This window comes from Myodes glareolus, chromosome 7, assembly GCF_982192425.1.
Source record: "Myodes glareolus chromosome 7, mMyoGla1.1, whole genome shotgun sequence".
NCBI classification, from domain to species: Eukaryota; Metazoa; Chordata; class Mammalia; order Rodentia; family Cricetidae; genus Myodes; species Myodes glareolus.
Genome location: NC_142032.1, coordinates 94,683,930 through 94,754,000, shown reverse-complemented (window position 1 = coordinate 94,754,000; position 70,071 = coordinate 94,683,930). Strand labels below are relative to the sequence as shown.

Sequence of the window (70,071 nt, the reverse complement as noted above, 5' to 3'; positions counted from 1 at the left end):
CAACAACAAAGAAGCCTCCAAAACCAGGCAGCCTCAACCCATATCTGATGCTGCAAATGAGGAAGGATGAAGTTGAGGAACAGAAGTAAATATTGATAATATCCCCTTCCCTAAAGTAGTGTGTGAACATGTGAATGTGTTATGTAAGTGTACATCTGAGTTTTTTCTTCTGTACGAGTAAATATTCAGGTGCAGGACTGATCTTGTATGTAGATGCATACATAGATGTGTTTGCGTGTGTGTGTGTGTGTGTGTGTGTGTGTGTAGGCTAATGTAAGGCTGGGTAATCAGACCCAAAAAGCAGAGTATCTTTGGCTCTGCAAGCCCAGGAGACATTGAATGGTTGCTTCTCTCAGCCCCTCACCCTCCTCCATGTCCCATTGGACTAGAAAGCTTTGCAGAATCAGACCAGATGGCCTCTTGTGTGCTGCACTCAGTCTTTCTCCTTAGACTGTGAACACAGTGCACTGTTATTCTCATCAGCCTGGGACCAAGAGCTTCCTGGGAAAGGCCGAATGGTCTAGTGAGGGAGAAATGCAAGGCCCTTGGACTGGATCCCAAATGGGAGATATATTTAGCTGTAGCTGAGCTCCGAAAAATTTTGTCTTGTTTTGAGACAGGGTCTCACTATCTTTGGTTGGCCTTGCCTCAAACTCTCTATATAACCCAGGCTGGTTTCAAACTCATAGCTATCTACCTGTCTCTGTCTCCAGAGTGCTGGGATTTAAAGACACGGCACCACATCTCACTTCTGAAAGATTTTGAGACAGGGTGCTAGAATTGCCATCTTGATTATAGAGGTGGTTACATTATGGTTCATGGTAGACAAAATTGAGAACTACCCACTAAAATAGTTAATTTCACTAATATGGAAGTACACACTGTTTGGGTTAAGGCTTCACCCCAGCCCCTGGCATCCATATATCCAAAGAGTCTGGAATGTTTGGAAGTTCCATCCCAAGCCCCCTCCCCTGGGAGTTGCCTCAGTCCAGACTCCACCTTTGAGAAAGCACACCAAACGATGATCCCTCCCCAGAGATGCTCAAGACCACTCCTCCGGGGTATTTAAACTGCCCCCCAGAGAACAAACACGTGGTTTTTCCAATCTTCCTTCCTTCCTGTCTCCTCTCTGGGGCGTGCAATGTCATCTGGGAGTGCTGGTATCCATTAAACCTGAGCTTCATCTAATTCAGTTTGATATGGTCTGATTTGGATTATTTGTCGGCAGAGAGATTTATCAGGGCACAAAAACTTTTCTTCTTTTTTTTTCCTTTCCTTTTTTTTTTTGGTTTTTTTGGGACAGGGTTTCTCTGTAGCTTTGGGGCCTATCCTGGAACTAGCTCTTGTAGACCAGGCTGGCCTCAAACTCACAGAGATCCTCCTGTCTTTGTTTCCCAGAGTGCTGGGATTAAAGGCATGTGTTACAACTGCCCAGCTTGGTCTTTTGAGACAGGGTTTTGTGTTGCTCAGGCTGACTTCAAACTCAATTCATGTAAATTATTTGTGACTCTGGCTCCTAACATGCTGAAGGTAAGAGGCTGCCTACTAACTTTTGTACAGACTGTTCCATCAGATCTCACTGTGGGCACCATTAATTTGCATAGTTATTGACAGTCTTCCAATAGGTGGCAATAAAGTATCTGAAGAGGCATCCTTTCCACATACACAATCTGCGCGACTAGCAGGGCTGCTGGATATTTGCTAGCACTTGACTGGTAACAGCAGAATACAGGCTTGCGGAGCTAAAGTCAACATCAGTTGTGCTCTTCCACCATGGCTTTCTTTGTGTTTCTGCTCCCTTCTCCTCTCACCTTTGACCTTCATCATCTGGTTGTAGGCACAGTGCTGTATATGGTCAGTGGAAAGGCAATGTCTATCTCTTTCTTCTATGCCCAAGACCACCTGCAACACCACTCATCACTGCCCTCAGAAGGGGCCACATGTAGTGGACTTATTTTTTTACACTGTAAAAATGGGTCTTTGTTAAGGCACCTTCTGATGGGTTTAATAAAGAGGTGAAAGGTCAACAGCTAGGCAGAGAGAGATTAAGTGGGACTTCTGGGGACAGAGAGGAATCTGGAAAGAAGAAAGGGGGAGTTGCCTGCCAGGCTCAGAGAAAGCAGAATGGGCAGTACAGAGTAAAGGTAACCGAGCCTCAAAAAAGAACGTAGATAAAAGATATGGGTTAATTTCGGTTCTAAAAATTAGTTAGGAACAAGACTAAGCTAAGACCAAGCTATTACAATTAATAAGTTTCCGTATCATTATTTGTGGCTAAAAGAAAAATTCATCTATGCATGGTATCCAATGTGGAGACTCGAATATTCAAACATCAGACCTGAGAAAGCTAAGAAAAATTTTGGACAAGTTGAATGACTTCCTAGTCCTGGAGACTCAGGTGGGCTGGTGCTCACAGGGTCACAGCTACCAACTGCTGCCTGTGGGCTTGAGTCAACTGACAGAGCCATGGGCTAAACTTGAGCCACACAGTGGCTACTATGGCAGTTTAATATTTGTCTTGCCGGGCCCAGCACTCAAGAGGCAAAGGCAGGCCATCTCTGAGTTTGAGGCCAGCCTGGTCTACAGAGTGAGTTCCTGAACAGGCTCCAACGCTACACAGAGAAACTCTGTCTCAAAAAACACCCCTCCCCCAAGAAAAAGAACAAGAAAGACTACAGGGCAGGTGATACATATACACACACATGCACATATATGTGTGTATGTATGTGTGTGTGTATATATATATATATATATATGTATATATGATTCCTCTACTATGGCAACAGATTTGAGACTGATAAATCTTGTTGATTACGAGTCCTCATGACTTATTATTACATGCTTTCCTTTCATCTAGCATGGACAGGTTTGGTTTTACAGTTCAAACAATCTTATTAAGTTAGTAGATGCCTTTTACCTGCTCAAACATAAAACAAAAAATTTTTTAACTTGTGCATACAGCACATTCCATACTTGTGTTAATGCAAATAAACATGTTACCTTTAAAGTTTGTTTTCAGAACAAAAGAATCAAACACCAATGAAGACAAGTAGCCCAGGTGATCCTTTTAAAATGCCTCTGTTGGAGTTTTCTCAAAATTCTGCATCCAGAACTTCAAAGCTGCTAGTTGAGAAGGTCAGGTCTCACAGACTACTCCAGCCAGGATTTTAGATAAGCCCTATATCTCTCCCATCACACAGAGACTAAATAAAAAATAATTCAGCTATCTCTCTCTGGATTGACCATTATCTCAATTTTTTCAGGGTCCTGCAAAGATTCTGTCACCCCCAGACAACAAGAAACAGTCTAAAGAACACAATGTTCACATTCCCAAAAGGTGGGGTGGGTGATTTTTGATCGTTTGATGGACTATGGATGTTTATCCTTGTTTAAAAGGGTTGGTTGCAAGTTGTTATTGGTCAAATTCAGGGAGAAAACTAAGCAAAAGAGATTAGATAGATCCAAGGATCTTGTTCTAAAAAGAAAAGGGGGGGTAGAGAAATGATAGGACAAAAGGGTAAAGTATTAGATCTACTTTCAAGCTAAAAAGCAACTATTAATCTAAAATATTTAACATTGGTATGGATTTTTGTATACTGACACAAATTTAATGTTATTTTTGTTATACTGTATATATATTTTTACTCTTGTTTAAGGTATTGTACCTATACAGAACATTTAAAAGTATAATGTACAGTTCTAGTCCTTAAAGGCTATTATTACAAACTGTGTAGAATAATTTAAAAATGTAGGTTAGTCATCTGTAACAATAAAACTTGTAGTCATGTAGGTATACCTTTAAGGTTAAATATATGTTTTATATAGATGTTCTTCAAACACTTCAGAGACCTACAGAATCTGACATTTAAAATGTTTCAATAACATAAGGCTTTCCATGACAGTGAGACATGTCTTGTCCTGGCAGCACCAATTTCCCTTAAAAAATATGATGGGCATTGAAGAATCTCCACATGGAATTGGCTTTCATTATTAGAAAGTTAGCCACTAGGCAAGAGATTTCCTTGCCTCGACTGCTGACAGTATGTTGCCCAAATTAGACAAACAGTGCACAAAAAAAGGGTGACTGCTAAACTTAGCCAAGACAAGGTAGGACAGTCCTTCAAAAAATTTGCATCACAGAAAAATTTGTCATATATTCTAAGCACATAGGCCAAAAATAGATGCCCCAACATGACAGAGGAACCTTGGGTTCAGGCAATTAGATGTCCATTATTTCTAGAGTTTTTGAAGTTGTTTGTTCTGTATGTCCTGTTTACTCAGATATTATACTCTTCTCAGGTCTTTGATGGGATTGAAGACTAGATAGTTTTGTTACCAATTTCAGAAAAAAAAAACTCACAAAAGAGGTACACAGTGCATAAGACTGAGAGACATAAAAGTTTAAATCGTTTATCTAAGCAAATGTTTTGAGGTCTAAAAAGATAGTTTTGAGTTGATAAGTTAGGATAGAAAGTAAATTAGCTACGAAATTTTTGGCTCACCAATGTAGTATAGATAATGAAGTATTTTTTTCTGAATTTGGCAAATGCAACTAATCATTGTATGTGTAATTTTTACCTGATAGTTGTTCTTATAGTTTTACTGTGTCAGAGTTAAAAAACCTTTCATTTTTATTTAGACAAAAAGGGGAAATGCTGCAGTGTATTTGTTTCCACTGTGAAGATAATAAAGAGCTGAATGGCCAACAGCTAGACAGAGAGAAGTGGAACTTCTGGGGACATAAGAGGACTCTAGAAAAAAGAAAGGAAGAGTCAACAGCCAGATGCAGAGGAAGCAGGATGGGCAGTACAGAGTAAAAGTAACCAAGCCACATAATGGAACACAAATTAAAAGGTATTGAAAGAACTAGTTAGGAAAAAGCATAAACTAAGGCCAAGTTTTCATAAATCAGTCTGTGTCATTGTGAGCTGGTGGCCAAAAGAAAAATCCATCTACAGCCACACATCTGGTGTTTTACTGCTATCTTAAAATGCCAATCTTTCAAAAAACATTGTGATATGAGAAATACTTGTACATAGAAACTGAAACTTTGTGAGTCCCAAGTGTCTAATCTTTCTACTTTCATTCCTTTACAACATTCTTAAAACTATCTGAGAGAATTCCAGCACCAGTATGATATGTGGGAGTTCAGAGGGCACAAGGTCAGTACATGATGAGCATCTACATCATCAACTGCCCACCCCCCACGCAGGAGTATTGAACATCTGACAAGAAATGTCTGCCAGTCTGTTAAAGGCTGGGTCATAGCTCATTGGCACAATATAGTTTGAGCTCAAATTTACAATGTAACTGAGAATGACCTTCAACTTCTGAATTCTCCTACCTGAACCTCCTAAATGCTAGGATAACAGGCAGGTACCATCAGGATGGATTTTCACATCTTAACCCATAGTTCTGTGTATGCCTGTAAGCAAGTAAGCAAGCACTCTAACAACTGAGCCACAATCCAACACTTCAGTTACTGTGTGACTCTTTAGTTCTTATTTCCTATAATACTTTCTTATTTAGCATTACTTAAAAGAGATTGTTGGTATATTAGGAGGTATAGATAAGATCACAAGTTCAAAGGTTATTCTCAGCGAAAGTTCAATGCTAGTCTGGGTTATAGAAGACTGTGTGTTTTAGGAAAAGGTCTTACTTTGTAGGCATGGGTGCTATGAACTTGGTATGTAGACAAGGTTAGCCTTAGTTCACATGCCTCTGGCCCTTAGAGATGGAATTAAAGGTGTAGGATACCACCCTCTACCCCAACTCACCCAGTTTTCTTGCACCACCCAGGGATCCACTCACTATACTTTCTCCACAGCCCCTATTTATTCTCCAGACAGGATGTTATTTTGTAGTCCAGTTGGTCTGAAACTTACAAACCTGCTGCCTCAGTTTTCAGGATTGCATTTATGTATGATCCTTTTAAAGACTTACTTTCTTGTTTTTTTTGTGTGTGTGTGTGTGTGTGTGTGAGTCTACGTAGATGTCCCTGGGAGGTGCAACTACAGGTGTTTGCAGGACATAGCTGCTGGAATCCAAAATCTAGTACTCATGATTGAACATCTGCTGAGTTTTCTCTCTAACTCACAATGATTTAAGACTTATTTTATGTGCATATTTTTCCTTTGTGTGTATGTGTATGCAACATGCATGTTTGGTGCCCACTGAGGTCAAAAGAAGGCATTGGGTCCTCTGGAACTGAAGTTACAGATAGTTGTGGGCCACCATGTGAGTGCTGGGAATCAAACCTTAGTCCTCTGCAAGAGAAACAAGTGCTCTTAACCTATGAGTCATTTCCCCAACCCTGATACACTTTTAAAAACCACCAGAGGGGGCTGGAGAGATGGCTCAGTGGTTAAGAGTATTGCCTGCTCTTCCAAAGGTCCTGAGTTCAATTCCCGGCAACCACATGGTGGCTCACAACCATCTGTAATGAGGTGCCTTCTTCTGGCCTGCAGAATATTGTATACATAATAAATAAATAAATATTTTTTTTTTAAAAAAAGATTTACTTTAAAAAAAAAAACCACCAGAAATTGCCACCTTAAGTTTTTTTTTTGTTTTGTTTTGCTTAATAGATCTGGAATACAGTTGTTCAAAATCTTCAAAATATCACACCACAGACTCTCCCACTATAATACTGCCAGTAATTATGGACTAAAATTTACCTGCGGTCAATTTAAAAGTCATAACATAACCAGGCGGTGGTGGCATATACCTTTAGTCCCAGCAGTCAGGAGGCAGAGGCAGGTAGATTTCTGAGCTCAAGGCCAGCATGCAATACAGATTAAGTGCTAGGATGTTATATGGAGATATCTTGTCTCTGAAAATCCAAATTAAGTGAAAAGGTAGATAAAAAACCACAATACAAACCTTGTAGGCATTCACCAAATCTTTATTTGCAATACACAAACCTGGAATTATGAAGACATGAACTCCCCACCACTGTTCCAACTCTGATCTCTGGGCTTCATATTCAGAATGTCCTTAACAGTACTTCTGTCAAGCATAGAACACTGAGAACTTGGAGCTCAGTAATGCTACTAGGCTTCAGATGGAGAAATAGGGGAGTTCCAGGCCCAGCTTCTCTCTGAATCCACTAGGTACATAATCTGACAGCTACTATCTAGCAAACATCTCTACTTGATTCCTTTACTCTTTGTTGAACCTAGGATGACACCATGCATGCTGGGTTATATAGTCCCAGCTACTCTTCCTTTTCTTCGATCATCAGTTTGTGGAGACTAGATCAACCTTATTTCTCATGGGTTCAGTTTCCATCCTCAGAGACCAAGGTTATATGGGACAGAAATACCATCTTCGCAGCCCATCTGTTTTCCAGATAGGTTCTTGCTACTAGCTTAGGTTGGCCTTGAACTCAATGTGTCTCTCCAGTCACAGCTGGCATTATAGGTGACTAAAATACCCGATCTCTTTCGTTTCTATTCTTTGTGTGTTTTCTAGAAGTTAAGTGGTCTGACATACCAGGCAAGCACTTTACTACTTGATACTATATATCAAGGCAAGAGATGAAGAGATGCTAGGAAAAAAAATGAATTTTTGTTTGCTTTGTGTTTTGGAGAAATAGGGTTTCATTATGTAGCTTAGACTGGCCTTGAATTTCTATTTCTTTTGCCTCTAGAGGGCTAGGATTCCATGCATGATGCCACACCCAGCTCCTCTTTAATGTTTTAATTTTGCTTTCTTTTTAAAAAATCATTTACTGAAGGACATCTGGATTACTTCCATTTTTGCTCTATTATGAATAATTGCTAAAATGAGAAACAATCATTCATTCAAACATCACTGGTGGGGAAGTAATCTCCAATCTTTTAAATATATAATTTATACTTTTTTTTTTTATTTTTCAAATCAGGGTTTCTCTGTGTAACAATCCTAGCTGTCCTGGAACTCACTCTGTAGACCAGGCTGGCCTCAAACTCATGGAGATCTGCCTGCCTCTGCCTCCCAAGTGCTGGAATTAAAGATGTGCGCCACTGTTGCCTGGCCAATCTATTTTTATCTTATGGTCATTGGTGTTTGGCCTGCATGTGTATCTGTGTGAGGGTGTCAAAAGCCCTTTAACTGGAGTTACAGACAGATATGAGCTGCCATATGTGGGTGCTGGGAACTGAACCTGGGTTCTCTGGAAGAGCAGTCAGTGTTCTTAACCATTGATCCATTCCCTTCAACCCCAAATTTTGTTTTTAATTAGCTTAGAACTCAAAGAGATCTACTTGCCTCTTGGGTGATGGGATTAATGTGTATGCAACCACACCCTAATCTTAATCTTTTTATTTTGAGACAATTCTAATATTTATATAGTTTTAAGAAATAGAGAAATCCTGGGGGGAGGAACTTGAACTTCCCACAGGACAGGAAACCCTGACTGCTCTAGGGGATGGAGAGGGAGGAGGAGAGGGAGTGGGGGGAGTGGGAGGGTGTTGGGAGGAGGGGCTGAAATGGAAACTTTTATAATTTAATAATAATAAAAAAAATAAAATAAAGAAAAAGGGAAGAGTGGAAGGGATGGAAGGAGCCCTCGGATATTTAAAAAAATAGATTCAACCTCAGAATTATATTATGCATTAGTAGGAAATGAAATTATGTGCTAGGAGCTGGGATTTGGCTCAGTGGTAAAGCACTGAGGGTGTACTGAGCAAACTAGAATGCATTGAGGCCCAAGGTTCAATTTTCAATACCATAATAAAATAACTCACTCCAAATGTAAAAAAAAAAAAAAAAGAAGAAATAGAGAAATCCTATGTACCCAATTTTACTCAAAGGCAACATCTTGTAAAGATATAGTACATCACCACCAAGATACTGACATTGATACCAAGAGCCAGAGCAGTCTAGTCTCCTGGTCCTTATTCTCAAGGCTTCATGAAGAGTTATATTAAAATTTTTATATTTTGATTTATGTTAAGATTAATATATTTTGTTGTTTTTTGAGACAAAGGCTAATTCATTAACCTAGAACTTGATGTGAAGCCAAAAAACTTCTGATCCTTTTGCTGAACTTATAGTGCCTAGGTTACAGGTTTGCACCACTGTGCCAGATTTATGAGGTGCTAGCTAGGGAGAGGGTGGAGATGTTGAACCTAGAGCTTCAAATATACGAGGTAAGCACCAACTAAGCTACATCCCAGCCCTTAAGTTCTTTGTTCCGAATGGTAAAATGTATGTTAGAATCTTTGAGGGAACCACAAATATAGCTCAGTGGTAGAATGCTTGCCTGCCATGCACAAAGACCTAGGCTCAAGTCCTAAGTTTAAAAAAAAAAAGTCAGGCAGTAGTCCTGCATGTTTTTGATACCAGCACTTGGAAGGTAGAGGCAGGAGGATCTGGCTGGAGGCCAGCCTGGTCTACAAGGTGAGTTCCAGGACAGCTAAGGTTGTTACACGGAGAAACCTGTTTTGAAAAACAAAAATCAAAAAATGTTATTTGTTAAAAAATACACACACACACACACACACACACACACACACACACACACATTACTCTGATGAAATGAATCCAATGCACGACAATGAAGCTTCTCCAGTATAATCTACACTTTAGTTTACATTTATTAAGCATAGATATGTAATACCCAAAGTAACAAAGTTCTAATAAAGAGCCAGAAACTAAGAAGGAAACAGTTTTAAGTATGTGGACTGCCTAGTTAGCCTACTTGTCTCTCTGTTCCAATACTATGCTCTTTTATGGTTATTACTAGGAAATCTCTTAAAGATGTAGCTATGGTCATACCTCAGACATAGGGGGCATACTTAAGCATGGGCAAGGCCCTGACTTCAGTCTCTGACCCAAAGAGAATGGAAACAGTGCTTTGGTTGCTAGGAATTGAACTCAGGACCTTTGAAAAAGCAGCCAGCGATCTAATCTGCTGAGCCATCTTTCTAGCCCCTTTTTTCTTCCTTCCTTTCTTTCTTAGATTTATTATCTATATAGTGTTCTATCTGAAAGTCAGAAGAGGGCACCAAATCTCATAGATGGTTGTGAGCCACTATGTGGTTGTTGGGAATTGAACTCAGACCTCTGGAAGAGCAACCAGTTTTCTTAATCTCTGAGCCATCTCTCCACTCCCAAGAATTTTTCTTTAACTTTTTTACTTAGCTATATATTTTTATGTGAGTGCTCTGTCTGCATGTACATTTGCTTCCCTGAAGGGGGCAAGAGATCCCATTATAGATGGTTTGAGCCACCACGTGGTTGCTAGGAATTGAACTCAAAACCTTTGGAAGAGCAGTCAGTGCTCTTAACTGCTGAGCTACCTCACCAGCCTTCCAAATTCTTGACAGTCAAGGGTGAAATATTAAAACAATGGTTACTCTCTCTAAGGAGAAGAAAGTATATCCAACTAAAGTGGCAGTTCCTGTTGTATATAGGGAAAAATACAGCAAAGGGAAAGAATTTATATGCTAGAGGATGGAGAGAATATTCTCAGCCTAGACTATGCACCATATACAAACCAAAATAAGCAGCAGGGTCTTCCCCTTAAAGATCTGATAAAAACACACAGACACATATATGTGTCTGTTTGTTTATATATATGATGTATAAACCAGGTTGGCCTCAAACTAGGCAGTCAAGGTTAACTCTGAACTTCTACTTCTCAAGTCTTGGGACTGCAAGCATGTTACCATGTCCAGCTTCAATGATATTTATACAATAATATTAGTAAACTTTGCCCTAAACATCTATGTGTTTAATTCATTTGTAAAAATAAAAGCTTTATCACTCAGCAAGACTGTTGCTAGACATAACAATTTCACACAAAAGGACACAAGACTATACTATCAATCAATATTATTTTCCTTATATTTGTAATATATCCACATGTTAATACTGTGACAGAAAAAGATTATGCAGGAGAAACGGACTTCGAAGATCAGACTATGAATAAAAACACAAGGGTTTGCACACTGCTAAAGTGAATGTTCAACACACCAACTTGATCTTAGAGTGCTTTAGATCATTCTGTCCTGGCAAGGAATGAAGTCAAAAGGAGTCTCTCCCAAGAAATGGTAGAGACAATAATCACCATGTAGAAATTGTTTCACTTTGTGAGGTGAGAAAATAAAAGCTCTATAGCTGGGAAACTGTACTAATCAAGTGTTGTCCCAAAAGGAAGTCATCAGAGAAAAGGCAACAAGCAATCACACAGATGTATCGTGCATGAAAGGTAATTACACAATACACTCTTTAATGAGCAAATATATTAATGTGGCAAAATTTACAGCTATTGGAACAAATAAACTAAGTTTAAACACTAGAGCTTCTACCAGATGTTTCATTATAAGATAATTAATGTCTAAAAACTCTATGTTTCAAGTACTTACTTTCAGAACCCTTTTGAGATAATAAAGACGCTGTAACAAAATATCATCTGAATATACAATATCGACACCAATATGATACAGGCATAGAAGTCTCATTCTATATATATAGGGTGGAAATACTGTAAAAAGGATGAAAACAGACTGGCAAGAATTTAAATTATCAAACTAATTTATGATAAACCTCTATAAACTTAAATACTTATCCTTGCTACATTCTCTGGCCTATGGAAAGTGCTGTCTGTAAAGAGAAAGAAAATAAAACCTCCCGTTTGCATTAAGTATTCGGTTTTTGCTCTAAGCTTTTTTTATTTCACTGTTCCTTATTTTTCATTAATATAGGATCTTATGGCATTGCTCAAGCTGGTCTCAAACAAGCAATCCTCTGGCCTTAGTCTCCTGAGCAGGTGGGATTACATGTATGTGCCACTGCACCCAAGTGCACTACGTTAGTTATTAGTCAGATAGAAAGGAAAAACAAAACAAAACAAAACAAAACCACAAAACCACTCAATTCAATGAATCATTTCGAGTAAGAATCCCAAATCAAGGCACACGCATGTTATCTCAGAGCTACTCTTGGAACAGTGATGTTTACGTTACATCTCACAGATCGGATGACAGCACTTCTCATAGTCTGACAATCTTCTGACAGTTTACTTTACAAATCCTTCTTTCAGTTACTGAAGAGCTGATTTCAAAACATAAAATGGATACACCTGCTATTCCTGAGATGATGGTGGTGGTGGTGGTAGTGACGTTGGTGGTGGTAGTGGTTAACAAAAACCCACAATTTTTACTCAAATTTCTGTTTTAGTTTTTTTTGGAAGATGGCTGGCAAAATAGAAAGAAGAGCCAAAATCATTAGAATAAATACTGAGTTCCAGGAAACAGCTTCCCCTGCTGTCGTAAGCTGATATAGAGTTGTTCCTGCCTTAATTGCTACAAAAGAGGGAGGTGCAACACCTAAAATAAAAAACAAAAAAAACAGTGAGTGAGTGGCAATGGCAATCTGTCACATAAAGTAAAAACCACCATTTTCATATTTTTCATATGTATGCATGTTTTGTTCACATGTATGTAGTAAGTGTACTATGTGCAGGCATGCCCATGGTGGCCAGAAGGTAGCATCAGATCTCTAGAACAAGAATAACACAAGACAGGTATAAGCCTCCATACAGGTACTGGAAACTGAACCTAGGTACTCTATAAGCACAAGCACTCTTAACCACTGAGCCATCACTCCAGAACCCCCAAATCATATTTTAAAAGTAAAATTCTATGTGCATATAGTCTTTTAGGAACACAGCCATTTGCATTGTGAACAAAGGATTAAGAAGTTAATGCAGGTATTTAGCATACAGGAGGCCCTGGATCAATCCCAGCACACATCAGCGGATTATCGGATTCATTGGCTTACATTTTGAAATGATAAAATTATCTGACACAGACTCAAGTATAACATGGAAATAAAATTAATTTCAGGTGTTCCTTTTTTTCATGTGCTTAGATTGCTCACCCAGTCCTAACAGCCCTGTGCTAGTCCAATAAAACCTTTTGTTATATGCACCAAGATCAAATCTCTCCCAATTGTTCACTCAATTTTACAAGTACATCTTTTCATAGAGAGTTTAATATTCCAAAGTATAAGAAGAGCTAGCGAGATGGCTCAGTGGGTAGAAAACTTCAAGCTCCATAAGTGTAGACCCCTCAAAGTAATTCAGTTTTTCAGTCACCTCCAAAGGATTATGAAAAATATTTTTTTAAAGATTTACTTATTTATTATGCATACAGTGTTCTGCCTTCATGTATGCCTGCAGGACAGAAGAGGGCATCGGATCTCATTACAGATGGTTGTGAGCCACCATGTAGATGTTGGGAATTGACCTTTGGGATCAGAACCTTTGGAAGAGCAGCCAGTGCTCTTAACTCCTGAGTTATTTCTCCAGAAGCAGGACAATGAAAATTTTAAAAGCCAGAAAACTTGAGAAGGCAAATGAAAACAAAACAAAAAAGGTCACCTAGAGAATAACTTCACAACTTTAGTATGTTTGAAAGTCAGTCAGTCCCGTAATTCCAACTACTACTAGGGCGGTGAGGCAGGAAAGACCAAGCTTTTTAGAGTCCAAGCTTTGTCTAAGCAATGTCTCAAAGTAAAAAGTGAAAAGGGGGAGGGGGGCTGGGAAGCTAACTCAATGACAGTGTTTGCCTAGCATGCATGAAGTCCTAGGTTCAAGCCCACGTACTGCCAGTACAACCCAAAACCCACAAAAACTAGGTTGAATATAGTGTGTAGAACAGACTTTAAAATTAAAATGGTAAGGGTTAGAAATGTAACTCGGTGGTAGAATGCCATCCAAGTATTCAAAAGGTCCTGGGTTCAAGCTCTACCTCCAAATCAGACACAAAATAGCAGTAGAAGATGGGAAGATCCTCAAAGTCTAAGTAGACACAGCAGCCCAGCAGTTTATGATATGAAGTAAATGCAGGGGGCTCAAAAGATTGCTTAGTGGTTAAGAATGCTTGCTGCTCTTACAGAAGGTCACAGGTCAATTCCCAACACCTATGTTGGTGGTTCACAAATGCCTAGAACTCCAGCTCCAATGAAATCTGATGCCTCTGATCTCCACAGGCACCTATACTCACACGCATATTTTCTCACTCAGACACATAATTTTTTTCAAAAAAAAAATCAGAACTTGTAAGTCAACTTTGGCAAATATTCAATACATGAAATCCCCACATGTTGAATCCAAGCAATTTAAACCGCAAAGAAAAGCAATAGTCTTTCTAAATAAAGGCAGAATTCTCAAAATTAAGGTTTTGTGGGGTTTTTTTTGGGGGGAGGGGTGGGTTAGTTTTTTTCAGTTCTGGGATCAAACCCATGTCCTTGTGTACGGTAGTTAGGCAAGCACTCAACTCCCCTAATAAACTGTTCTGTCCACTTATTAACTTCAAAATTTGGTATCAATTCTTGATGTCTATTGATCTCGCTTTTCCTAGACTTCTAGTGATATCCGCAATAAATTGGATTTCAATATTTGATTAAAATGCAAAGAAAAAACAGTTCAAAAACTAAATGTTTCTATCTACTGAGCTAGACAGTGAAGTCTAAAAAAAATATTCAGGTGGTGGAGGTGCACGTTTTTAATCCCAGCACTCGGGAGGCAGAGGCAGGCGGATCTTCGTGAGTTCACATCCAGCCTGATCCACAGGGAGTTGCAAGACAGCCAGCAGCCAGGACTGTTACACAGAAAAAATCTGTCTGGAAAACCAAAAAAATAAAAAGAAGCCGGGCAGTGATGGCGCACGCTAATCCCAGCACTCGGGAGGTACTCTGTGAGTTTGAGGCCAGCCTGGTCTACAAGAGCTAGTTCCAGGACAGGCTCTAAAACTACAGCGAAACCCTGTCTCGAAAAACCAAAAAGAAAAGAAAGGTTCAGGCTGGGGACACAGTGAAGTTTGTGGAGCTGAGAAAGTACTAAGAAAAAGCTGTCTTTGGCCAGTTACTAATCATCACCCACCAAGTCCTTTGGAAGGCCAGAGGACACCTTGAGCCTGGGATGCTCAACATGCAGTCCAGGCTCATGAGAAGAGTTCTCAATCAGTAGAGTTTGTGGCCCCAAGAGCCTGTGATCTCTGATCTAAATGGCTCCAGCTAGCAAAGGAAGAAAGGGCCAATGGGCCAGAGTTGGGGTAGAAACAAAAAGTTTCCAGGTTTGAGCCCTAGTATCAACAAAACAAAACAAACAAAAAACACAAAAAAGAGGTAGTGAGGATTCTGCTTAATCTTAGGCTATTAAAATAACACATAATAGAAAGTGCTCATTCTTTAAAGAGGTAACACATCACAACACACTGAAAAAGCTGTTGATCTAGGCCAGGCTTTGTGTTTAAGAGTTATATATGATACTGGTGATTTTGCACACAGCAGGTAATCTAGGCCAGCTGGACAGCTGGACATGCACATGATGAGCTGTCACACAGTGTGAACCAGAGGTCTTACCTAGAAAAGTGCCAATAAAAAACACTTTCAATGGCACATTTATCACAGGAGATGTTATATTAATAAACCAATTAGGCAAAAATGGAGTGATTCTCAAAAAGATAATGTAGTTAATGAGATGTTCTCTATGACGCTCTACCTGTTGTAAGAAAAGAACCAGTGTAAGTTAAGACCAATATTGAAAGTAAACTGCTAATATAAAATACCTTAAATTCTCATTCTTGATACATCTCAGTTTTACCCAACAGAAACAATGTGCATAGAGCATCTGCCTAACATGTGTAAATACCCAGAAAAACATAGACACTCACAGTTTAAAAAAAATCCCTTCATGGGTTCCAAGGATCAAACTCAGTTGTTAGGCTTTTTGGGCCATGACCTTATAGACTGAGGCATCTTACCAGCCCTTATTTTAGTCTTTACTAAATTTAGGAATGATCCTAGGAACTCATTCATGCTAGCCTCCAGTTTAATTTTTTAAAAAAAAATTCATATGATCTTTATCTTATAGTATTATAACACATGAATTAAATAAATAAAACATTTTCATTAACTATAATTACTTATATTCCTATATAACTAGTAATATCACTTACATAAACAGCTATTCTAAATAAAAATATATATGTAAAATTCATAATCGGTACACATAATAAAAAGGAACTAAATTTAAAGTGTAAACTAAAAGTCTAGCCATTAGATTTCTTCAAATGTTTTACAAATATGTGATCACAATTTAAAAGTAAAACATTAAACTTTCATTTCTTATCTAAAACAAGAGGCCGAAGAAGAATGACCTATTTCCTATGAGATGCAATTATTTCTTCTGATCTTTTTATAAAAATAGAGTTCTCCTCCTGTTGTGATTTAAAAGTAGTGTGTCCCCTATCAACTGTCACATGTGTTGAAGCCTAGGTTTCTAGCTAGTGGAACTATGAAAGATTATGGAAACTGGGTGGTGGTGGTGCCCAGCTGGAGGAACCAGGCTACTTGAAGGGTGTTCTTCTTTTGTTCATTAATTTTCTTTTTAAAGACAAGGTTTCTCTGTGTAGTCCTGTCTGTCCTGGAACTCACTATGTAGATAGACCAGGCTTGCCACAAACTCAGAGATCCACTCACTGCCTCTGCCTACTGAGTGCTTGGGATTAAATGCCACCACACCCTGGTTGAAGAGTGTTCTAGCCAGGATCCTCCATTGTGTTCCTGTCTGCCACAAGGTGAAGAGACACTGAAACAAACTTCCTCTGCCTAAAGCTCTGTCCCACCACTGGCCTAGAATTAACAGAGATCAAGACTAAAAACTGAAAACAGCAAAATCATGCCTGTTTTCTCCAGCATCTGTCACAACAGAGGGTCTAATACACCACAAAGATTATGGTACCTTTTTTCTGTGTACAGTATATTAATCATTGTTAGTCTTTTCAGAGATCCTGATTGAAAACAGAAATTTTTCCTACTAAAATGCCTAAGAGCAGTAAGTTTAAGGTTTTTCAGTTACCCACTAACAATATGCTACATTCACACAAAACATGAAGTACCTAACTCTGGGATGCTTTCATACTGACATTGACTTCTGCTAACCGATTTCACAAAACAAGCAAGCAAATAAACAAAACAAAAGTAAACAAAAAAGTTGGAGAAATAGGAGTATTGGGGATAATCCTTCTGTATGTTGTGAATATATATTATTCTCATTGATTGATAATAAAGCTGATATAGCCTATAGCAAGGCAGAATAAGGCTAGGCGGGAAAGTGAACTGAAAATACAGTGAGGAAGAAGAGCAGTCAGAGAGAGATGTAAGCCAGCCGCCAGAGGAACAAGATGTGCTAGATAAAGCCACAAACTATGTGACAAAGTATAGATGAATAAAAATGGGCTCATTTTAGTTGTAAAAGCTAGTTAATAATAAGTCTGAGCTATACCCCAAGTATTATGTAATTAATATAAGCTTTTGTGTGATTATTTGGGACTGACTGGTTGGTTAGGACAGAAAAGTTCTGCCTTCTACACAGGAAGATCAGGAATTCAAGGCCAGCATGGATTACATGACAACCTGTCTCAAAAAGTAAAGTCACTGGGGCTAAAGGAACAGGTCAATAGTCAAGAGCACCTGCTGTTCATCCACAGGACCTGAGTTCAGACCAAAGTACTCACATCAGGTGGCTCACAACTACCTACTTGTATCTTCAAGCTCCAGGGGATCTGACATTATTCTGGTCTCTACAGACATTGAAATACACACATGACACACATATACACATAAATAAAATTAAAATTTGAAAAAAAAATGTAAAAAGTAAAATAAAATTGTTAGCAGGGTGGCACACTCCTTTAAGCCCAACATTTGGGAGGCAAGGGCAGGCAGATCTTATGAGTTTCTGACCAGCCAGGCTACAGAGTGAGACCTTTTCTCAAAACAAATAGATCAACCAACAAACAAAACAACAAAAAACAAACACAAAGTCAGGAGTTGCAGAGTGCTATGTTTTACATGAGGGAGAGTCTAGATCCTCAGCAACACCAACAAAAGAGAAGATCATAATCATGACAAGCATAAACATTCACATTTGCATCCCACTAGTATTATCCTTGTCAAAAGATAAAGTTTAAGTTAATTTCATATGTAAGATTATACATAAATGTATAGTATATACAAATCGCTTTCACAAGAACAATCTACCTACTTATGATTCAAGCTAAAATCCACAATTTAAAAATAAACCAGGGTTCTCCACATCCATGGGCATATGAACAGCATCAACTGGACTCAGTGCAATATATTAAGAAAAAGGAAAAGAACTGCTTGGCCCTGGCGGTGGTAGAGCACGCCTTTAATCACACAGCACCTGGGAGGCAGAGGCAGGTAGGATCTCTGTGGGCCAGCCTGGTCTACAAAGTGAGTTCCAGGACAACTAGGGTTGTTATACAGAGAAAACCCATCTCAAAAACAAGAAAGAAGGAAGGACGGACAGACAGACAGAAATAAAGAAAAGACGGACAAGTAACTGGGAACTGGGGAGGGAATGTGTTGGGAAGTGAATCTAGAGGGAATTAAGAAGAAGAAATAGGGGGTGGAGATGAACAAAACACAATGTACACATGTATGAAATGCCATATAACAAGGTCGTATCTCAAAAAACTCAAACTGTGGCACTGTAAATCTGACCAAAGCCTATGGCTAGAAAGGAACCCACTAGTGCTGTCTTGCTAAATGTGTATGCTGTCAAAGCCTTCCAAACCTTCATATTTCTATCTATAGATTAGTGCTGCTTTCAGAAAGTTTCTTTTTGCAGTGGGCTGTAATGCAGAGTTAACTGGCCAAAGTGCTGACAACAAGTGACTGCTAAGTGCTCAGACCTAAGTGGGTCTCAAAAAACATCACAGAAAGGAACGGGAAGAAGTTAAGAGCTGGAGGATGGGAAGTTACACTGTGAAATGATGTCGGAAATAACATGGCCACTTCACTCATGAATTACAGCAGCTATGGCTACTCACACAAGATTAAGCAATATTTAATTGCACAATAAACATTCCAGCATGGATGAAGAGGGACTTATGAGGTTCTACCCCTAGTTAGGAAACTAACTATTGGTAGTTGCTAGGAGAGGGGGTCATTTTTCTGAGGTGGTAGATTATTATGTTTCAATGGATGCGCCCATCCCATGAGCATGCAGGCAACATTAATTAGACTTAGTAGGTTGCGGGGTGGGGTGGAGATAGAGATTATAGGAGGGGAAGTACTGAAGGAATAGGGAGAGTAAAGTCAGATTGGGGTTGAATATAATCTAGATACACTGTCGAAGACAGCAATGAATTAATGCATAGCTACTGCTTAGCTTGCTCTCCTTTTCATACAGTTCAGGACTCAGCCACTGAAATGGTACTGACCACTAACAGGGTGGTCTTCCCATCTCAAATAACTCAACTAAGAAAATCCCGCAGGCCAATCCAGTCTAGACAATTCCTCACTGAGTCTCTCTTCCCAAGTTAATTTACTCTGTATCAAGTCAACAACTTAAGCTAACCATAACATGCTTTATAATTAACTTCTTGTATGAAGTCTTTAATCCCTGCACTCTGGAAGCAGAGGTGGGCAGATATTAAAGGTGAATCTGGTCTACAAACTGAGATCTAAGCCCTCTAGGGTTACATAGTGAGAAATTAGGCATGTGTGAATATCATAAAAATACACTGTATGAAATTCTCAAAGAACAAAAGTATGTTTTAAAAATTTCTTATCACATGACAAAACCAAAAAAATCAAAAAGAAATAAAACCAAAAGTACATGCCTACCTGCTGCGACCATTTTACTGCCTTCTCTGTTAGGTATTTGTATACAACAGGTCTTCCAACTAAATAGGAGAGCATGTAACAGAATGAGGCACCAAGTCCAGAACACTGGAAAACAAAACAAACAAACAAACAAAAATGCACTTTGTATCCTCCCATCTCATCCTTGCAGATGTATTTACTTAGTTGACCTCTCTTAGGGTCAGGCAGATAAATAACATCTCTTATTTAGAGAATAGAAGAACTCATTTGATCTAGTCCTTTCTCAAACTCTAACTAAAAACGAGACCAGATAAAATAAATTGGTACTTGCAATGAAACTTTGTGACCATATCCAGTAATTATTGTTATCCTTTAGTTTAAGAATAAGGAGCCTTAGGGTTGGAGAGATGGCTCAGAGGTTAAGAGCACTGACTGCTCTTCTGGAGGTCCTGAGTTTCAATTCCCAGCAACCACATGGTGGCTCACAACCATCTGTAATGAGATCTGGTGCCCTCTTCTGGCCTGCAGGCATACATGCAGGCAGAACACTGTATACATAATAAATAAATAAACCTTTAAAAAAAAAAAAGAATAAAGAGCCTTAGCTGGGTGTGGTGGCACAGCATTTCACTCAGGAGGCAGAGGCAGGCAGATCTCTGTGAGTTTGAGGCCAGCCTAGTCTGCAAAGCAAATCCCAGGACAGCAGGGCTGTTATTTAGAGAAACCCTGTCTCAAAAAACAAAAGAATAAGTAGCCCTTCCCATCCTCCCCTACACCTATGCATAAAAACCCTTCCATGTGAACTGCAAAAAACAACAGGAACGAAAGGCTACGTAATTACAAGTCTATAATATCCCATTCTAAGAAAACCAAACTCTTTTTTTTTTTGTTGTTGTTGTTGTTGTTTTGAGACAGGGTTTCTCTGTAGTTTTGGAGCCTGTCCTGGAACTAGCTCTTGTAGACCAGGCTGATCTCGAACTCACAGAGATCCATCTGCCTCTCTGCCTCCCGAGAGCTGGGATTAAAGGCGTGCGCCACCAGTGCCCGGCAGAAAAACCAAACTCTTAACAGTTCCTTATGAGAGACTTAACAGGAACCACATTCCTGTTAATTAACAAGTTAACTAACAATAACCCCTCAAAAATTGATGAATGAGACAGACTGGTGGGGTTAGGATGCCATTATCACCCTCACCCCAATTCATTGCACATACTTACCAAGCAAACAAGGAATAAGGCTAGTGGGAATGGGTAAAGGAACCCTGAGAGGATGCTGAGGAAAATGGAGCCTGGAATAGCAAATGTTTGCAGACTGTTAACTTCTAAGTTAAGGATCAAAACATCAAGAAGTGGAATTTTCATAAGACAAACTCAACATCTGAGGAAAATTACAATACAGAAATTATGCAATAACCCCAAAGTAATCTTATGCAGTATTATTACTTTGTGTTGGAATGAAACCTGCCCTAGGAGTTCAGGTAGATTTTTCTACCTGTGGTATCATGTGCACACTAAAACAAGGTGCATACTTTGGAGATTCTGGATATTGGTTTGGGGACTTGTAGTAAAGAACAATGGATGCCTCCACCTCTAAGCAAGCTACCCACTGACTAATAAAACTAAACTTCAGCAAGCAAATAAATGCAATGTTGTAAGAGTAGGCTAAGATGAAATCCAGAACAAACACCCAACAGACACTGGGAAGAAACAAATCAGACAGCGGCCAAAGTCTTCTGTGATGCTTTTGTTTTAGGGTTTTTGTTTTGCTGTTTTTGAGACAATCTCATTTTGTAGCCCCTGGATGGCCTGGAACTTTCTTTGTAGACCAGGTTAGACTCAAACTCAAGAGATCCACTTGCATCTGCTGCCTAGTGCTAAGATTAAAGGCATGCTAATACGCGCTAATGCAGACTGGCTGTACTAACAACTATGCTATGTCTCTACCTATCATTCTCCCATTCTTTCAGCTGCTTAGTAATGTTGCTTTTTAATACTCAATATTCAAACATACAATATATACTTAGTATAGATGTATTGCTTTAAAAAGAAAAAAAAAACTGGTTAAGCCGGGCAGTGGTGGCGCACGCCTTTAATCCCAGCACTCGGGAAGCAGAGGCAGGCAGATCTCTGGGAGTTCGAGGCCAGCCTGTTCTACAAGAGCTAGTTCCAGGACAGGCACCAAAGCTACAGAGAAACCTTGTCTCAAAAAACAAAAAACAAACAAACAAAACCTGTTTAAATGAATGAACACTAGGATTAAAATAAGAAACTTTAAAAATTGTATCCAAAAAAAGAATAAAATAAAAAGAATAGCCAAGCATGGTAGCAAATACATGGAATCCTACCATCTAGGATGGTAGATTCAGAAGCATAAGGGGTTCACTGTCATTACTGGCTACATAGCAAGCTTAAGGGCAGCCTGGGTTACACGTGGGCCTGTTTTAAAAAGCAAAACAAAAGGGACACACACACCCAAATTTTTATTTATTTGTTTGTTTCAAGACAGGGTTTATCTATGTAATAGTCCTGGTTGTACTGGAACTTGCTCTGTAGATACACAGTAAGACCCTGCCTCAAAAACAAAACAAACCCAGTTTTATTAATTTTTGAATATTAAATTATTTGTGTGTGTGTTTGTGGACCTCAGTGGGATGTATGGAGGTCAGAGGACACCTTTCAGGAACAGGTTCTCTCCTACCATGTTGTCCTAGGAATCAAATCCAGGATATGCTTGGTTGGTAGCAAGCGCCTTTACCTGCTAAGCAATCTCACTGGCCCTTGAATTAACATTTTAAAAGGAAAACAGTCATTACTTAAACTTAGAACCTCATCTTGAGCAAATTAGAAAACATTTTTCAGATAAAAGGATACAAAATATATGTAGCAAAGTAGGCGACCAATACTTGCACGTAAAAGGTGTCCTTGTACTTGGAGAGGACCTTTCCTAGAGCCTTGGCATCATCCATATCTCTTGGGACCTTCATATTCACTCTTTCTTCTCTAAAGAAAACAATGTAAAAAATTTAAAAACCGTAATTCCATGATAAAAAATCAAAGCCAAATTTAAAACATGGAGTTTTAAACTAAAATGATGCAATGCACTTCATCTGTAATAAGGATAAATTCAGATTTTTTTTGATATAATAATCTATAAATATACACACATACAAATTAAAGTTCAAAATGATACAAACCAAAGATTAAAAACATTTCTTTCACTACTGGCTTTAATTTTAATATTAAGAAATGAGCCATGGGTATTAACATATTAAACACATACTTGCAGGGCAGTGATTGTGCATGCCTTTAATCCCAGCACTCAAGGAGAGGCAGGCAAATCACTATGAGTTCTAGGCTAGCCTGATCTACAGAAAAGTTCCAGGACAGCCAGGACTATACAGAGAAACCCTGTCTCAAACCACCAAAAAGAAAAGGCAGAAAGTTAACCTTCCACCTCTTGTGAGCCAGGGCTTCATCATGTAGGCTTAGTTGGCCTACCATTCCCTACATTGACCTGGCTGACCTCAAACACCCAGTTGAAATTTTTATAAGAAATCATTCACTTCTTAACAAGGCAGCAGATAGAAAACAAAATTAATAGCAAGGAAAGGTAAAAAGCGAGGGGAGGTGAAACATGACCATAACACCAGCTACTAGATAACCCCAATTAGTGGGTAGGCTGAGGTAGGAGTTGGAAGACAGTTTGGTTTCCATTAGAAGACACTGTGTCCAAATGGGGTAAGAAGAATGTAGTAGTACATGCCTTTAATCCCAGCACTAAGAGGCAGAGGGAGGCAAAGTAAGAGTCTAGCTAGGGTAAACACAATTCCAGGACAGTCACCAGGGCAGCCAGGATTACATAGTAAAACTGTCTCAGAAAAAGAGTTAAATAAACTAGAAGGTGATGGCATACACCTTTAATCCCAGCTCTCCAGAGGCTGAGGCAGGTGGATCTCTGTGAGCTTAAAGTCACCCTGGTCTACTTAGTGAGTTCCAGGACAGTCAAGGCTACATAGTAAGACCCTAACTCAAAAGAACAAACAATCATTAAATAAATAATAAAATTAGAGTTACCTTTGAATTTAATGTATTTTATGTTCACTTCCATTGCAGGATAATGACAGAATGCTACTTTCTTATTTTTCTCATATTTTTCTATGTTAAGCTAATCTAGGGTTTTTGGATCAAATGATGCTCCCTCCAGCTTCAGACTGAGTAGCTAGCTTGCTGGGACTACAGATTTATACCACCACACCTAACTGCATGCTACCTTTCTTAAGTACTATAAAAATACCTAACTAAAACAGCTTCTTGCTGATGAAATTTAAAACTAGAAAGACTCTAGAGAAGTGTGTACACATGTATACAGAAATATACAGAAAAGGAGCAGACTAGAAAAGGCACCTAACCACATTATTTTCTCTAAGTATGTTACTACACAGATTGGACACAGAAATTACTTTAAATCAGCTCTTTATTTCCTATTCCTCTATAAAAAGCCAGAAAATATCTAAAATCAAATTCATTTCAGGAGGCAGAAACAAGAGGACCTCTGTTAGTCTTAAAGCAGCCTGGTGTATATGGTGAGTTCCAGAACCAGGGCCACATAGATAGGTAGATAGGTAGGTAGATAGGTAGGTAGGTAGGTAGGTAGGTAGGTAGTAGATAGATGGATGGATGGATGGATGGATGGACGGACGGACGGACGGACGGATACCCTGTCTCAAATAAATAAATAAATAAAATTTAATATTTGCTTAACAATATAAAAAAAGGCAGACAACTCTCCTTTAAGAAGCCCATGTGGGTATGTCATTTTCTTCCTGAGAGCCTCTACTAATCTTGTGTGTAAGATCTGTTTAAAATGTCTTTAATAAAAACTTGAATTCTGCTTCAAAAACTTATATACATATACTCTCAGCTCATACAGAAAATGTAAAACATACATTGAAAGAGAAATCACAAGCAGACAGAGTCACAATAAAATATAAAAATCTCCTTATTGGTCATGGTGGAAAACTTCTATAACCCAAGTACTCAAGAAGCAGAGGCAGAAGGATCTTAAATTCAAGTCCAGCATGAATTTAAGAGAACTTGACTCAAAAAACACACAAATCAGCCAGGCAATGGTTGTACACATTTACTCCCAGCAATCGGGAGGCAGAACCAGGTGAATCTGAGTTTGAGGTCAACCTGGTGTACTGAGTGAGTTCCAAGACAGTCAAGGCCACACGGAGAAACCCTGTCTCAAAACACACACACACACACACACACACACACACACACACACACACACACACACAAATTAATGTCTTCTAGTATTCATGCTTTTAAAAAAAAGACATGAAAGCTACTGAAAAGATGATTTCTTAATTAGGGAACTGATACTAGGAAAGTCTTTCACGGAAAAACCAGGAGTCCAGGCAATTTTCTAGCTAGAGAAGCCTTTGCTAACCCTTTCATGTGAACTCCTGCCCTGTTCTCTGTAGACTAAGCTAGCCTCAACCTTTGTCCTTATTAGAGTGCTTGCTGGGATTAAGGGCTTTGTGCCACCACACCTGTCCCATCCTTTTCTTAATAAATTCTAATTTTGTTTCATGGAAGGAAAGGGGAGGGAGAAGAGGGGAGGGGAGGGGATGAAAGGAAATGGAAGGGAAAGGAGAAAGGTTGGTAGACTGCTTACGTAAGATACAGGAAACCTGGATGAAAATTGGGTATGGTGACACATGCCTATCATCTCAGACTAGGAAGGTAGAGACAGCAGAACTAGAAATTCAAGGTCATTCTTCGTGAAAACAGGGAGTTTAAACCAAAACAAAGAACAGGAAGGTGCTCCTGGGCTTCTATGTTCCTGAGAGCTGACACACAAGCACCTTAAATAGTTCTGTTGCTAAAGGAAATTTAGCTTTTAATTTACTTCACCTCTAAAATATATAAACATTTTTAGTCTCTCTTGTATACTTACTCACTAAGCTGGGGAAAATTTTTATATACCAAAAACATAACAAAAGCTGCACATAAGAAAATGGACACCAGTATAAGAAGTGACATTCTTGCTGAGCCAGCTTCTGCACAAGGTTTGTCTGAAAGAAAAAAAAAAGTGTAATTAAAATAAATCATATTTCAAGCTAACTAATAACTTCCTCAAACCCCTTTCTCCCAAAAGCTGTTCATACTTTTGCCTAAAACTATGACATTAAACCAATTATTTCAACTGCTATATAAGAACCACTTATTGGCCATCTTCCAACATCCAAGGGGCAGAAGCAGGCAAGACTCTTTAAATTTAAGGCCAACTTTGTGTACATAGTCTAGGACAGCCAGAGATACATAGTAAGGCCCCATCTCAAAAAAACAAAAGCAAACAAACAAAAGACTGAGGAAGATACCTGACACTGACTTCTGGCCTCTACGTGTGCACACACCCACACAAACATGTGCATACCACACACATATACATAAATTACTTTTGGCATGATGGGTCAAACATGTAAAGCCAACTCTCAAAATCTGAAGGTCTGAGGCCAGGATGGGATGGATAATGGGACTGAGGCTAGCCTGGGATAGATAATAAGACTTCTGCCTCAAGAATTGATAGCTATGGGGCTCCAGAGACTGATGAAGCAGCTGCTGCTCTGAAAAGTTCATTCAGTTCTCAGCACTCATATAGTAACTCACAACCATCCAAAACTCCAGTTCCAGGGAATCTGATGCCCTCTCTCTTCAAGTTTCCACAGGTGCCAGCCAGCATGTGGGGCATATACACACATGCAGCCAACACTCATACATAAGGTTAACCTTTAAAAACAAAACAGTTGTTATGGAGCTGGGGAAATGGCCAAGAGTGCATATAATGCAAACATGAGAACTGAGTTTGAATCCCCAGACTCACATTCAGCCAGCCTAGTCCAAAAAGGGAGCTTCCTACTCATTAAGAGAGTCTATCTAAGGCAGTAAAGCACAGAGCAATAAAGGAAGGCACCTTTGTGTTCTGGGCTCTATATGTATGAGCCTAAGTGAACATATCTACCCACTCACATACTTACACCATACACACAACAACAATACAAGTTACAAAAACATCAGTATGTATTAAAACAACTAAATCAAAAATGTAGCTTTTGTTCTTAGGACAAAAGATTAGGTAAGATAAGGCAGGCAGCATACACCTAAGTAATCCCAGCCATTAGGAAACTGAGGCAGGAGAATTGAGAATTGGAAATAAACCTGGGCTACACAAGGAAATCACCTCAAAACAAACACACATACACACACACACACACACACACACACACACACAATTTGTTTTGTTTTGTTTTGTCAAATAAAACCAGCATTTGGGGAGGCAGAGGCAGGTGAATTTCTGTATGAGGCCTCCCTGGTCTACAGGGGCAAGTACTAGGATACCCAGGGCTACATAGAAAAGCCCTGAAATCCTGTCTCAAAAACAAAACAAAAGATTAATAAGAGGAATACATAAATACTGAGTTCAGAGAAACAGTTTCAATGGGCTGTCAAAGCAAAGACACGCTATTCATTTAAGTAGTATGCAAACAGTTTTTATCATGCCTGTTGTCTTTTATATCTACCTGAAGGGCTGAGGAGATGACTCAGCAGGTGAAGACACTTGCCACCAAACCTGACAGGTGACCTGAATTCCATCCCTGACGCCCACAAAAAAGCAAAGATAGATCATATTCCTGCAAACTGTCCTTCCATGTCCACATGCATGCCTTGGAACACTGTGTTCTGGCACATACACACATGCCCATCTACCCTCAAATCAATCAATAAATGCAAAAAATCTTTTAAACTACCATCTAGAATTAAGTTGATCCAGTCCAAAGTTTTAGCTTATTTCATTGAGAAGAAAGTCTATGAATTCAAAGTGTTTATAGCAATATAATTTGTTTTAAAGATTTTTTAAAATATTTATTTATTTATTTATTTATTATGTATACAATATTCTGTCTGTGTGTATGCCTGCAGGCCAGAAGAGGGCACCAAACCTCATTACAGATGGTTGTGAGCCACCACGTGGTTGTTGGGAATTGAACTCAGGACCTTTGGAAGAGCAGGCAATGCTCTTAACTGCTGAGCCATCTCTCCAGCCCCAATTTGTTTGTTTTTGCGGACAGGGTTTTTTTCTCTGTGTAGCATTGGCTGTCCCGGAACTTGCTCTGTAGACCAGGCTGGTCTCAAACTCAGATCTGTCTGCTTCTTCCTCCTGAGTGCTGAGATTAAAGGCATGCACCACCACTGCCCAGCAACATTAACTTTAGATTAGTTTTCAGTATGAAAGCATTTGTGGACACAAGAATGATTTCTAAGAACAAATGGCAGATCTTCTCCCCACTCCTGGCAATTCTACGTAAGTGACAGACTGAAAGCATACTTCTCTGTATGCTTAGCACCTACTATGTTTAACCTCTACTTCCAAGAAGCAGGCAAAACCATCATGAAGAATACGAAATCGAAGGGCTTAAAGACTTTACAGGAAAGCCAGATTACTAGGTGGACAAGATAAAGGCAATTTTTAGTTTAAAAAGATTAAAAGATGGGAAAAAAAAAACCTTCTAACCTTACTGTATGCTCCTAAATACATTTTAAGACCAACAGTCTTTTAAAAATCAAAAAAAAATTTTCCCTAAGACACACTGCCCTGGGATTAAAGGTATGTGGCCCAGCTTTGAGTTAAAACTTAAATAAGGCATTTGCTATATTATCTGGAAAACTCAATTTTTTTTTTCTCTGCACTAAGAATTCACCAGTCCTACACTAGGGAACAACTGGGACATGTTTCAGAAATGGTTAACTGGGCTACAGAGCACTAACTAACTGGAGGGGTTTTTTTCCTTGGTTTTTTTGAGACAGGGTTTCTCTGTAGCTTTCGAGCCTGTCCTGGAACTAGCTTTTGTAAACCAGGCTGGCCTCAAACTCAGAGATCCACCTGCCTCTGTCTCCCGAGTGCTGCACCACCACTGTCCAGCTGACAGTGACGTAACTTCTCAGGTTTAACTTGACACTTATTCTCTTCACTGTCTGAAACTGAGTCCCCTCCACCCGTATTAGCATTATGCTCACTAGAAAAGAAAGCATGGAAAAGGTGTACAACACTTAAGTGACATTCAATTCTGAGGCTCTACTTTTCCACGTCATAAATAGTGTTGATAATTATGGTCCAATAATGCTTCTGTATAATCCTAGTAAACCTAAAGGCTAGAATACAATTCATTTATACTTCTAAGCATAATTCAATTATAAATCTTGATTTTACAGTTTTCATCTGAATCTGTACCACGCATGCTACTACTGCTTCTTTGGACAACCATGTTAGATGGGGGTGCTTTGACTCTGGTAGCCACCGTGCCTGCACTTAAAATGCATTGGCTTCTAGATCTTCTGCAATACTACCATTATGCTCGTTAATACTATAATCTAACATCATCATACTCTTATCCAACTCTCTGCCTATCTAGCTTTCTCCCAGGTCAAAGGTACTGCTTGAGAAAGAGACATGCTTTTACAACCTACTAGTCCATATACTTTCCCTGCTTCAATCTGGGTTACTGACGGACAGGAATTGTGTCACAACACTGTCCCTGTACCCAAGGACTCTGCCTCTTTCTTTAGTGAACCCTCCCATTCTATCCCAACTCTGTTCAAAAGATCACCTTCCCTAGTCTTATCTTTATCTTTTTGTTAAATGTTAACAGACTTCCTTCTAGACCCTGCTCTGTGAATTGTCTCCATTCATCAACATCTTCAATACAGCCTCAGCACTAAGGAGGCAGAAGCTGATGGATCTCTGTAAGTTTGAGACCAGCCTGGTCTACACAGTGAGTTCCAGTTAAGTCAAGGTGACACAGTGAGAATCCCTCTTAGAAAGTAAAAATACGGGCTGGAGAGATGGCTCAGCGGTTAAGAGCATTGCCTGCTCTTCCAAAGGTCCTGAGTTCAATTCCCAGCAACCACATGGTGGCTCACAACCATCTGTAATGAGGTCTGGTGCCCTCTTCATACATGCAGAAAGAATATTGCATACATAATAAATAAATAAATATTAAAAAAAAAAGTAAAAATACATGAATGAAGCCTCAAAAATAAAAATTAATCATATTGTACCTCCATGTGTTTTGTTTTGCTATATAGCTTCATATAGACCAGGCTGACCTCCAACTCAAAGATGTAATCAAAGGTGACCTTGAACTCCTTTCCTGTACCCATCTCCCAAGTGTAGGCAACCACAGACATGCATGTATAACACACACACACACACACACATCAAAACAAGAAAAAAATAGAAGAAAGAAAAAACAAAAATCTCACACACAGAGGTCACAAATGGTGGCACTTGTCTGCAATCTCAGTAGTGGTGAGACAGAGACAGGACCACCAAAAGATGGAACTCAGCCTGGTGTAGGCTTGGTCTAAACAGACAAAAAAGTGTCATGCCTGGTATATAGTGGCTCATTTTTAGGTAGGATCTCCAGGTCAACTTGGGATACAAACGAAACAAAACAAAAACCAAACACTGAAGTGTTACAAAATTTGTAAGAAGATTCTATCACTAAGTAGTTTTCAATCAAAGGTTATTAGAATCTTTACTTCTTTGCCTTTTTTCTTTGAATGGCAAGTTGCTATCTACAATCAATAAAAGTTGTTTTCACAATTGTAGGAAACTGATTGCTAATTAGTTACTAATGGCACCACTGCAGCAGAATTCTAAGTAAACTAAATCCTATCATGTGAGAGGACCAGAGAATCTTTTGCTACAAAAAGAATTCCTAACATTAGGAAAAGGCAGAGAGGGGGAGGGGGAGAAAAATCTCTGTCCTTTGGCTTATGATTGTGTAGTTTGCAAGTCATTTAATAAAAGAAACCACCATAAAAGAATTCTGGAAGTTTTGAGGCATTATTATTATTTAGTAACTCCAAAGCAAACAACAGCAACAAAACAAACAAGCCCACAAAATTGAAGGCTAACTATCTCAAGCCAAATGACAATTACCTAGAGCTTGGATTATTCTCACTCTCCACACTTGAGTCTTCAAAACAGTGTTCCCTGCACTTAAAGCATTTCTAGGGCTGGGCAGTGGTGGCGCACGCCTCCTTTAATCCCAGAATTTGGGAGGCAGATGGATCTTAATGAGTTCGAGTCCAGCCTGGTCTACAAAGCAAATTCCAGGACATCCAGGACTGTTACACAGAGAAACCCTGTCTCAAAAAACCAAAAGGAGACTTAGGCTTTAGCAATCATCTGTTCCTAAGAGTTTTTTCATTTATATGAAATTATTTAGCTCCAGTCTATATGCAAATACATAAACCTATTAGACTACAACATACATATAAAATCAGCTGAGAGCATATTTCCAATATATATTTTTTAATATTTATTTTATTATTGAGGGGCAGGGGATGCATGTTACCCAGAGGATGGTTCTAGATGCCCTGGAACTGGAGTTACAGATGGTGATGAGGTGCCCTGAATGGAAACAGGGTCCTCTGTAAGAGCAGCCAGTGTGCTTAACCACGGAACCATCTTTCCAGCCTCCCACTACAAAGTCTCACAAGACCACCGTTTTGGCCATTAGTGGTGGTGAAGACCGCAGTAAGTTTGCTGCAAACATCTTAAAGGATCACACCAGGCGTTTGAGCTTCAAAAGTGCTTAAAAGATTGCAAGGACTGGGGGACTGGAGAGACGACTCAGTGGTTAGGAGCACTGACTGCTCTTACAGAGGACCCGGGTTCAATTCCCAGCACCCACATAGCAGCTCACAACTGTTTGAAGATTCAGTTGCAGGGGAATCTGACACCTTCACACCAATGTGTGTGTATGTGTGTGTGTGTGTGTGTGTGTGTGTGTGTATAAGGGAATGCAAGGATTGTGGTGACACAGGCCTTTAATCCCAGCACTCTGAAGGCAGAGGCAGGTGGCTCTCTGAGTTCAAGACTACAGAGTACCAGGACAGGTTACAAAGTTACACAGAGAAATCCTGTCTCAAGCAAAACAAAAACAACAACAACCAACAAAAAAGAATGTAATCATTCCAGTTGCTGAAAAGCAACGAATAATTTCATGCCAGGACAAAATCAAAGCATTTACTTACAATATTTAAAGCTCCAAGGATGGTGTAGTAGGAAAAAAATCTTTTGAATGAGTTTCCTTAGTAACTTTTAGCAGATCCTATTATTACTATTCTTGTTTAATAATTCAGATACTGAGTTTTTCAAAGTTATAAATCCAGCTCTGCGTGGTGGCATGGCATACTCCTTGAGCTGAGGCTGGTGGATTTCTGTGAGTTCCAGGCCAGCCTGACCTACATTTTTTTTTTTTTTTGAGACAGGGTTTCTCTGTGTAACAGCTCTGGCTGTCCTGGAACTCACTTTGTAGTCCAGGCTGGCCTCAAACTCAGAGATCCGCCTGCCTCCTCCTCCCAAGTGTTGGGATTAAAGGTGTGAGCCACCACAGCCCGGCTTGGATAATATTTGTTTGTTCGTTCGTTTTTAAAGACAGGGTCTGGGGCTGGGCGGTGGAGGCGCATACCTTAGTCCCAGCATGCAAGTAAGAGGCAGGTAGGTATTTGTGTTCGACCCCAGCCTGATCTACAGAGAAAGTTTCAGTACAGCCAGGGCTACACAGTTTATAAAGCCTGTCTCAAAAAACCAAAAACATCAACAAAAATCAAAGTTACAAAGCACAGTAAACAGAAGCACAGGATCTAAGACTTTCAAATGGCACCTGGAAGGTCCAGTCCTTGCTCTTAGTCACTCCCTTAGCTTGCTCTGTGACTCTGCACAAGCCACGTACCTGCATATCCCTCAGTTTGTTCACCTGGAAAACAATGCAAAAAAAAAAAAAAAAGCCTCACCAGCCTGGAAGGTAGCCAGGGTAACCAACTTCATTGTCTATCTGAGCTTCAACAAGTCAGTGTCACTGCTTCTTTTTACTGGAGTCTATTGAGAAAGTACGTACTACGAGTTTGACCCTGTGTCGCGCGGTCCCCAGTCAAGTACACTACTCTCCTGCTGCGGTCCTTGGGAGCTGAAAGGTCCGTCTTTCCCTGAGACCTGCTGGGGTACTCGCCCCTCCGGCCTTTGGGGTAGCCTCAGGTCCGGCCCGCAGATCCACTCACCCTTCAGGTGGTCTCTGTTGCCTGGCGTGGCGGCACCGCGCGTCCCCATTGTCCGGTCCCCCGCTGGGGTCGAGTGCCGCGCCCCCGTCTGCGTCCGCTCGGCGACACGGCCTTTCGTCATGGCTGTAGCAGGGGGCTGAGAAGAACAACCGATGCTGCCGCGCCCCCCTTGAATGACTAAACTCCTCCCGCAGCTTCCTACCAACAGCGCCGCGCACCGCACAGCCACTTCCGGCGCGACCCCCTCACCCGAGACGACCTCAGCAGCGAAACGCTGGGCAGAGCCTCGGAGCGAGCTCGGCTTGCGGCCCGCCCAGCCCCGGCCAGCCCCGCCCACGAGCCTCGCGCGCTCCCGCAGGCCCAGTGACCGCGAGACAAGTCAGGGCGGGCCCCGCCTCCTTCGGGGCCACGCCTACCAACCTCACACGAGCGAGGCGCATGAGCAGTCGCATGGCCAAGTCACGGGTCTGCAGTATGCGGGTCGACGTTTCTGCGCTGCTTTCGTCACGCGGAAGTGAGGCCTTGGGGACTTCTGACTCCTTTGTTCCCGCCGACCGGAAGTGCCGGCGCGCGTTTAGTTGGCGCTTCCGGATTTAAGATTCCGAAGGTTCCTCTGCAAGTGGGTCACAAGCGCGGTGGAAGCTGCGTTCCTAGTCTGAAGATCGTGGAAAACTTAAAACATGAGACATAAAAACCGAGGTTCAGAAACAAGGTTTCACAGGTTTATGAAGGTCATAGAGCTACAGAAATGAGATTAGAGTCCAGCTTTTCTGGTTCAAAACAAAAGCTTTCCCGCCGTCAACCCTCTTGTCACAAGCAAATACACCTTAGCTCATTATATTTGGCATTTTCTGAACCCAGACAATCTTCTTGACAGTTTTTCTACTCCTGCCCCTCAGGACAGCTATCCAGCTTCTCACTGGTAAGTATATTAGATTCCCTGCTTTTAAATTTTAGGGTTTTGTTTTTGGTTTTGCTGCAGATTTAACCCGAGACCTTGGGCATGCAAAGTACATATCTGCTACTGAGCATCCCCCATCACATTAACTGGTTTCCCCCTCGTTAGCGTCTTTAAAAACAGGTATCAAAAGTAAAACTGGGGACTTTCTTCGTGAAAGCAACTTGTCATTTTATTTTTTTTTTAATTGGACCAAAAGGTGGAAAATTGGATTTTTTTCTATTCGGTAATTACATTTTACATTTATAAGAAACAATCTGACAGCCCGGGAGATAGCGGCTCGGGTAGGGGTAAAGGTGTTTGCAAACTTGACAGTCTGGGTTCGATCTACACGGTGGTAGGTGAGAGCCAATCCTTGCAAGTTGTCCTCTGATTTCTACATGACATTCGTCCACACACACAGTAATAAATGTAGTACTAATAAAATTTTTTAAAAACTCATTCCATGAAAAGAAAACAGTCATTTCTCTTAACATTGGTATCGTAGTTGTAAACACAGAAACAACTGTCACCTGAAAGAGAATAAGTTGATTCAAGCCCGTGGTGGTTGGTGGTAGCGGACACCTTTAATCCTAGCATTAAGGAGGCAGAGACAGGCAGATCCCTCTGAGTTCCAGACCAACCTGGTCTAAGTAGCAGGTTCCAAAACAGGGCTACACAGTAAGATCCTGTTTCAAAAAAGCAAAAACAAACCAAAGCAAGCAAACAAACAGGGACTGAAGTGCTGGCTTAGTGGTTAAGAGAACTGCCTGATCCTCCAGAGGATCCGGTTTCAATTATCAGCACCCACGACAGAAGTGCACAACTGCTTGTACTCCAACACCCGCTTCTGAACTCCTTTGTCCCCTGTGCACACATGAGGCACAGACATACATTCAGGCACTCACATAAACATAAATAAATAAAGTCTTTTTTTTAAGATTGATTGATTGATTGATTGGTTTATGTACACAGTGTTCAGCCTCCGTGTGTCCTTGCAGGCCAGAAGAGGGCACCAGATCTCTTTACAGATGATTGTGAGCCACCATGTGGTTGCTGGAAATTGAACTCAGGACCTCTGGAAGAGCAGTCAGTGCTCTTAACCTCTGAGCCATCTCTTCAGCCCATAAATAAAGTCTTATGGTGTTTTTTTTTTCTTCTGGTTTTGGTTTTTTTGAGGCAGGGTTTCTCTAGCCCTGGCTGTCCTTGAACTCAGAAATCCACCTGCATTTGCCTCCCAAATGCTGGGATTAAAGGCATGTACCACCACTGCACAGCCAAATAAATTATATATATATTTATTTAAATATATGTATGTACCCTTTACCTAATATTTCCACCAATATATATTTATATTATATCTCTGCTATAAGTTTCAAATACTATCTGATGATATTCTTAGCTTTTGATTGGTGGAAGCTTATGTATTAAGTTAATTTATTCCAAAAGTTTTACTCGATAATCATAAAGATGTTAGGTCAAAATCAGGTGAAATGTTCTTTTTTGGTTTTTTGAGACATCGTTTTTCTGTGTAGTCCTGGCTGTCCTAGAACTTGCTTTATAGACCAGGCTGTCCTCAATCTCAGAGATCCACCTGCCACCTCTGCCTCCCCAATGCTGGAATTAAAGGCATTCACCACCAGGCCTAGCTTCAGTGAATGGCTCTTAAGGAGACAGAAGACAGCCCAAGATAACTTGGCTCTGGATCCACAGCCTGCTGGGTTTTTTGGTTTTTTGTTTTGTTTTGTTTTGTTTTTTCTGACTCTTCAGTTCACATGACAGAAACATGGGAACAATTTGTAATTCAACACACACATACAAAACGGTTAAGTAAATTCTGTAATATCCATTCAGTAGAAGTATTTTGTTTTCGATGTTGGAAACTGAACCCAGGGGTCTTCTGTTTAATAAGCATATACTCGCCAGGGAGCTATATCCCAGTCCCAAACAGGACTGTTTACCTACTTTTTTAAAGGCCTTCCATTAATGACCACTCTTAAGAAGTGGCTCTTCATTTTCCTTTGAAGTCTCGATAAACTTTAAAACCATAAAGCCAGGCATGTGGTTTGAGTTTGTAATATCTCAACACTTGGAAGGTGGAGGCAGGAAGATCAGGAATTCCAGATCATCCTCTTCTACATAGCAAGTTGTGGGCTAGCCTGTACTACATGAGACTGCCACAAAATAAAATAAAACAGCAACAAAAGAGTTAAGTGTGATGCCCCACCTTGCCATCATAGCTCAGGAGTTAGAGACCTTCATCTACATAGTGAGGTTAAGGCCAGCCAGGGCTAAGGAATGCCTGAGGTCCTGGAGGGGAGCAGGCTGGTGGGGAGAGAGGAGAGTCTGAGAAAACCTGTGTAATGCTGTTGCTGAAATCTCCAATCATAAGGCCTGTCTCTGGGTCCAAACATTTGCTCTAATTAAAAGTGAAATGGTTTGGTGTGTAAAGGTTCTTGCTGCCAAGCCTGGCAACCTGAGTTGGAGAGCCAGAACCCACAAGGTGAAAGGAGAGAACCAGTTCACACAAGTTGTCCTCTGTCCTCCACACTAATGTAGTGTCCTGAGTGTGCACATATACAAGAAGTAAATATAAAAAGAAAAATCAGGCTAAGAATTTGGTAGTGTGCTGGACTAAAGTGTGTGGCCCAAGGTTTAATTCTTAGTACTGCAAAGCAGCAATGAAAGAGGAGGAAGAGTTGATTATTTAGTTCAATGGTAGACCACTTGTCTAGTAAGCACAAGGCCCTAGAGTTGGTCCCAGCACTGAAGGAAAAAAAAAAAACAAAAACAAAAGGAGGCCAGGCGGTGGTGGCACACATCTTTAATCCCAGCACTCAGGTGACAGAGGCAAGTGGATCTCTGTGAGTTCAAGGCCAGCCTAGTCTACAAGAGCTAGTTCCAGGACAGGTTCCAAAGCTACAGAGAAACCCTGTCTCGAAAAACAAAACAAAACAAAAAATTAAAATAGTAAAAGGAATATTGAGAGTTCAAGGCCAACCTTGACTACTTTACTAAATTTTTTGTACTATTACAGTGCATACAAGTTTTGTTGTGCTATTGATATTTCAATATTGATATTGAATATTGATATTTCAAGATCATCCTCTACTGCACAGAGAGTTCAAGGCCAGCTTTGACTACATAGACTAAGGTTTTTTTAATTTTGTAATATTACAGTGCATGCAAGTTTTGTTGTGTTATTGATACCCAGTTTTACCTCTTTGGTTAGAACAATTTAGTATAACTTGTACCTTTTCCTTAGCTGTGTGAAAAAAAATTAAAAAATAAAATAAAAACAAAAAAAACTGGAGCCCTAAGCTTCATGCTTCCCATGTACAGATGCCTCAGTCTAAAGTAGGAGTGGAAACAGTTTAGGAACAGAAAAAGAAGAACAGTTTCTCAGGAAGCCAAAGAAAGGATGTTGTCCTAAAAATAGACAAGAATGTGGTGGCCCAAGCCAAGCATCTAGAAAGAGTCAGTGTCTGCTCCCTGCCACCATGATTCTGCTCCACATCCAGAGTGCTGGGATTACAAGCATATGCCACCGAGTCTGACTTCAAAACGCAGTTTTAAGTGCCAATATCCAGGCAGCATCAGGCGAGGCCGACCAGAAGCCAGTGGGATCAGGTGCCTGGAAAGCAGCTGGTGAAGCCGGAATGAAGTTACACTATGGATACAGCGCAGACAGGGTTGGCACCTTCAAATATGGTCACAGCATTGTACAGAGGAGAATGACAGCTCCAGTTAAGGGTAACCAGCCAAGCCAAATTCTTTGGCTTGACATCACTTGTGTGTGAAAAGAACACAGGCAGCTCCAGCTGCCTTTTCATTTATGTGGGTAGGGAGCGTGCTGGACAAGAGTCCAAACTGTTCAGGCTTTGGGCCAAATATGGTGGCTCATGCTTGCAATTCCAAAAATTGGGAGGATAAACCTGGAAGACTGCCATGAATTCAAGACCAGCCTAGGCTACAGAAGGAGAATCTATCTTTAAAAAAAAAAGCAAACTAAAACAAAAAACTGATGAGAGCTATTCAAACTTTGATGCTTATGTACTTCTGGACCATTTCTGTGAGTATTGTATTTGCTCAAGTCAGTGAAGAAGTCTATCTCCTTCATATGGTGGCTCATGTCTATACTCAGTACTCTAGAGGCAGAGGGGGGAGGATCATCACAAATTCAAGGACAGCCTGGTGGGCATAGGGAGTCTCAGGTCATCCAGAGCTACATAGAGAACCTTGTCTTCCTCCTCCCCACCAAAAAGATCTCTAAAGAGACCAGTTTATCTGAGCAGATCAGACTGTGTTGTCCTGTTTTTATTTATATATGTTTGAGTCACCATTTCTTGTATTCCATGCTGTTCTCAAACTCGCTATGAAGCCAAGGACAGCCATGAATTTCTGATCCTCCTGCCTTCACCTTTCAAGTTTCACCTGCCTAGCCGGGTGGTGGTTGCGCACACCTTTAATCCCAGCACTCGGGAGGCAGAGGCAGGTGGTTCTCTGTGAGTTCGAGGTCATGAGGCCAGCCTGGTCTACAAGAGCTAGTTCCAGGACTGACTGGCTCCAAAGCAACGCAGAGAAACCCTGTCTCGGGGGAAAAAAAAACACTCAAGTTTCACCTGCCTTATATTAACTGTGGTGCATGCCTTTAATCCTAGTACTTGGTGAGGTGGTGAGGCAGAGGATCTTTGAGTTTGAGGCCAGGGCTGGTCTGCAGAGCAAGTTCCAGAACAAGCACCAAAGCTACACAGAGAAACCCTGTCTCAAAAAACCGAGAGAGAGAGAGAGAGAGAGAGAGAGAGAGAGAGAGAGAGAGACTTTGTTTTATATTTATATTGTTTTTTTTTCTGTCAGACATATTTTCAGCCCCCATTACCCCATTATCTCATAAAGCATACAGGTATGTTTTGTCATGCCTCTCTGATTGGAATGCAGAGCCCAGGAGAGGATAATTGCTGTGCTTCCTTCATCACGGTTTCCTCAAAGATCAGAAGAGGTGTCTGACCTGAACATGAACACAAAGCATGAGGAACTGCACTAAAGGGCTACAGCATTGGAAGGGTGAGAGCCACTGGGCTAGAGAGTCTGTAACCTAGCAAGAGAGTTATAGAGGAAGACAACTACTACAGACTGCTGGTCTTTACATGCATGCTTTGGGGACACACACACACACAATCCCTGCCCACAAAAACTACATGTTAAATGTCCCCTAAGGTGAGTAATGGTCTAGGGAGGGAGGAGTCTGGAATAATCATTCTGGGTAGTTAGAGTGAGGTCTGTCCCAACAGATAGCAAAAAGGTCATTAACAACTTGCACTCCCAGGTTTTTGGATGGAATGCAGGTATTTGATTTTATCTCCTCCATTGAAGAGACACCCCTACATGATTAACATTCCTGACTCTCTTATTGCTTCTCTGTGAGTTCAAGGCCCTCCTGCCCTCTACAGGGGTGTACATATACTAACACACATGCACCTGCTCTCACACTGCATACATACATACATATAATTTTAAAAAATTTAAAAAGGGGCCAGGGTTGTCAGTTCTAAAGTACTTAAGCAAGGACAGATTCCTTGTGCTAGTTATTTCTTTCTGCATCTCAGGTGCCCAGGAGCATCCTGTACCCTCCCAGGCATTATTTCCTAAGTGCTTTCCCAGTGACCCGTTGGGGCAAAAGCACAGTGCTTCTCTCAAAGGGGGCAGATCCAGATATGAGTGACAGTGGCCCAAGATGAGCAGATTTAGGTTACTCCAGATACCATGTCCAACATGGTAACAAGTTAGGTAAAGGGTTTGCTGGTGCTTTGTTTTTTAGAGATAGAGCCTCACTATGTGTAGACCAAGCTAGCCCTCAAATTCACAGAGAACGTCCGGCCTCTGGCTCTTAAGTGTTGGGATTAAAGATGTACACCACCATGCTCATGAAAGTTCTCTATCAACAGAACAAAGAAAGTCATAGAACAAAAGATGTTCCTGAAAATATATCAGTGAGAACATCAGGGAGGTTACAACAGAGAAGGGAAGTTTCTGCCGCAGGCCTCAGATCTTATCTGATGATTCTTAGCCTTTGGGTGGAAGCAGGGACCTGTTTGTACATTCTTTTTTTTTTTTCTTTTTCTCCCCCCCCCTTCCCCAGACAGGGTTTCTCTGTATCTTTGGAGTCTGTCTTGGAACTAGTTCTTGTAGACCAGGCTGGTCTCAAACTCACAGAGATTCTCCTGCCTCTGTCTCCCCTGAGTGCCTGGATTAAAGGCATGAGCCACCACTGCCTGGCTTGTTTGTGCATTCTAAAAAGAATTTTATCTTCTATTCATCAGGATATTAGGTCAAACTTTGAAGTAGGAAATAAATGGCTATTAAGGGTCTGAGCTCCACACCTACAACATTCCTGTTCTCTGCAGTCACATAAATTCTATAGTCAGTCAGTGTTCTGTGACAAAACTTTACCTGGGGAGACACAAAACATGTCTGTTCATCCCAGATATGCATCCCAGGACAGACCAAAGCACAGATAAGCAGATACCACCAAAGTCCAAGTTGGTTACCTAGTGAGTTTTGTTGGGGTTACTTACAGGAGCAGAATTGTCTGAATGAGGGTTCCAGATCCACTGGACCTGAACTTACAAATGTAAGCTTCTGTGTGAGTGCTGGAAATAGAACCCTGGTCCTCTGAAGAGTAGCCAGTGCTCTCAATCACTGAGCCATCTCTCCAACCCTGCTTTGTGGAATCTTTAACACAGCTTTTTCTGGGAACTTTAGCCCACAGATCCAACTATAACTGTGGAGGAAAACGTCATTCTCTGGTCAGTTGCTGTTAGTATTCAGGCATTTGTCCTGGCCTGCCCCTAGGTTCCTGGCAGGATACGTCCTCAGCTGTGGCCACTAAGAGCACCTTCTGTGCACATTCTTTCTCTGTGTGCCCTTTTAAAGGGTGGGCTTTGCCCACTTCTCGTCTTTCTCTCTCCCTCCCCTCCTCCTCTCGGTCTCTCTCTTCTCTCCTGTCTCCAGAGGCCGATCTCCCCACTCCCTTCCTCCTTTTCCATTCCCTTTCCCCAAATAAAAACACCTCCATGTGAACTCTGTTGCACAGCATCTTTCTCGCTCACACCACTTTGTAAAAAATTATTTATTTTTATTTTATGTGTATTGGTGTGGATGTATGTCTATGTGAGTATGTCAGCTCTTGGAGTTACAAACAGTTGTGAGCTGTCATGTGGGTGCTGGGAATTGAACTCAGGTCTTCTAGGAGAACAGCCAGTCTCCCAACTGCTGAGACATTTCTCCAGCCCCTCTCATATCACTTTAAAAAAAATTACAGCATTGACTCCTTGACCGGGAAAGGCTCTCCTGGCACTTCCTCCTGCCCAGAGGCAGTTTGAGGCTAGACACACGAGGATCCTGGAACTCAGTCCATATACGACAGCCATTGGTTATTAAAGAAGCTCACTTCTCCAGATCGCTGGGTCCCTCCCTCCTTCCAAAACAGGCATGATTGGTGAGCCCCTCCCTTTTTCCCACCTCTGGCTATTTTCTGAGTGAGGACACATCTCTCAAGCGAGGCTTTTTACATTTTGGCTTCATTAAGTCCTGGTCCTTGGCAACCACGACTCTCTTGGGCCCAGAGCCCTCAGCCCTTTGTAGGCGGAGACTGTTCATTCGTTTCCTGGACTCCCAGGCCCTAATAATAACACAGAAACTATATTAATTACAACCCTGTTTGACCAATAACTTAGGCATATTTCTAGCTAACTCTTACATCTTAAATTAACTCATTTCTATCTTTCTGTGTATCGTCACGAGGTTGTGGCCTACCGGTAAGGTTCTGGCTAGCGACTGGCATCTTTCTCCTTCAACAGCTACATGGTGTCTCTCTGACTCTGCCTACTTTCTCTCTATATCTCTGTTTGAATTTCTCATCTGGCTTTACTATACTAAACCATTGGCTGAAACAGCTTTTTTAATAATCACTGGTAATAAAATATATTCATAGCATACAGAGGGGAATCTTACATCAGCCCTCACTCTGCATGATGACTTACTGGGTGACCTTTGCCTTTCTTGGACCCTTTCGTCCTTCGGGCTTTGTCCTACAGCCCCTGCTCCTTAACGCAGGGCTTTCCAGGGCGGCTTGTGCCTTTCTCGTTCAGTCCTTGCTTGCTTCTTCTGCCTCACTCATGGGTAATAAGACCAAAAATCTGCTTCCCAGCATCCTATATCCTGATACTTTACAGGAACGGGACCTTTGCAGCGTTCTGCTAGTGGTCCTGATAGATGGAAGGAGCCCTTCTACCCTTTCACTCCTCTGCTTCCCATCCCCTAATAAATCCCTTATACTAAGGGTTGTATGCAGTATGTTTGCTCAGTGGCAGAGCTCACTGAAAGGTAGTCACTTCACTCTGGGACCCTCCCCACCTGCTCCACCCTCAACAGACCCACTCTCTTTCACCTGCAGCAAATCTGTTTTCCCGTACACTGGCAGCTTTGCCTTCCATTCAATATTGGCAACAGGTTCTCTGGTGGGGCTACCTGCCTCTGACCATTCCCCCTGGATGTGAGACTTCCTTTCTTGAGCACAGTCCTCTCTTGGCCTTCTGGTTTTTCTCAAAGTCCTGGAACTATGTGACTGTGTCTCTCTTAGGCTCAGAGCCCTTGGCCCCTGCTCTGTAAGTCTGGCCAAACACAAAGCAGCCTGTACCATCTCAAAATCAACCCTCTCTGAATTCCTAGGACGCTAGGAATTGCAGACACTTGGGTCTTCTCTGCTTCATTCATGGGAACTGTGTCATCATTTATACCTCCTTGCTCCCATTGGGATGTTCTTGGGAGACCCACTGGCCATTCTTAATCAGTTAGTGTGGCTGGCCTACCAGCTGTGGGCCCCAGGGCTGGTGGTGCAAGACTACCAAACACGTTCGGGTGATGCTGTGGTGATGGACAAGGGTCAGGTGCTGTAGGCCCTCCGGAGTCGACTTGGATCCTCCTCGAACACCTTTTTACCAGGTCCACACAGCACCTGACGCTTCCTCAGAGCCTGGACAGTGAAGTGAAACAGCCAGATACTCCAGGACGTGCCAGTACCCCAGCTTTCCAGATCCCCCAAAGATGAATGACACCCCCCAGGTCAGCAGGAAGTAGTCTTGAGAACACTATGTCCTCATCCCCGCCTCGCCTGCTACCCCTTTCTAATTTCTCACCTTTTTATAATAAAAATGAAGGAATTCAGGTATCTGTACTAGTCTGCCCTTGAGGTTCTGATGGGCTAAGTCCTCAGTTGTAGCCCCTAAGAGCACCTCCTGTGCACATTCACTATGTTCCCTTTTAAAAGGACTATGCCACCTCCTCCCCCTCTCTCTTCCTGTCTCTCTCTCTCTCCCTCTCCTTCTCTCTCTCTGCCTCTGTCTTCTTTCTGCTGCTCCTGTCCCCAGACACCGATCGCCCTCCCTTTCCTCTTTTTGCGTTCCCTTTCTCCTAATAAAAACCCTTCCACGTGAGCTCTGTTGCATGGCATCTTTCTCTTGTGTGCTGCTTTCTAAAATTACAACAGTTGCACTACCCTTGACTTCTGTGAATAAAAATTTGCCCTGTTAAACTGCCCAGTGACCAGACCTGGTGGTACATTCTTTTAATCCCAGCACTCAGGAGACAGGTAGTTGGACCTGAGTGAATTTGAGACCAACCTAGCTTACATAGTGAGTTCTAGGTCAGTCAGAACTACAAAGTTAGATCTTGTCTAAATAAACAAACTGCCCAGTGCCTCCTTAAGAGAGCATGCCCAGCCAGACAGTGGTACTGCACACCTTTAATCCCAGCACTGGGGAGGCTTAGGCAGGTGGATCTCTGTGAGTTCAAGTTCAGCTTGGTCTGCAGAATGAGTTCCAGGACAGCAGGGCAACATAGAGAAAACATGTCTCCAAAAAAGGAAGAAAGCATGCCCAAAGCTTGCTGACCAGTGACAGAAGTTCCATTCCTCTCTCTGTGCTTCTTGCTTCTGGCAACACACACACACACGAACACACACACACACGGACACATGGACGGACATAAACACTGATGCTTTTACCAGTACATCTGGGTGGAATGCTACCCAGTTAGGATCTTTCAGAGGAATGTCGTGTCAACATGTGTCATTGTGAGGGGTGTCCTGGGGGATTCATCTGAGTGCCAGAACTTGGAGAAGGCTGTCAAGGCCAGAAGAAATGAACGGTTCAGTAATACTGAAAATATGCTATTGAAACATGGAGCTGGAATCTGGACATTTACAGCTGTCACACCAAACTATTTAAGTGAAGTCATATTTTGTGCTAGACTTCTAAAAGCATAATCATATGAAAACTATTTTTATTGTCTTGAAGCATGGTTAAAAGCAGCTTGCCACAAGTAAAGAAGTTTACTATATGATCTTTGACTAAATGTACAAATATATAAAGCTAAGTGGTTGTTTTCTATTTTACATTAGAAAACATTGAGTTCCTGGAGGGGGGATGATGGTACATGCCTTTAGTCCAGCACTTGGGAGTCAAAGGCAGGCATATCTCTTAAGTTTGAGGCCATCCTGGTCTATCTATAGAGTGAGTTCAGCCAATACTACACAGAGAAACTGTCTCAAAAGTCAAAAGACTTTGAAAAAAAAAACCCACAAAACATTGAGTTGTCAGAGCCAGTGTAGAACTTGGGAAGAAGGCCACAAGTACAAGGCTGCCTGAGCTGTATATGGATCTGTCTTGAAACAACAACAAAGAAAACATTAATTACTAAGCATTGCCAGAGAAGTACCTTGATTACTTTATTGACTCAACTATTCTTCAGAGGTGTTTTTCAAAGCTGTGTTCATTTTTATTTTTAGTAGAGCAGGGTCTTTCTATGTAGTCCAGGCTAACCTTGAACTTGAGATCCTTCTGCCTCAACCCCCAAGGTTCGATTGCAGGTGTGCATCATAATGCCTAGTAAAATTAGTTTTCAAAGAAAGCATTTAGCTTGATTAAATGTGCTGGGTGTGGTGGGGCACACTTTTAATCCCAGCACTTAGGAGGTAGAGGCAGGTAAGCCTTTATGAGTTCGAGGCCAGCCAAGGTTACATAATGAGATACTATCTTAAAAACAAATAAGCAAACAAACAATATATATATATATATATACATACACACATATATATGTATACATGTATATATTACACACAAATACACACACACGCATATTACTGGAGAGTTAACTCAGTGGCTAAGATCATTTGTTCTTTTTTTTAAGGATTTATTTATTTATTATGTATACAGTATTCTGTCTACATGCACACCAGAAGAGAACACCAGATCTCATTACAGACGGCTATGAGTCACCTTGTGGTGGCTGGAAATTGAACTCAGGACCTCTGGAAGAGCAGTCAGTGCTCTTAACCTCTGAGCCATCTCTCCAGCCCTTTTTTTTTTTTTAAAAGATCATTTGTTCTTGTAAATGACCCAAGCTTGATTCTTAGCACCCACATGAAGGCTCGTCATCTCCTCAGGCACATATGTAGTGCACAGACATATGTAAGCACAACACGCATACGCACAAAATGATAAAATCTAGAATATTGTGTCATTCTAGCTCAGTAATTAAGAATGCATAGTGCTCTTGCAGAAGACTTGAGTTTTGTTCTCAGCACCCAGATCAAGTGACTTACAACTAACTACCTGTAACACCACCTCTGAGGGGATCCAATGCATTGGCCTCCATAGATACCTGCACACATGTGTGCACACCCACATATAGACCCCTACCCATACACATAGTTAAATAAAAGAAATCTTTTTGTTGTGTGTTTGTTCATTTGTTTGCTGAAGTATGATTTCTCTGTGTAGCCCTGGCTGTCCTGGAACTCATTCTAAACCAGGCTGGCCTCAAACTCAGAGATCCACCTGCCTCTGTCACCCAAGTGCTAGAATTAAAGGCGTGCACCATCACTGCCTGGCAAGATAAAATTCTTAAAGTTATTTATTTATTTTGTGTGTATGCACATGCAGGTATGTGTACATACGCATGTATGTATAGGTGCACATGCATCAACCTAAATTTGGAATCCAGAGGTTAACTTCAGATGCCATTTTTTTTTTCTGTGTCTCTATGTAGTCCTGGTTGTACTGGAACTCACTCTGTAGATCAGGCTGACCTTCAACTCAGAGATTCATCTGCTTCTCCCTTTGAGTGTGGGATTAGAGGTGTACGCCACTCCCTCCTGTTCAGGTGCCACCTTGTCTTTGAGAAGGTCTCTCACAGGCCTGGGTCTCAGCATGGAGGCTGAGCTAGATGACCAGCGAGCCATGGAGAGCCACCTGCCTGCCTCCCCAGCTCTGAGATTTCAAGTGCACACCACCACTCTCAACTTTGTACTTGAATGCTGGGGGTTGAACTCAGGTCCTTAGGCTTGTGGTGCAGACACTTTACCAGCTGAGCTGGCTTCCAGCCCTTTTCTGGTTCAGTGGTGCAGTCCTATTCTAGAAAAGTCAGGGACACACACTAAGTTAACATAGTGATCTCTGTCTCTGTGGGAGTCTTGCCCTAGCTAAATCATTTTACTCACTGCTTATAGGTTTGTCTTTCTAAGCATAGACTCAGTCCCTCGCTCCCTGCTTCTCTAGTACCATTACCTTGTATTTCACTGTAAATGGAGGCAGAGCTTTTCTGTCCTGACTACATAGTCTCAAATAATCACACAAAAGTTTATATTAATTACAAAATGATTGGTCTATAACTCAGGATTATTACTAACTAGCTCTTACAACTTAAATTGATCCATTTCTATTAATCTACACTTTGCTACATGTCTTGTGACTTTACCTGTCCTCTAGCACATCTTTTTCCTCTGCCGGCTGACTCACATCTCTCGCTGACTGCCCTTCTTCCTCTCTGTATTTTCAGTTGGCTTTCCCGCCTAGCCTTATTCTGCTTTGCTATAGACCAAATCAGCTCTATTATCAACCAATGAGAGCAATACATATTCACAGTATACAGAGGCTTATTCCATAGCATTTCACATCTTGCTTCTTTAAATTAAAAAGAATATTTTATTTTTATTTATTTATTTTTTGAGATAGGGTCTCACTGTGTGGCCCTGGTTTGCCTGGAACTCACTTGTAGACCAGGCTACCTTTAAACTCACAAAGATCTACCTGCCTCTGCCTCCTGAGTGTGAGAATTAAAAGCACATTCTTTTCTTCCAAGCTCATACTGAAGTGACCCATTAAGCTCTGTGTTCAGTATCCAAGGACTTTTCTAGTCCAATGTTTGAAACTCTCGATATTCCTCCCACAGAAAGTTCTGAAGACCCATGAACCACATAGCCAAGTCTATCACAGCATGGACCTTCTTCTCCGTACCAATTTTCGGTATGTTCTCATTAATGTGACAAAATCCCTGACAAGGAGTAACGCAAGGGAGAAAAGATTTCCTTGTTCCATCATTCAAAGATCCATCCATCAGGGCAAAGCACAGTGTCAGGGTATGAAGCAGCCAGTCATACTGCTTTCTCAGTCAGGAAGCAGAGTCATGACAACTGGTGCTTAGCTCACTTTCTCTGTTTGATTCATTTCAAGGCCCCGGCTCTTGGAAAGATACTACCAACAGTTAAGGTGGGTCTTCACACCTCAGTTTACCTCATGTAGACAACCCTCACAGGCATGCTCAGAGGCATGTATCCTAAGTGATTCTAGATGCTATGTAGTTTACAGTATCAGATACCACAGAGACTTAGGAGGAAGTGAGACAACCGCAAAGGAGTTCTGTGTTATCAACGGCAGCATACTCTTTACTTAAACTATACAATGAGTAGAAACACCCCAGCCTTCAATGTAGTGGTTTCATAGCTTACCATACAAAGGTCCTGTAAGGACACAAAGGAGTGTGTGCTAACAATTGCAGCTGGGCAAATCCATGGAAGGTAGTCATGTATAGAAAGAAATACTCAAGATACAATTGATAGTGTGTCAGGTAGTGGTTTTACAAGTAGCTTTCTCTTGAAAATCTTTTTTTTTTAATTTTTTGTGATTTATTTATCTTTTATTTTATGTGCATTGGTGTGAAGGTGTCAGGTCCCCTGGAACTGGATTTTCAGACAGTTGTGAGCTGCCATGTGGTTGCTGGGAATTGAACTCAGGACCTCCAGAAGAGTAGTCAGTGCTCTCAACCTCTGAGCCATCTCTCCAGCCCCTCTTGAAAATCTTACATTGAGCCAGTGAGATGGCTCAGCAGGTACTTTCTGCCCAAACCTGACAGCCTGAGTTCAACCCCCAGAACACACATGAAGGTACAAGGAAAGACTGACTCTACAAGCTTGTCTTCTGACCCAGAATATGTCATGGCTCATATAACCCCTGTCATACACACACACTAATATAATGATGATGATGATAATAGGGGTGGAAAGATGACTCATCAGGTAAAGGCACCTGCTGCAAAGTCTAATGACCTGAATATGATCTCTGGAGCCCACGTGGGAGAAGGAGGAAACTGACTCTCATAAATTGTCCTCTGACCCACATTGTGCATCCACAATGAACATACACACACTCTTCCTCCCCACCCCTCTTTCTCTCCCTCACTCCCTCTAAAATGTAATGAAAAATTACTGGCTCTGGCAGTGGTGGCACAAACCTCTAATCCCAGTACTTGGCAGACAGAGGCAGGTGAATCTCTGGGATCTCTTGAGTTCAAGGTCAGCTTGGTCTACAGAACAAGTTCTAGGACAGCCAACCCTATCTCAGAAAATCAAAATAAATAATTTTTTAAACTTCAATTTTAAAACTTCTGTTTAATTTTCTTTTCTTAACCCAAAGGATGTGGTAGGCATAAGGTTTCAGAACTGATTTGGGAGTCTGAATAAGTCCTGCATATATGAATGGATACTTCTCTCTATAATGGTGTAATTGACCAAGCACAATGGCTCATCCCTGTAATCACAGGCTTGGTGAACTAGGGCAAGATCACCATGAGTTGAAGATTGGTCTAGGCTATAAAGTGAGACCTTGTCTCAAAATGCAGGTAAAGCTGATAATTGTGATGATGATATAGGCCATTCCTTCTTACCTTCCTTTCTTTGTTTTTGGCACAGAATTGGAGTTTATTAAGACAATTTAAGGGGCTGTAGAGATGGCTCAGAGGTTAACAGGGGACCCTGAATCAATTCCCAACATCCACATGGCAGTTCACAGCTTCTTTATTAAACCAATCATAGTGACACAGTGTAAAGGAATTTTTCACAACCTTCAATACCTCTCAGACTCTGTAACTGATTGAAGCCAAAGGAGGCAACCCTTTGGTTAAATGGTAAATTTGGGGATTTAGCTCAGGCATTAGAGTGCTTAGCAAGCATGAGTGAAGCCCTGGGTTTGCACAAATGGGAGACAGGGGTGCAGGACTGTGATTCTAGCACTCAGGAGGTAAAGGCAGGAGGAACAGAAGCTTAAGGTCACTGTTGGCTACATAAGTGAATTACATAAATGAGACCCAGAGAGGAAGATTGGGAATATCAAAGGAATAGGACTAGATATTTCATGCATTCTGGAACACCAAGGATAGTGTGATCTCAGATAGCTTATAGGGTCTCTAAGCAACCAAGAGATAAAGCTGATGTCTCTAAGATCTCCTTAGTGCTGGTGAGATGGCTCAGCCACTAAAGACACCTACATCAAGCCCGACCACCAGAATTCAATCCACAGGATCCACATGGTAGAAGGAAATAAATCATCTGTGCAAATTATTGTCTGACCTCCACTTGGGTACTGTGGCATATATCCCCAGCACCGCAGTTATGTAAATGTGTGCCCCCCACTAGCCCCAGACAGCAGCAATCTGTACACCATGATGGAAGGAATGGGTTTGGGAATGAGTAGACCATGCTATAATAAAGTAGGAAAATAGCGTCCTATTCAAAACAAAGGAATATTCAATTTTCCTGTACAGAGAAATAGCTTGAAAGTATGGTGTGCCGCAAAAACGAATGTGGCTACTGTGTGTAGGTTGAGTAGGGAAGTGGCAGAGACTTAGGAAGTCATTGAGGTCACCCTGTAGTGGCACACTCAGGACTGGCACTAAGAAGCTTGTTATGGTCGAGGAGAGTGAACAGTAAGTCTAAAAGTCACTTGAAGGGTTGTTGAGATGGTTCAGCCAGGAAAGACCCTTGCAACCAAGACTGACAAGTTGAGTTGATCCCTGGCAGAAGAGAACCAATTTCTCCAAATTGTATTCTGACCATAGCACACATGTCCAATACATGCACTTGTGTACATGTAAACACACACAAATAAGTTTAATGAAAAAAATGTTACTTGAGGAGGTAGTGACAAAACTAGGGTCTACCAAATTCCTACATGCTGTGCCAGGGACACCAAGATGAGCATTGAGTCACTCCTATTGCTTCCATGTGCTAGGTGAAATTCAGCCAGATTAAATGACTCTAGGTGTAGCGGTCCTAACAGGAGGAAGGAAATTTTAAAGGACATTTGAGCCCCTCGCTTTGTCTATCAGATTATTAAAACAGTCGACACCAAGAAATTGAAATTCTCCCTCCCTTCCCCCAGGAGTCCCATGCTAGAAGAAATAGGCTGAAGCCTGGGTCAGCCAGAGGGGTGCGACTGAATCCTGGACAGAGACTGGCAATTTGACGGATCACTTTGCAGAATCACTGGAACAGATAAAACGATGGTTACCGATGAGTGGGGCCACTCCTTGCCCATAACTGACCCCCTATTTCAGACTAAATCCCATGCAGGAAGATGAATTTGGAATTTGGGAAGGGGTTTGGGGGTGGTGTCTCTTATTTTTAACTCTGTCCCCTTCCAAATGTGGCCACATGGGATGAATCTTTTTCTGTTTTCCAATAGTTATTTAGTGATTTACTCTTTTAATTAGTTTATTAAGAAGAGGTGGCTTAGCCTGGCTAGTGAAGGCAGCAAGGGCACAAAACTCCTGCCGAATAAAGTGGGAGCGAAGGTCTGTGCTCCTGAGTCCCTGAGCTGCAATCTCAGTGCACTGCGGAGAACCTTGCCACGCTCTAGATCCCATTCCACCACCCCCCCACCACGCCGCCAGAGAGAAGAGCACGTGGGGCAGAGGATCTAGGAGATGTCCTGGTGCCGGAGGCCGCCACGCTTAGGATGCTCCGATGCTCCGGAAGTGGCTGAGTCAGGGGCCAAGCATGGCAGTGACTCTGGCGTCCGCACCTCCCGGCCGGCCCCAGAGGAGGACTCCGGGTGACGCAGCTGGTTGAACGGAAGGACTGATTCAGCGCCGCGATTCAACGCCACGACGCGCCTGGGAACTGCCCGGGGCCACGCACCGCTCTGTCACCTGGTGTTCCTAGAACTCCGCTGTCTCTGCGCCTCATCACAGGAGCTGAGATCCGAATCTAAAGTCACTAAGTGGTCCAAGCTTCAAACACTGCATGCAGGCTTAATGTCTTGTGTAGGCGGATCTCTGTGAGTTCGAGGCCAGCCTGGTATACAGAGCGAATTCCAGGACAGGCTCCAAAGCTATAGTGAAACTCTGTCTCGAAAAACCGAGAGAGAGAGAGAGAGAGAGAGAGAGAGAGAGAGAGAGAGAGAGAGAGAGAGAGAGAGAGAGAGAGAGAGAGAGAGAGAGACTGTCAAAATCAGAAGTTTCCGAAACTGGTTAGATGAAGACCAAAGACTCTTAACTAGCAGGGGATATACCATGATCAAGAGGGTAGTTTTCCCAGAGTGAGGTTTATCCATTGTGCTCCCAATGTGCTGATTCCAAATGCAGAAAACTCGACTGCATAATTTGTGATAGTGGGGGAACTGCCCCCTGAATAAATAAATAAATAAATAAATAAATAAATAGACACTTGCCTAGTGTGGGAATTGCTACCCCGAGTTATATTTCCCTGCCCCCATTCGAGGTGCTTATCTGCTCCTGGAGTTGGATGAGGAAGTTTGAGTGCACGTGATTATTCCTTAACCCCTACTGGAGTCAGGTGAGAGTTCCTCCTTGGGTCAGGTGACAGTCCCTTCGCAGCCCCCTCCCCATTTGGTGCCATGGTATAAAAGCTAGCCCCAGCAGAACAATAAACGAGCTACTGTTTCACCTCAACCTCGTGCTCTGTGGATTTCATTCAACCTGGACACCCTCCGCAGAGACTCGTGGTTCCAGACCGTGCAGGCGCGGTAGCCTAGGGCCAAACAAAGTGGTTTGCCTCATTCAGTTCCTAAATGCAGTAAATAAAGTTATAATATAATAATAATAATAAAGCAGGCACACAAACACAAGTTTGTTTGTTTAATTAAAAAAAAATCCCGTAAATTCAGTATCTGGAAGGCCTAGGCAGGAGATGTGGCACAGGTACTCCCAGCTCTAACTTCCAAGTGCTGGGATCATAGGCACTGAAGCACTGTGCCCAGTTCGCAGGGAAGAATGACAGTTGAGTCTGGCATGGCTGTCCTGGATAAGATGATGCAAATGTTTCTTTGCAAACTCTGCCCATTTGTAAAAATCAACTTCAAGTTCCTTCCTTCTTAATCAGATCGGTGACTTCATAAAGAGGAAATGGATAAAGCTGAAAAAGGATGTCACATGATCTTTTGAAAAATTTTATGACTTAGACCTGTCATGGGCAGTGAAATCATTTCTCAGATGGGAATATAGCTTCCCATACACCAGAGCTCTCTCCAAGCATTCCTGAGGCCCAAAATTCAAGTCTCTTCACCCCTTAAATGCTAGGACTACAGCCATGCATCACCATTCCCAGTTTTCTGTAGTTCTGGTGCGAGAACCCCAGGCTTTGGACACACTAGGCAAGCGTGCAGCCTACTCGACTCCATCTTTGCTCTAAGCAGAGAACGCTGTTCACTGGGACACGTCCAGTTGACCTTATCTAACCTCTTCAGGCTGTCCCAGAGGGTTGTTCGATAGGAATGATAATAATTAACCAGAAGAATCAAATTTCCTCTTCCAAAGATTGAATCTGAGACCCAGATAATAAGTCGCTAATAACAGAGTCAGAAGCTGGAAGGTACACAGAGAAAATGCTCTGACTAGTAGCTATGACACAGCAGAAGTCAGAGGCAGACGGCAATCGCTAGTATTCCAGAGTATAGAGGGAAGTTCAGCAGAACCATTAGATACAGACAGAGCCCAGAAAAGCATCCAGACAGCATACCTGCTTTTTCTAGGTTGCCTGGGATCTAATACAGCCCCTCAGATCCCAGACTGAACTTAATATCCTCCAAAGCCTTAATCTGCCTGACTGAAATTCTTTTTCTTTTCCCACATAGCCTTGGAATAAATCCACTGTCATCTTAAGTAATGTGATCTTTGTAACCAAAGATACTAGCTATTGTATTCTCCAAATCAGGCTTTCCCAGCTCTGTACATTCATCATCTCCTCCACTTGTACTGTTCCGCCCATGAAGGACTCCCAGTACTGTCATGTTTCAGAGTCCAGAGCCCAGCTCAGAGGCCTCCTCCTCCACCCTGCCATCCCTGACACTGTAGCTCCAAGTAATGCCTCCCTTGTTCCTAGAGGTCCTTTCCTTGTCTCCCTCTTCTCCTCCCCATTACATTGCTCCTTCTCTCCTCTTTCTTGCTTTTGAGATGGACTCATTCCAATTCGTAATCCTCTTGCTTCAACCTCTAGGGTCCAACACGAACACTGTCTGTCTCTCTCTTCTGTCCCTCAGACTGGGTTTTCCGTATCCAAGCCTGGCTTCTAACTCCTCCAATTTACCATTGCTAGCCGAGCTGACCATGATCTTGAACTTTTGATCATTTTGCCTCTACCCTCCCAAGTGTTTGAATTACAGGTGTGAACCACTATGCCTAGTTTTACAGGGAATCAAATGTGCTCTCTCTCTTTAAGACAAAGCCCCACTTCCTGCACAGCTTGGTCTTAGAAACCTGACTGGAGCCAGACAGTGGTGGCACATGGCTTTAATCCCAGCACTCAGGAGGCAGAGGCAGGCAGAACTCTATGAGTTTGAGGCCAGTTTGGTCTACAGAGTGAATTTCAGGACAGCCAGGGCAACATAGGGAAAACTTTTCTTGAAAACAAACACAAGCAAACAAACAAAAAACCAATACAACAAAAAATCTGATTGAGGTAATCAGGGAATAAAGAAAGAACAGACACACAGACACATGTACAGAACTGGGGTCAGTGGCGCTGACTACACAACAGCCCAGAACCTCACTTTTTATCCTTTTTAAATTGTTATTCTTAGTATTATTATTGAGACAATCTTACTATGTAGATCAGGCCAAATTTGAACTCATAAAGATTTGCCTGTCTCTGCCTCCCAAGTGCTGGGATTAAAAACGTGTACCAGAACCCTTGGCTAAAGCACACATCTTTAATCTCAGCACTTGGAGGCAGAGGCAGGCAGATCTTTGTGAGTTCGAGGCCAGCCTGGTCTACAAGAGCAAGTTCCAGAACAGGCTCTAAAGCTACAGAGAAACCCTGTCTCGAAAAAAAAAAAAAGATATACAGTTAGATACATGCTAAGGAATGATGGTAGGGAAATATTTAAAGTCTTTGTTTTTTATAACTAAATCATATGTTTCTGTATTTAATATGTATGTATATTAAAACCCCACAGTTCATAATATTCAGTGTGAGCTAGGGTGTTTCAGGAAGCATTCGCCTGTGTTCTGTGGTATGATAGCATATAGAGTGTGCTAAGTGCACACACTGTGTCCAGAAGCAAGTCTGCAGTGAGAAAGACCTGGGAGCAACATGGGTAAGCACTGCTAGCAAGAGCTCAGATTCATCGTAGGTTTGATTTTGAAATGTTATTTGTTTGTTACACGTTCAGAAATCTTTTACTGTTCCCAAATATTTCGAGATCCTCACACTATATTACATATATTGTTAGTCATGTCCTGTAGTTTAAGAAGCTGTGGATTTAACCACTTTATAACTTTTGTGAAGTTTGGGAAAAAAAAACAGAAAGAAAGAAAAGGAAGTAAAAAGGACAGGAGAGAAGGAGGGAGGGGGAAGGAAGGACGAACCAACCCACAGCGTGTATCTAGCTCTAGGCCAGAGGCTAGCAAACCATAATCTAGGAGTCAAATGCAACTTGCAACTTTCTGTTGTTTGGTTGGGCTTTGGGTTTCTTTTTTATTCTTTTTTTTTTTTAAAGTGTGTGTTTGTTTTGCCTGCATGTATATGAACTACATAATGCAGTACCGTTGGAGGTTAGAAGAAGGCATTAGATCCTCTTATGACTGGGATTACAGATGGTTGTTAGCCATCACATGTGTATTGGGAATTGAACCCAGGTCCTCTGCAAGAGCAACAAATGCTCCTAACCCCTGAGCCAACTCTCCAGCCCCCTCTTTTTTATTCTTTTAATTGTTGTTCTTTCCCAGCTTCTTAGAGACACAAGTTTAGAACTTTTTTGTTTTTTGTTTTGGGTTTTCAAGACAGAATTTCTCTGTAGCTTTGGAGCCTGCCTGGAACTTGCTCTGTAGATCAGGTTGGCCTCGAACTCACCAAGATCCACCTGTCTCTGCCTCCCAAATGCTCAGAAAAAAGGTATGCAACACCACTGCCTGGCTGAACATTTTTTTAAACCTTTTCAGATATGTATATTTGAAATTACATGTGTTGTTTATGTACAGAATACTTGCTATTGATCCCTTGAATAACTTTTTATTTTATTTTGTTTTGTTTTGAGACAGGGTTTCTCTGTGTAACAGATCTAGCTGTACTGGAACTCACTTTGTAGACCAGGTTGGTTTCAAATTCAAAGAAATCCACCTTCTTCTGCCTCCTGCGTGCTGGGATTAAAGGTGTGCACCATCTCACCCCTCTTCTCTTGAATAGCTCTTTAAGAAAATATCTGCTGTATAACTGGAACCCAGCAGAGCTGTGTACTTTAGCTTAGGACATCAGTGACAAAGCAACTAGAGTACCTGGGCGTGGTAGACAGGCGCTCTGCCTCTTAATTATAGCCCCATTGCCATCTCTCACTCTGTAGTCCACATAAACACTAGAGGATTTAGGTGCTCATCATACCTGGGCCAGGTCCTATTGTCTGATGTTTTCAGTATACTGAACCAGTATGATGCTCTGTGCAATGTTAAGAGATCAAGGTTACAGAAGACCATATGAACCATGAGCAAGAAAGTTCAGAAAGCCTTGAGGCTGAGGAATAACACAATGGTATAACTCTTGTCTAAGCATGCACATTTAAATCGCAGTACTGCATTTAAATAAGAAAAATAGACTTGGGACAAGATAGCAACGGACACTGGACAGTAGAAAGTAATGCCCATTTGGTTTGAGTTTTGGTTTCAGAGACAGTGTCTCTCCAGGTAGCTCAAGTTAGATCTGGACTTCTAATGATGCTTATGCTTCAGCCTCCTGAGTCCTGGGATTGTAGGCACGTACTACCATACACAACTGACAAGTTGCCTTTGATTCTTACTTTGTCCATTGTTGTACAATTGCTGGAAGCTGTGTTCACGTGCTGCCTGTGTTCAGACTTCAAAACATTCATTGAAGCAGTGTCAAGAAAGGCTTTAGATGTGCTCTTGGCAGGTGGTTAAATCTGAGTCACAGATGAATCATTCCATGTCAATAAATTCCCACTCCTGAAGCTTTGTGTTCCAACTCTGCTTTAACACCCTCAACCTTTATTTCTACCGGGTCTGTGGAGATGTATTATTAGCCATGTCCTACAAGTCTTTCATTTTGCAGTTTATTTTCTCTGTTCTCTGACCTCCACTAAGTTCCTTGGCATGTATGTATTCCTGTACACAAATAAGTAAGAGTAGATTAAAAAAAGGAATAATTGAAGGAAGAGAAGGAAAAAGGAGGAAGAGAAAGAGTAAGAAAATGATTTGTAGAAAAGAGATAAAGTTGTAATTATTTGCAAATTTTGTATGATCATCTACCTGGAAATCATCAGTAGACATCATTAGAAAAAGTAAGATATATCAGCAAACCTATTAAATGCAAGACACATTTCTAAGTTCAATACTTTTGAAGTAACAGCACATGTTTTTCATCCCAGTGCTTGGAGGCAGAGGCAGGCAGATATCTATGAATTTGAAGCCAGCCTGGTTTTAATCCAAGCACTCAGGAAGCAGAGGCAGGTGAATGGATCTCTTGTGAGTTCAAGTCCAACCTGGTTTACATAGTGAGTTTTAGGCTTTCAGGACTATGTAGTGAGACCCTGTGTGTATGTGTGTGTGTTGGGGGTGGTGAGAGCGGGTTTTAAAACAAAACAAGCCTTATGCTGGAAAAAAAAAAAGATTGATACCCAAAATATACAAAGAATTCTTAAAATTCGACAGTAAGAAAAACACTGAAAAATGGGTCAAGTAGCATTGTAGCACAAGCCTGTAATCTCAGTACACAGGGACAGACACGGAGGAACGGGTCTTAAGATCAGACCCTGATACAGAGCAAACTTGAAGCCAGGTGTTACCTTGGTGTCTCAGTCAATGTTCTATGGCTGTGAAGAAATAAGTCAACCAAGGGCATTCTTTTTGTTTTCGTTTTGTTTTGTTTCTCAAGACAGGGTTTTTCTGTGTGGCCCTGGCTGTCCTGGAACTCACTCTGTAACCAGGTTAGCCTCAAACTCACAAAAATTCACCTGTTCCTGCCTCCCAAGTGCTGGAATTAAAGGTATCAGACACCACCACCTGGCCAAGGCCATTCTTCCAAGAGGAAACACTTCACTGGGGCTCGCTTACAGTTTTAGAGATTTAATCCATTATCATCGTGGTAGGGAACATGACAGCATACAGGCATACATGGTGCTGGCGACGTAGCTGACAGCTCTACATTCAGATCTTGAGGCAGCAAGAAGAGAGAGATACTGGGCCTTGCTTGGACTTTTAGAACCTTAAAGCCCACCTGCAGTGAATCACTTCCTCCAACAAGGCCACACTTCCTAATCCTTTTAATCCTTCCAAACAGTGCCACTCCCTGGCGACTAAACCTTCAAATATATGAGCCTATGGGGGGGGGTCATTCTTTTTTATTTCACTTTATTTTATGTGCATTGGTGTGAAGGTGTCAGATCCCCTGGAACTGGATTTTCAGACAGTTGTGAGCTGCCATGTGGGTGCTAGGAATTGAACTCAGGTCCTCTGGAAGAGCAGCCAGTGCTCATAACAACTGAACCATCTCTCCAGCCCATATGGGGGCCATTCTTAATCAAAGCACCACACCTAGGTTACATGAGACCCTGTCTAAAGAAAAATGGAGGTGCTGGGATCTGAACAGATAATTACCAAAAAGACTTGTGGGTAGTACTGTGGTTTGAATGTTTACTTCGCTTCAAGTTAATATTATTCAAATTTTATTGTATTTTATTGATTGAGTTTGTGTGTCTGTATATGTGTGTGTATGTGTGTGTGTACATTCATAAGTCAGAGGACAGCTTGCAATAGTTGGGTTTTTTTCCCACCATGTGGAGCCTGGAGACTGAACTCAGGTCATCAGTTTGGTGACATTCACCTTTACTAAATCATTTCACTGACCCTTATTATTATTCCTTATCATTATAATTGCTATTATTTGAACTAGATTACTACCTGTTATTTTGGAATAGTGACCCCAGTGATAATAGGAGGGTTGACTTGGAAGGAATTGATGGACTTGTAGATAAACTAGATGACAGGGCATTGTAGTACAGGAGAGAGATAAGCAAGCACACAGGTATTACCAAAAGCAGTATTTCAGGACGTAAAGTTCCCAGTGTGTGTGTGTGTGTGTGTGTGTGTGTGTGTGTGTGTGTGTGTTCTTGTGTATGTGGGCCTGTGCATGCACTTATGTGGGCGTGAACCTGAAGTCGATGTTGGGAGTCCTCTTTAACTTTTCTCTACTTTTATTTATCAATGGAGAGTCTCTCCCTGAATCTGGACCAGCTGCTCCGGCTAGCCTACTTGCCCTGGGTTCAGGACGCTGTCACACCCCCTTGCTTTTATGTGGGTTCTGGGGATCCAAACTCTGGTCCTCATGCTTGCTTAGTAGGTGCTTTACCTACTGAGTCATTCCCTAGCCCTCAAGAGTCTTTTATGTTTTGTTTTGTTTTTCGAGACAGGGTTTCTCTGTAGTTTTAGAGCCTGTCCTGGAACTAGCTCTTGTAGACCAGGCTGGCCTTGAACTCACAGAGGTCCACCTGCCTCTGCCTCCCTCCTGGCCTCAAGGGTCTTTCATACATCTTTTGATAGCCCTGCAAATCATTTGGCTCTAGTTGTAGTGATTAATCTATGCAGTCTGCCAACTACCTACCTCCTTACCTGCAGGTGCAGATTGGTAGCACCCCATTTCACACCTGTATGTATAGCTGCCACCCTGCTCCAAGATGTCTGTGTTGTGCGTATCTGAATTCTTGTGACCCGGTTGAGAATCTCAGTATGGAATAGTCCAGAGGTATCTGGGCAGGTTTAAGCCCAGTGAGGCAACCCCTTATCAATTTAACAGGAGCAGACAGATAAGTATTTCTTTATCTCTTCCCTTAAATAGAAAGTCTTGAGATACATTTCCAACAATTCCTAAGGGCATCTTACAAAATCTAGTACTCAGTTATCACAACTGAGCACCAGCACACAAGCCCACTTTTAAATGTTTCCTCTATCTTCCTTGATCATCCCCAGATTGTCCTTCACTTTTGTCCTCCATTCCTCTCTTAAGACAGGGTGTCACACTCTGGAGACCAGGCTGGCCTGGAACTTACAAGACATCCAGTTGCCTCTGCCTTGAGAGAGCTTGGATTAAAGGTGTGTGCTGCCGGTGCCTGGCCTCCACTTTTTTTCTGAGTCTTTGTTTCAGTTTCTGTTGAAGGAATCTCAGATAGAAAGTGTCATTACATAAAGTGGTATTGAAAACACACTAAGAAAGCATTCTGGAAATACCCTTTCTATGGTAAGGAGGACTTCACACCTGTTTATAACTAGCCTAGTAAATATTTCATGCCAGGGGAGACTAGAGAGATGACTGCTCTTTCAGTGGATCTGGATTCAGTTCCCAGTACCCACATTGTGACTCACACTGCCTCTATCTCCAGTTCCAGAGGATCCAATGCTTTCTTCTAGCCTCTCAAGTCTCTGTGCACATGTGATACACATACACTCCTGTAGGCAAACACTTCCTAAGAAACCCACCCTTAGGAATGTCATCACCATGTCCAGCCAAAATACAGTTTTAAAGAAAACAGTAATCACGAATGCATGCGCACCCCAGGACTTGAAGGGAGCAGCAGAGGGGTGGTGAACGCAAGGCCATCTTGGACTATACAGTGAGGCACTGTTTTATTTAGTTAGTTTTGTTTTTGTTTTTGTTTTTGTTTTTTGAGACAGGGTTTCTCTGTAGCTTTGGAGCCTGTCCTGGAATTCGCTCTGTAGACAAGGCTGGCCTCGAACTCCACACAGAGATCTTCCTGTCTCTGTCTCCCACGTACTGCAATTAAAGGTGTGCGCCACCCCACCCTAGTGGTGCACTATTTTAGAATACACAAAGCAATATCACTCTGTGTTTGTAGCTGTTCTCTTCTGTAAAATCTAATGTTTTTCCCCGAGCACCCTGCTAGATATGGTTTTCCTAATGTTTGTTTTACATAATGTGTAATGATTTTGTGTGGAGGGCAGGGGAGAGGGAGGAAGAGGCTGGGGAATGTAACTCGGTTGGTAGAGTGTACAGCGCACACAAAACCCTGGTTCAGTGCTTGGCTTCATATGTTGATACGCGCCTGTAGTTCCAGTACTTGGGAAATGGAGGAGGCAGAAAGAACAGAAGTTCAATGTTATGCTTAACTTCAGGGATTATAATACATTAGTGATTAGCTCCAAGTTAGGAATAATGCATCAGGAAAGAAAGAAAAGCACTTGCCCTTGAAGTCCTTAACGAAGTGTTCAGACTTGAATTCTCTACTTAATGCTCCCGGTCTCTTCTGTCCTCTGTCTGTTGTATTATGAATCTGAATCTGTGCTTGCCTGAAGGCTGTCTTTTTTTTATTGATTTTTATTGAGCTCTACATTTTTCTCTGCTCCCCACCCTGCCTCTCCCCTCCCCTTCATCTCTCCCCCAAGGTTCCCATGCTCCCAATTTACTTAGGAGATCTTGTCTTTTTCTACTCCCCATGTAGATTAGATCTATGTAAGTCTCTCTTAGTGTCCTCACTGTTGTCTAAGTTCTCTGGGATTGTGGTTTGTAGGCTGGTTTTCTTTGCTTTATGTTTAAAAATCACCTATGAGTGAGTACATGTGATAATTGTCTTTCTGTGTCTGGGTTACCTCACTCAAAATGATGTTTTCTAGCTCCATCCATTTTCTTTTCTTTTCCTTTTGGTTTATCGAGACAGGGTCTCTCTGTAGCTTTGGAGCCCATCCTGGAACTAGCTCTTGTAGACCAGGCTGGCCTCGAACTCACAGAGATCCACCCGCCTCTGCCTCCTGAGTGCTGGGATTAAAGGTGTGCGCCACCACTGCCCAGCTGCTTCATCCATTTTCCTGCAAAACTCAAGATGTCATTATTTTTTTCTGCAGTGTAGTACTCCATTGTGTAAATGTACCACATTTTCCTTATCCATTCTTTGGTCAAGGAGCATTTAGGTTGTTTCCAGGTTCTGGCTATGACAAACAAAGCTGCTATAAACATGATTGAGCATCCTTTGGATATATACCCAAAAGTGGTATTACTGAGTCGTGAGGAAGATTGTTTCCTAATTTTCTGATAAAACGCCACACCGACATCCAAAGGGGTTGTACCAATTTGCATTTCCACCAGCAATTCAGAAATGTTCCCTTTTCCCCACAACCTCTCCAGCATAAGTTGTCATCAGTGTTTTTGATCTTGGCCATTCATACAGGTGTAAGATGGAATCTCAGAGTTGTTTTGATTTGCATTTCTCTGATGACTAAGGATTTTGAACATTTCCTTAAGTGTCTTTCAGCTATTTTAGATTCCTCTGTTGAGAGTTCTCTGTTTAGGTCTGCACTCCATTTTTTTAAAATTAGATTATGTGATCTTTTGGTGTCCAATTTCTTGAGTTCTTTGTATATTTTGGAGATCAGACCTCTGTCTGATGTGGGGTTAGTGAAGATCTTTTCCCATTCCATAGGCTGTCATTTTGTCTTGTTGACTGTGTCCTTTGCTTTACAGAAGCTTTTCAGTTTCAGGAGGTCCTATTTATTAATTGTTTCTCTCAGTGTCTGTGCTGCTTGGGTTATATTTAGGATGTGGTTCCCTGTTCCAATGCTTTCAAGTGTACTTCCCACTTTCTCTTCTATAAGGTTCAGTGTGACTGACTTTCTGTTGAGGTCTTTGAGCCATTTGGACTTGAGTTTTGTGCATGGTGATAGATATGGGTCTATTTTCATTCTTCTACATGTTGAAGAATGTTGAAGAATAACATCCAGTTATGCCAGCACCACTTGTTAAATATGCTTTCTTTTTTCCATTTGGTATTTTTTTGCTTCCTTGTCAAAAATCAGGTATTCAAAGATGTGTGGATTGATATCCGGGTCTTCTATTCGGTTCCTTGGCCCTCCTGTCTGTTCTTATGCCAATACCAGGCTGTTTTCAGTACTGTAGCACTGTAGTAGAGTTTGAAGTCAGGGATTGTGATGCTTCCAGAAGTTTTTTTATTGTTCAGGATTGTTTAGCTATTCTGGGTTTTTTTGCTTTTTCATATGAAGTTAAGTACCGTTCTTTCGAAGTCTTTGAAGAATTTTGCTGGGACTTTGATGGGCATTGCATTGAATCTGTGGATTGCTTTTGGTGAGACTGTCATTTTTACTATGTTAATTCTGCCTACTGAAGAGCATTGGAGATCTTTCCACTTTCTGGTGTCGTCTTTAATTTCTTTCTTCAAAGATTTAAAGTTCTTGTCATACAAGTCTTCCACTTGTTTGGTTAGTTACTCCAAGATATTTTATGTTATTTGTGGCTATTGTGAAGGGTGTTGATTCTCTGATTTCTTCCCCAGCCCTTTTATCATCTGTGTACAGGAGGGCTACTGATTTTTTTGAGTTAATCTTGTATCCTGCTACATTACTGAAAGTGTTTATGAATTGTAGAAGTTCCTTGGTAGAATTTTTGGGATCACTTATGTAAACTATCATATCATCACCTAACAGTGAGAGTTTGACGTCTTTTCCTATTTGTATCCCCTTGATCTCCCTTTGGTGTCTTATTGCTCTAGCTAGGACGTCAAGAACTATACTGAATAGATATGGAGAGAGTAGACAGCCTTGTCTTGTTCCTGATTTCAGTGGGATTGCTGGGAGTTTCTCTCCATTTAGTTTGATGTTGGCTGTATATTTGATGTTGGTTTGCTGTATGTTGTGAAGGCTGTCTTTAGAATCTGTTTGTCTCTGTCCCTGTGTCTGTTCCAGTGTGTGTGTTTCTGTCTGGGAGGAGTATGGCTATATTTATTAAACATTGAAACCATCACATGGAGAAGGAATGAGGAACTTTGCAGAAACCTTGAACAGAATTTTATAAGGGTTAAATCATTAGCTCCAACTAATCTCAACTGACCAGATAATGAATAATGTTGTTGTTTTCTCAACCAAATGAATATCATTGTTTTTTAAACCAATACCCAAAATAGTTGCTCTCGACCCTTATGTTAGGTTTTGCAGTTTCTTTCAACTTTTGTACTTGCTGTTTTCAGCAAGTGTATTAACTAGGTCAGGGGTATGGTAGAGTACAAAACTCAAGATTGAAGCTACTCATTAGCTTAAGTTGTAAAAGTTGATTACATGAGAATTCCAAGATGAGCAAAGCTACTTGTTACACTGTTCCCTTAAAGACAGGTTAAAGAGAGTATAAGGTGTATTAGGGTTCTCTAGAGGAACAAAACTTATAGAATGATCTCTCTCTCTCTCTCTCTTTTTCTTAGACAAGGCAGGAGATGATTTATTAGGATGGCTTATGGTCTGACTATTCCAACAATGGTTGTCTACTGACTGAAGGTTCAAGAATCCAGTAGTTGTTTAGTCCATGATGCTGGATGTTATGGTAAAAATAAAATGCTACAGGTCCCCAAGTGGCAGCAATGGGCATCAGGCAGGAGACCATGGCAGGCCACGAAGGCAGCCAGTCCGAGGCACGGACCCCCTGAGTGGCCTACGGGCCATGAGGGCCAGCAGGTCCTAGACAGGGAGCTGCGTGGCAGGTGAGAGACTGAGAGCAGAAAGTTCCAGGCAGGGAGCCTCATGGTGGGTGAGAGACCAAGACAGATAGGCACTCTATGCAGACTGAGGTTGGTTTTAGTGGGTTGTAGAAGGGAAGGGAAAGGAAAGAAGGGGGAAGAGTAGTGAGAGGCAGAGAGAAAGAAAAGAGGGGGGGAGAGACGTGGGGAGAAGGGAACGAAGCAGAAGCTGCCTCTTTGAGAGAGAGAGAGACCTAAAGGAAAAGTTCAGACTGGAAGGTTTAGTGAATGGGGAAGGGAGTGGGCAGGCCTTGTCTCTTAAAGGGTCAGGATAGAGCATTACACTGCATATCTAATCTGGTCTTCATGGTATGCTGCAATCCAAAGCCGACTCTAATACCAGTGAAGGAATGAATTTACTAGCAAGAGCAAGAAGGCAAGAGAGAACTAGCTTCTTCTTGCATGTCCTTTATATAGATTTCCAGCAGAGGACGTGGTCCTGATTACAGGTGGGTCTTTCCATCTCAAAAGGTCTGGATTAAAGGTGGATCTTTTGATAAGAAAATATGAAATTGCCTAGCAGTAGAGTCACATACCTTCAATTTTAGCACTTGGGAGGCACAGGCAGCCAGATTGCTGTAAATCTGAGGCCAGCCTGGTCTACAAGAGCTAGTTCCAGAACAGGCTCCAAAGCTACAGAGAAACCTTGTTTCAAAAAACAAACAAAGAAAGAAAGAAAAAAAGAAAAAGAAAAGGAAAAAAAAACAGAAGTCTGTCTTCCCATTTCAAATTATTTAATTAAGGAAAAAAAAAAATCCCCCTGTCAGGTGGTGGTGATGGACACCTTTAATCCCAGCACAGACAGGAAGATCCCTGTGAGTTCGAGGCCAGCCTGGACTACAGAGTGAGTACCAAGACAGGCTCCAAAGTTACACAGAGGAAACCCTGTCTTGAAAAAAACAAAACAAAACAAAACAACAACAACAAAAAATCCCTCATGGGTGTGCTCAGTCCTTCAGGTTTTAGTTAATTCCAGTTGTAGTCAAGTTGACAACCAAGAATGGCCATCACAATAGGCTAGCAGTCTTAAATTTTACAGGACTTCAAGTGTATTATTAACTCTGAATGTAAACTTCAGCAAAAATTCCAGTCTCTTAGGGTGAAAGAGATGTTTTCAGAATATCACATCACCATACTGAGCTATTTAGTGATTTTGAGGTCAGCCTGGAGTACACGGAACTCTAACTCTAAAACCCAGGTTAGAAGCCTTGGCCCACACCTTTAATCCTAGAACTCCCAGGCAGAGTTCGGTAGGTCACAGAGTTCAAGGTCAGCCTAACTGATCCACAGCGTGAGTTCCAGGACAGCCAGGGCCGCGCAGTGAAACCCTATCTTGGGGGAAAAAATTATAAAGGAGAAACAAAAAAGAAAAAAGACAAAAGTAAACAAAAACAGGGCTGGACAGATGGCTCAGCAGTTATGAGTACTTCCTGAGGACCCAGGTTCAATTCCTAGCACCTACATGGAATCACAACCATCTCTAACTTCAGTTCTGATGCCTTCTCTGGTCCCATCAAGCACTGCATGCATATTGGGTGCAGACATACATGTAGGGAGAACACTCATATACATAAAATTAAAAAAAAACCACCCAACCACCAATACCAAAACAAACAAAACTGAATAAAAAAGGAAAAAAAAAACAAATGAAGAGTATCAAATTCTCAGTCTCACTCATTTTTTCCTGGGAGATGGGATAATCTGATTTCATATTTTCTCTTTCTTTCTTTTCTCTTCTCTTTTCTTCCTCCTCCTCTTCTCTTTTCTTCCTCCTCCTCCTCCTGCTCCTCTTCCTTCTTCTCTTCCTCCTCCTCCTCTTCCTCCTCCTTCTTCTTTTTCTTTTTGGATGGTGTCTCTCTATAGTCCTGGCTGTTCTGAACTCCTTATGAAGACCAGACTGGCCTCAAATTCTCCTGCCTCTGCCTCATCAGTGCTAGGACAAAAGATGTGCACCATCCTTGATTTCATGTTTTTTACTCTCTCTCTCTTGGTTTTTTGAGACAGGATTTTTATGTGCAGTAGGTGAAACCCTGGAACTGTCTATGTAGACCAGGCTAGCCTCATCACAGAGATCCACCTGCCTCTGCCTACTGAGCGCTAGAATCAAAGACATGGCCACCACCACCAGGCAATTTCATAATTTTTTATCAGAGATTTCTTACTACTGTTAAGACTAAAGCTACTGCAAATATACTCTTAATTGTTTTTCTCTTGAGTCTTCCTATTGGGTTGGATTTCTACATTAGAGTGTTATGCAAAGTAAGTACATCTAACCCACATAGGCACAGTAAGGAAAATTTTCTATTTTAAGTAAAATAATCTGTCTGATTTTATAAATTCTCTTTTTGACTCTAGGGGTTAAAAGAAAACTAATTGAAAAAAGGAAAGACTATTTACCTTCCCATAGTAACTTTCAAATCTCTTGCTTGAAAACAAAGGAAGTTAGTAGCTGAATAATTCCTAGAGCTTTCAGGAGCAATGGAACTGGGACCATGAGAAGTCTCTGGATAAAGGAGATTTTATCCAGAACTTATTCCCATCCTTGGCCACCTGACTGCAACCTATAGTGCCCACATTTGGAAAAAGAAAATCGACTTTCAAAAGATGTTCTTTGATCTCTACATACACACTGTGGCACACACAAGTGTGAACATACACAAATAAAATAAATAATTTCAATAAAAATTGATGAGCTGGGCTAGGAATGTAATTCAGTAGTAGAGAGTTTGTCTATCTTGCTCAAGGCTCTAGATTCAGTCTTGAAAAATACAGTAATAAATTTTTCTTTCAAGATAGGGTTTCTCTGTAGCTTTGGAGCCTGTCCTGGAACAAGCTCTTGTAGACCAGGCTGGCCTCAAACTCACAGAGATCCACCTGCCTCTGCCTCCTGAGTGCTGGGATTAAAGGTATGCACCACCACTGCCCGGCTACAGTACTAATTTTTAAAAATAAAAATAAGAAAGCTGGGCAGTGGTGTTGTATGCCTTTAATCCCAGAACTGAAGAGGCAGAGAAAGGCTGATCTCTGTGCGGTCGAGCCTACTCTACAGAGGGAGTTCCAAAACAGCCAAACCTACACAGAGAAATCTTGTCTCAAAAACAACAAAAAATAAAAATTCTCTGAGAATCAGAGAATTTTGAAGGACCATCCTACCTTGTCTTGGCAAAATTTGGCAGGTGCTTATTCTTTTTAAAGACTTATTTATTATGTATACAACATTCAGTCTCCATGTATGCCTGCATACCAGAAGAGGGCGCCAGATCTCATTACAGATGGTTGTGAGCCACCATGTGGTTGCTGGGAATTGAACTAAGGTCCTCTGGAAGAGCAGTCAGTACTCTTAACCACTGAGCCATCTCTCCAGCCCTGGAAGTTGCTTCTTTTGCATCCTGCTGGTCCAGTTTGGACAATATACTATCAATAATTGAAGCGAGGACAGTTTCTTTGCCCATATGGCTAGCTTTTGCCATAAAGGAAATAAGCTTCATATGGAGTTTCTTTGATGCCCATCATCTTCTTTGAAGTAAATTGGTGCTTTCAGGAGAAGATGTGTCTTGCTATCATGAAAATCTTTAGGTTATTAAACATTTTACATGCCATATTCTGTAGGTCTTTGAAGTGTTTGAAGATCATCTATCTAATTATATCTGTGTATGTCCTTGAAAACATACCTAACATGACTATAAGTTTGACTATTATAGATTACAATTAGTCTGTATTTCTTAATTATACATTATAATTTAAATGAGCTGTAAAAGCACAATACTCCAAACAAGAGTAGAAACATTCATACAGTATAACAAAAATAACTTTAAATCTGTATTAATATACCAAAATCCATACCAATGTAAAATATTGTGATAGTAATAGTTTTTTTTTGGATTGTTAAAGTATATTCAGTAATCTATCCTTTTACCTCATCATTTCTATATTATATCCCCCCTTTTTTCTAAAAAAAAAATCTTTGAATTTTATTTTTTTTAGTTTTTTTTTCTGAGCATGTAACTAATCCCCCACTTAAATGATAATAAACATCCACAACCCATTTTTTTTTTTTTGGTGAGGAATATGAGCATTGTTCTTTTTTGGGGCCACTTAAATCTTTAGGGGAACCTTGAGAAAATCAGGATAATTGTTAAGTCTTGGCTTGAGTATTAAATGAGGTTGAATCTGTCTCTGACACCAAACATAGACAACAAGCTGCAAGTAGCTAGACATTTTACACTAAAAGCCCAGCTCTAGTGATATACTTTCTTCAGCAAGGCTGCACCTAAAGTACCTCCCAAATATTGCCACCAATTGAGGACCAAGTTTCAAACGCCTGAGACAATGGGGGCTATTTCTCATTCTGATCATCATAACGGTATTCACCTATAATCCTAGCACTCTGAAAAATAGAGGCAGAAAGACCAGAAGATTAAGGTCATCCATTCATACTGATAGGTGTGAGGTCAGCCTGGGCTACATGAGAACTTGCTTCAAAAATAAATAACAAAACAAAGCAATCCAAAAACATGGAGCCAAACCTGGAATTATTTCACTGAACAATAAACAATCCAGCTGCTATTTTGGACAATGGCTTGCATTCATGAAAGAAAGATAAGGAAACTTTATTCAACCATATAACATGCGTAGTATCTAACATGTAATTAATAAGTAGCAGACAGTCTCAACTCTCAGAATGTGGAGGAAGGAGGATCAGGCGTTTGAGGCCAGACAGTGTTTCATACTTAATTTGAACCATCTTGAGTAACTTATCAAGACTGTGCCTGAAAACAAAATAAATCAACAAAACTACATAGAGCAAAGGCCATCAATAGAAACAAAATGCCAGATAGAGCTGCAAGTTGCAAAGTAGACAGAATTATTAATGTCAGATTTGAGAAGACATCACTACAGGCACTAGAACCTTAAGTGAATATACAGACATTAGAACCTCAAGTGAATATAGTGTCTGGCTTTTTTGTTTTTTTCAATTTGTTTATTTGTTTTGTTTTTATTTTTCTTTCTTTTTGTGTGTATTTCTCTCTCTCTCTCTCTCTCTTTCTCTCTCTCTCTCTCTCTCTCTCTCTCTCTTTATATTTGGGTTTTAAGACAGAGTATGTATGTATGTCCATAGATCTTGTATGTAGTCCCAGATCTTGATAGATAGACCAGATTGGTTCTCAAACTCACAAAGATCTGACTACCTCTGCATCCTGAGTGCTGAGATTAAAGCAGAAAATCAAAACATTTTTATTCCATCAGAAGTTAAATTTATAGTCAAGAATAGTGGTGTTCTCTGGTGATCCCAGCATTTAGAAGGTGGAACAGGATTACAGATTTAATGACTGCTTATACTACCTGGGGAAACCTTGTTTCTCAAAGCAAGAATTCCAATCTAAACACACCTAGGAATATAGGAATATAGGTAAGAGAATCTATTTTTGTTTTGTTTTGTTTTTCGAGACAGGTTTTGGTTTTTTTTTTTCTTTTTCTTTTTCTTTCTTTTTTTGAGCTTTGGAGCCTGTCCTAGAACTCCCTCTGTAGACCAGGCTGGCTTCGAATTTACAGAGATCCATCTGCCTCTGCTTCCTAAGTGCTGGGATTAAAGGTGTGCACCACCACTGCCTGGCTGAGAATCTTTAAAAGTTCTAAATAAATTGTGGTTGAAGAGATGATTCAACACTTAAGAGTATTTGTTACTGTTGCAGAAGACCCAAGTTGGGCTCCCAGAGACCACATGATAGCTAGCAACTCCCTGTAACTGTGGTTTCAGGAGATTGGACAACCTCTTCTGGCTTGGACAACTCTGCATGAACACAGTGCTCAGACATATAAGTAGGCAAAACATGCATTATCATAAAGTAAAAAGGAATCAATGCTTTAAAGTTCTAATTAAATAGAGAGCTATAATATGTTCATGGATCAGAATACTTAATAATGTTAGGGGGTTAATTTTGTCCAAGTTGATTTATGGATTAAATTTAGTAATTATGAAAATCCCATCAGGTTTTATTTACAGACTAACTTGTATTATTTTCCATACTTGAAAATAACCTTGAACTATTTAAACATTTGAAAAATTAATTACAAAGTTGGCTTCAAGAGTTTGAATAAAACCCCTTTAATGAAGGTATCACAGTATTGCAGGGGAAGATAAATAGATCAATGAAACTAGATAGAGTTCAGAAATAGATCTATTTATATTTGGTAAATTAATTTT

The 70,071-nt window shown here is 41.2% G+C and overlaps 1 protein-coding gene across 2 annotated transcripts; it reads right to left on the bottom strand.

Annotated features, from left to right (window-relative positions):
- Positions 1-9,548: 9,548 nt before the first annotated feature.
- Positions 9,549-33,093, bottom strand: Tmem41b (transmembrane protein 41B). Of its 2 annotated transcripts, XM_048460255.3 has the most exons (8): positions 32,769-33,093; positions 32,444-32,467; positions 25,597-25,714; positions 22,503-22,631; positions 20,850-20,943; positions 19,654-19,758; positions 15,358-15,496; positions 9,549-12,317 (listed from the first exon to the last, which is right to left on the bottom strand). In XM_048460255.3, exons 1-8 carry the CDS (start codon positions 32,887-32,889, stop codon positions 12,148-12,150), a joined length of 900 nt encoding a protein of 299 aa, XP_048316212.1. In that variant the 5' UTR covers positions 32,890-33,093; the 3' UTR covers positions 9,549-12,147. The 2 variants fall into 2 exon arrangements, with proteins under 2 accessions (XP_048316212.1, XP_048316213.1); XM_048460256.3 differs by lacking the exon at positions 32,444-32,467 and having other exon boundaries at positions 32,769-33,091.
- Between the last annotated feature and the right edge of the window lie 36,978 nt (positions 33,094-70,071).

Bases quoted from the DNA above. Each gene is read 5' to 3' on its own strand.
- Tmem41b (XM_048460255.3), bottom strand. From the start codon at position 32,889: ATGACGAAAGGCCGTGTCGCCGAGCGGACGCAGACGGGGGCGCGGCAC. The intron at 32,468-32,768 runs GTGAGTGGATCT...ATTGTTTTCCAG, and splicing joins CAACAGAGACCACCTGAAGG to GTGAACAAACTGAGGGATAT. The intron at 25,715-32,443 runs GTACGTGGCTTG...TTTTTCTTTCAG, and splicing joins ACAAACTGAGGGATATGCAG to ACAAACCTTGTGCAGAAGCT.